Here is a 72,089-nt window from a genome sequence, read left to right on the forward strand (position 1 = left end):
GCGTGTCTTTTAACGGAATAAACTTAATGCTTCTTGACAAACAATAACTTTCAACTGGATTCCACACTATTTCATTGCAGGAAAACAAGAGTGATCTGGACATTATTTATTTGACACTTGTCGTGGAATCGATAAAAAAGATCTATGGAAAATTAAAAAATAATAGGCTCTGTGATACAATAGCATTCTTTACTACTCGTAAGATTCAATAAAGAATATACATGTAAGAAATAGAAACGAACTACAACAATTACATATTTATAAGCTTTATAAGTACTGAATCAAAAATCCAGAAAAGTTGGTTTTCTCTCCATACAATACAGTGTGGTCACCGGTGACTTCAGACACCTGTACCCAGACAGCGTCTCCGACCGCAAGCTCGAGTATGGCCGAAGCGGACCCAGTCATGGCCAGGTAAGTAGTGGACCCCCCCTGTGACAGAAGAAATTTAAAAGTAGATTTCCAGAAAAAAATGTCTTTAACAGGTGTGAATAAAACCTTTCGATACAAATTTAGATATATATACATTAGAGCCAAGTTATAGATTTAACTGCATCATACAGGTGTTTCGTCCTTCTAGGACTCGTCAGTGACGCTCAGGGCCTAAATTGCATTGGTGAAACCTAAAAATGCGACTTAGGAAAATCTAATTTTGTCTAAAAAAAAAAAGATGTCCAAAACCGGATGAGAAGACACAATAACCTCAAAATTCAATAATTTTTCGAAATTTTCCAATAATTTTGACAGAGCTAAACGAAGACATTACCTTGAATGTGGGTCAAGTACAGAATCTGTCAACCCCTTCATGTTGAGGTTTGAGGGATCTCGATTCCGTGAGACAAGAAAACGGGTATACCTTTGTCTTATACACAAACTTTTCCAATATCATGGCCCTGGGTATCCTAGTTATACACCACTATCGAAAAAGCAGCTATTTACCTATATCCATACGTATCAATGTCGTGACCTTGATAAAAGGTCAAGGTCAAACATTAATATAAAACACTTCTTCACTTCAGCATGGCACGTGTTAGATATCCAAATCTTTGTGATTTGTATCTTCTATTCCCTGTGTTTAACTCGATGTTGCTTGACCCGGATAGTCGCTGAACCCAAGGTTCGCTTTGGACAGTAAACACTTCTAACTCGACCTAACACACTACAGATCTTTACCAATGTTTTTGTCCTTTTGAACAGAAGGGGTTGCCCTTCACCCAACCATCTTATTAACCAAGGATCACTGACATCTTGTGTATTCATAAAAAAAGTTTCTAACACAATAGTTCCGTTTAACTTTAGAAATGGTCAAGGTCATTGCTTCGACCAAAACAATGTACAGCTTAAATACATCGTCGTTCTTGACTTAAAAGTTATTGAAAAAATGTTCAAACATTTAAAATAAGCTGACCTTCATGACCTTAAAAAATCTTGTCCTTCATTTCGGCATCATTAATGATGAATATTATACCATGACCTTCAGCTATTTAGTCCTCAATACGAAGTTGTTTAATTAAGGATGGTGTAAGGAGACTACCTTTGCGAACGCCACTGGGTGTCCGTTTCTGTGGAGTTCGGTGTCGACGTGATGACCTACTCCACCGCCCACATAGGCTGTCCACGTGAAGAAATATATGCCTGGGACTGAGCAGGTGAAAGCCCCCGTATATTTATTGTAGCCGTTCCCGATGTTTGTGATGACTGTGTCAAATGGAAGCATTCTTCTCGCCAGGTGGCGGAGAGTGGTGGAGCTGTAGGCATAGAACGCTACTGGCGGGAAATGTGCTGGAATGGTCAAAATGTCTTTAATACACATATATCTGAAGTCAAGCATATCATCTACTAAACATCAGTGCATGGTAGGCCATTAAATTTCATCTCGAGTAAAGTCATTAAACTTTACTTCGAATAAGAGGATTAAATTTTATGTTGAGTACGGCCATTCGACTTCATTCCGAGTAAGGCCATTAAACCTTAATCCAAGTAAGGTTAATAAACTTCATTCCGTATAAGGATACTAAACTTGATTCGGAGTAAGGTTAATAAATTTCATTCCGAGTAAGGTTGATAAACTTGATTCGGAGTAAGGTTAATAGCGAGTGAGGTTAATAAACTTCATTCCGAGTAAGGTTAATAAATTTCATTCCGAGTGAGGTTAATAAATTTCATTCCGAGTGAGGTTAATAAATTTCATTCCGTATAAGGATACTAAACTTGATTCGGAGTCAGGTTAATAAATTTCATTCCGAGTGAGGTTAATAAATTACATTCCGAGTGAGGTTAATAAACTTCATTCCGAGTAAGGTTAATAAATTTCATTCCGAGTGAGGTTAATAAACTTGATTCGGAGTAAGGTTGATAAAATTCATTCCGAGTCAGGTTAATAAATTTCATTCCGAGTGAGGTTGATAAATTTCATTCCGAGTGAAGTTAATAAACTTCATTCGGAGTAAGGTTAATAAATTTCATTCGGTGTAAGGTCATTAAACTCTATTCCGAGTGAAGTTAATAAAATGTATCCCGAGTAAGGTTAATAAGCTTCATTCCGGGTAAGGTCACTAAATTTCGCTTCGAGTAGGTCAAACAAGCAGGTTAAATGTCTGTCTATTGAAAACATGATATTGTTGTGGTACGTACATAGCATTTTTGATTAAACGAGCGGCCCATCGGGGCAGCATACCTTATGGGATATTCAGTGATATTCATAAACGTATTTACACTTGACATTCAAAGTCCTGGTTAATGAACAAAAATCGTTTGAACGGATGCGACTCATATGACCTTGAATATGTGCCTAGAACTAACATTCTTGTTTGCAAACTTTTGTCGAGCTTCATGTGTCATCCCTGGAATTCATCAGCCAAACATCATGTCTCTGGACCCTTTGCTTCATCAAAGGAACAAATTTGACTCCTTGTGACCTTGAATATGGGCCAAGGTAATTTCTTTTACCGGACTTAGTCCAGTTTTATCCCAGAAATCTATACGTCAAATATCATGGCTTTATGCAGATTGGTTAATCAGTATAAGATGAATGTTTTAACTAAATTGACCCATGTAGCCTTGAATATGGTTTTGGGTCATTTATTTTCACAAACTTTGTCGGGCTTCATTAAAGAGAACCTTCCATCTAAATAGCATGTGTCTATGCTATCTCATTACATAGAAGAAGTCGTTTTGTGATTTGAACAAATTTGACCCCTGCAAACATGAATATAGTTCAAGATCCTTTCACTCGGTTTCATTAAAGGAATCGACAAACCAAATATGACCCTTGACCTCTCGGTTATTGAAAAGAAGTTGTTTAAAGGGAAAATTGACGCTGGATGGACTACAAACAGTCGTAAGGACGTGCGAGAAGAACAGAATTTTAGTGTTTAAAAGAAATGTACATTTTACATATACATCAGCTCGAGTTTGTCCTGTCCCTTACACAAGGCGTCAGATATTTTGATGGAAAGCCTCCACACGAGACTTTCGTTCGACAAAATAAGAGTTGTGTGGGAGCCAGAGGAAAGTCTGGCTAGTATAAGATTCTTATTTTTCCAACGATATCTAAGTACTGTACCATGCTGTGACAAAACAAAAGTTAGGACTTCATATGTATATAATTGCACGAATGTTTAACTTCACGGGGCTCATTTCGCGGTTGACCCAGTCGGTACCAGGTCGCCTTCTTAAATTTCGCAGTCACTAGAGTGATTCTACCGAGGGAGATTATATTCTACTGTATATTTATTGAGTATTAAATTTCGAGTACACTATAATGACCGCGAATAAATACGTACGAAATTTAATCCCTCGCAAATATTACTATACTATACAGTATGTTACCGTCTGATCTTGAAAATCTGTCCACGAGAGAGTAACTAGTGTTTCCAGAGCTCTTTTCCGTGGGCATAGCAATATTCCGAACAATACTTTCTAGTTGGTTCTTCAACGAAGAAATCTCTTTAGACTGTCCAAAAGACAACTGCTTCAATTTGCGTATCCGTCTTTCATATAAGTCCTCGGTTTCTTGGATACGAGACAGAAGTTCTGTCTCCCGACTTCGAGCTTCCAAATAATCTTTTTCACGTACATTTTCCAAATTTTCCAGTCTCCGGGAAAGGTCAGATATAGTTTCAGATGTATCCGATTTTCCCTGGAAAACTCCGTCTGAACTGGAAATCACAAAAAGAGATAGAAAAGCAAAGAAAATCATAACTGTCCACAGACTGGTTCGACTCGTATACTTATACAACTGTACATAGATAGTGTTACTATCTCAGCATGTACTGTATTAAGTGTGCGACCCTTATCTTGTACGGAAACACAGGAGCAAGACGCATTATTCCGTGATCACACATGTCATAATTCAATGTTCTGATTACAAGCTAGTGTAAGTCTAGACAGCGGACTGGTCTATAGGTGGGGAAGGCTAGTTGGTCAAAAGGTAAGGAAAGCTCGTTGTTCCAAATTTCAGGACTGCTGGTCGGTCTAAAGGTCTGGACGGCTCGTTGTTCCAAATTTCAGGACTGCTGGTCGGTCTAAAGGTCTGGACGGCTCGTTGTTCCAAATTTCAGGACTGCTGGTCGGTCTAAAGGTCTGGACGGCTATTGGTCAAAATGTCTGAGCAGCTGATTGGATCGAAGGTTCAGGATATGGTCCTGGCAAAGTATGATTATTTTTCGGGGTTGTCCGAAAACGAGTTTTAAACTTCTTTAATTCAACTGGTGCCAGTGAGCTCAAAATTGAAAGGGGTGTGAAAAGCGACAGAGTGTTGTTACTTTTCGGCATCCTCGAAAATACATGTATCTTGAACAACTTTTTCAAGTTCCATCAATGAGATTCAGCTCGAACTTGCTTGTAATATTTCAGAGTTTGCCCCTATGACCGTCTTTCCAATTCCACTGGTGCAACTGAGCTAAAAACTGATATGAATATTGAGGTAAAGAAGCCAAAAAAGTTTATTTTTCAGCCGAAAAGTCGAAACTTCTAATTTCTGAAGTTCTATCGGTGGGATTCGGATCAAACTTGCCTAACGCCACCATGAGATGGTCCTGACCGAGCGTGCGTACTTTTCGGTCTGAAATTCAATATGACCGCTATCTCGAAAAAACATTTCTTCCACAGTTCCAGGTGCCATTGAGCTGGAATTTTGGGGAATGTTGAGAAATTGAATTGAACAGTCTGGTAAAATATTCAGAATTGTTTGAATCTTTTGATAATTATTCATAATACTTTTCCGGCTATTATTAATCATTAATAGGTCTTTACAGTCAGATGTTTGGTCAGCAATCACAAATGATTTTTTTGTGCAAATTTAAGAAGTTTCAAATAAAAGTTACACAATACTCTTGTTCATATTTGTAAATATGACTTAAGTCAATATGATTGACTTTAAGTTACCATTGTTTCATTGTTACGTCATCTTTTTTTGACGTCATATGCTTTAAGAGTAATAATGAATTAAGGTATATAGAGTGAAAATAATTTAGATATTGAATCGGTCTAATAACGTTCTACTTTTATGAATGTTTGCAAAAGTTATGCAATAAACAAAATCTTTTGTTCGTTTCCATTTCACGAGCTCTATTACACTTGTGGAACTTTTTCTTTTTACCTCCATGGAGTCTCTGTAAAAGTAAACAAAACAAACCTCGCTCCTACAGAAATAGGAACCGAATTCTCTATAACAGCCCGAAGCCTGTATATTTTGATATGTCTATCTCCTGTTGGTAGGTCACGTGTCTAAGGGGACACACTGGTCGGGTAGCCAAGGTACTGGCCGCAGGTTAGTGGTTTTTCCTCCAAACCTTTGCCTGTTCGTATGATGACCTTGGCTTTTATTTGGACATGAAGGACGAAAACTAATGTCTATCTATCGTCAGTATCATTTCACATGTCAATATTGTGTCGGTACGCTTTCAATAGCCTTTATATATTTTAATATGTCCAGTTATTGTTGGTATACTTTCACACCATCAAATGTTGGTATATCTTCTGAAAATTTAGTACAAGTGGTAAAGATAGATACAACAAGCGTTATGTACAATGTGACTCACTTTTAATGAACCAGACAAAGATACAGATATTTACAATGCTATGAATAAATGATATGACATTGTGAGACATATTTACAATCCTATGAACAAAAGCTGTAATGTATTAATGAACATTATACCTTAAAATGACAATTTTACTGATAAAATCTTATCAAAAATTCTTGTTTGAATTTCTTTATCCTTTAATAGATTTCAAATCGTACTATCAAATCAAAGCAACTTAGTAGCATTGACAGGGAAAATGATTTTGGAAACCATTTTCAAAGAAAAAAGATTTGGTGAAACAATACATGAACGACAGGAATGGCTAGATAGAGTAGTAATATTGAAGTTATGGAAGATACAGAAATTGTGTTTAGCTTTCCCATTAAATGTGCCATCACACACTAAAGAAAAAACAAGTCCATACAACCCTTTCCCTGACAACGAAGCATTCAGTCCTGGATTGTAAGTTTCCTACATCACTTAAAATGAAAATGTCCAGCAAATGGATTGAAGCATGATTTTTCAATGAATATTATGATCAGAATTCTATCTTTAGTGAACACTTATATAAAATATTTACAAATTTTGCAGATTTCAATTCTCATCACAAAAACAAGAGGAACATGCAAAAGTAATCATACTAGCACTGACTTCCATCATCAACCAAAGAACTTTATCTACACAGAGATATGATTCTTTTTCACACATAATTCCTTCTAATACAGACGTAGCTATCACATATATCACTACAAACCATCTACCCATAAGATGATTTTATGTTTTGCTGAGTGATGGTGTCAAACACTGTATCCAAAGGGATCAAAACATTTCTGGGCGACTGTCTTTGTCTTCACAAATTATTCAGTGCTTCTCAGGGTACTATACACAGGAATTAAATTCAGATCTTGAGAATTAAATTTTATTTACTCACAACATGTTTTATAGGTGCAGTGAAATATATACAATGATGTATACATACACACTAATAAGTCCATAAATTACTGAAGTTTGACGGTGAAGAACACAGAAATCCTTACTGCTGTCAATGTTATGAAGCAATGATTAAATTCACCTCTAGCAAAATTTCTTTCCTACTCAAAATTTTTATTTCTGCTCTAAACCTAGATTTGTTTCTATTTGTGTAAAAGAGTTTTGTTGTAATTATCGTTCTTGCAGTCTTCACAAATAAGTTTCCACATGAATTCTCCACCCCAGGGGGAGCCTCACATGAAGAGATCCTCTCTGTCAGAGCTTCCCAGCTCTCCTTCTTCCATGGAGGCAAAGTTGAGGAAATGGGAGGGACGATGTACTTCATGGTAAAACTCCTTAGGATTGGACAGCTGTAGTTCATACTTCATGTTGGGGTCATGACGCACACCTAAGAATGAAACACAAGCGTTAAAGAGAAGTTGATGACACAAATATAAATCAGTACATATACACTACATCAAACAGTGTGGATAAATAATAAATCTATTGAAGATTTGATGCTGTGACGGCAACTCCTTGTCAAAAGAAACAAGAAATTTTCTGATATATACGTCCCCATCCAATCCCATACATATCATATCGATGAAATTTGCTTTGATGTCTGTCAAATGTGACCTCTCATCATTAACCTCGACCAATGACTTGATGCAATACTATGTGGTAAATATGAACAAAATTTGCTGAGAGATTCTCAAGATATAACAATGATCCTGATTTGGACATTACACATAAAATGTTCAGGTGCATTAAAGTAGCAACTCCATAAATATAATCTGAGCCAATTATTATCTTACCCATGAAGTTGTAGTTCCATGAGCTTTGTGATGGAGTCATAAAGAATCCCAGGAATCTATCAGACAACAGCATCTGTACTCGTTCGTAATGCGAGGGGAGATAACCCTTGGGATTATTGCCTGTGTCAGTGTTCTGACGGCCCCATTCACATCCTGTGGGTGTCAGTTTATAGGCCGTCAGGGAGCAGGAGCCGGGCGTGAAGCTGCATGTGATGATGACAGTCTTTTCTCCGTCCCAGGCGGGGTTGTCTGCCATCACCTTGGCGTGTGTGGTGATGTCCTGTGGCGACAGCTGTGGCAGCTCGTTAGGCTGGGTGTGGATCCAACCCAAGGGTTCCATTTCCTGCAACACAACAGGTGATACTTTTTTAAAAGGTATTAAAGAAAATGTCCTTAAGATTTTTTAGGTATGTATATAAATAGAGGTATGTAAAACGTAATTTGTCTTAAGAGAGCAAGAGTGTTGAGACCAAAACTTTGCACAATCACAATGCAAACATTTGATAAAAAACATTAAAAACCCTTTTAATCAAACTTTTGGTAAAACTACTGGAATTCAACAAAACACAAAAGCTTTGTAGTCAATATCACTTTTACACCCAATGATAGTGACTTCATTGATGTATGGTCAAATAAGGCCACAGCAGCTATTAGTAATGACTTGCCTTGAGGTATTCCGACTCTGGTAGGATGTTAGGCAGATGGACGGTCTGGTGGGTTCCCCACTGCGGGGGAAGTACAATACATCGTATTTCCTTCACTTGAGGGTTGTCAGGGGGACTAACTCCATACAAGTAGCCAGCAATCTAAAATAATTCATTTTCAACTAGGTTAATTATAGTTCTGGTTTCTGTACATTTATTTTTATGGGAAGATCTTGCGTATGTGCTGAAAATAACAATTACAGCTCTTTTTAAATATAAGGCCAATGGCTATTCCAGTATAACATCTCTATCTGCTCTAGAACTCAAGGTTTTGTTTAGAGTACCACCCAACAGAATTTAACTGATAATTTGCATAGAATTAATAGGCAGGAAACTGAACACAGACAGAAGTAATAAATGCTGGAGTCTTTAGGGTGGAATGTTTTTCATGGTGAATGAACTCATATTAATTATGTCCACAAAACAAGATACGTTGTAGAAGACATCTCACAAGTACTTCAGAAGCATCCTGTGAAGTCTTTGTGAAGATTTTTATTTTTTGTAATTTTTGGAAAGTTGGAAATATTTAGAATATGACATATGATGCTGAAAAGGAGGAGACAACAACTGATGTTGTCTAACTTTTCTCATCTGGCCTCAACAGCACCACTTTTAAACAAGATAGACAAATTTGTCTTTCAATTTATCTGAATTTGTGAAGGGATTACCTGAGCTCTGAGATCAGAAATAATGATGAATTTCTTCAACACGTTCTTTGGTAGGATGTATGTGTAACCAGTTTCTTTAATGTCATCAGATGAAACGTAGATGTGGTTTGTACGTAGATGTAAGTTGGTTGCAGAAATGGCACGAACTCGCCACTCTGTTTTGGAGGCAAATGTAGACGTCTCATAGTTACTGGTTGTTGATGTGATGATTTCGTCTCCGTGCTTGTTGACAGTTCGCGTGGTCGTTGCAGTGAGCTGTGATTGTTCCTTGGTCTGTTTCTCAATTTCAGCAATTTGTTGACGCTGGGCTGATGGAGCAGAGATCTCCATACCAAGAATGATGTCACGGATTTCTGACTGTGTAAGTGAGGCAACATTTACACTGAAAAAATGAAAATAAAATCAATTATTAAAACTATTACTGGTAAACCATATATTTTCATGGGACTTACTTTTTGTGGTTTTATGAACATTTACTGTTGGAGGATACTTTATTTATTAAATAAAGCTCAATAAATACTACTTTTATCAGTTGGAGTAAGGTTTAATGGATTAACAGTGCCCACTAAATCAATGAAAATAAATCCCCATGAAAATTAATGATAGAACAAAAATAAGATGATAAAAACAAAAAGAAAACTTAACTTCCCTTACCATAGGTTATACTACACAGTAAGAGAACATTGGATTGTGTGTTAAGACTAAATAATATTCTTTTTCTAGAATTCAACATTAAATTCTCCCTCTTCATTATGAGGTATTTCATAAGATACCAAATGCAAGACACCTACTTGTTTTTCTTGCCATAGTCGGCCAGGATGAGTTCCTTAAGCTGCATTTCAATCTTCATCCATTCCTCATCTGACAGAGTCGGCCAGATGTGATGTTGTTCTGTGATCGTTGTCTTGTCAGGCTTCAGCACAATCTTTGTCCGGTCATTATTGACATGCAATGCCCGCAGGATCAAGATCAGACGAGAGAATGCCTGGAACCAAAATAACAAAGTTTGTATATTTGATGTCGATGAAACTAGGGCCCTACTTTTATAATTATCACCTGGTAGGTTCAATAACAAAAAGAACATTCATCACTGTTCAAATTGCAGGATTTTATTCTATAATAGTGAAAATTGTTCCTCTGTTTTCTATATGTTCTTTAACCATGACAGACAATAAAAACATAATGGAAATTAAAACTCCCAATAGAGTAGGAGAAAGCCAATGGCCTAGCTGTCTTCAGTCGTCTATTAGACCATGAAGGAATCAAAGATGGATACCAAACAGTATTCAATAGAACTCAATTAAGGAAGGTAAATACAAATGACATAGAGGATTGCGCATCAACATCTGGATTCTGTGGTTTTATTTTCATTTACCTGTTTTGGCTAGCTAGGCTAGCCGTCAACAGAAAGGTAAAAATATTTGTATAGCTAAGGTTAGAATTACCGCTCAGCCATGACGTAATTAATTACAATTGTCTATATAACGTGGTATTGACAATATAATGGCAACATTATAGGTATGTTGCATCAACTATGTAATGGAAATTAGTTTCACTATAACATAAATATAACCATCAATGACACTGAAATTTGATTAAAGCATCTATTTCAAACCAAGGCTCTTTGTTCAAAATGAAAGAGCATAGTTGTTGTCTTCAATTTTAATGAGTATAATACCTATTTTACATAGTGATACAGTGAAAATAAATCAGACTCAAACTGTTTGTAGTAGCTTGTCAATGTTAGTTAACATACCGTGTAGGATGATATGGTCTTCAGCCAGTCATCGTACAGGTTGAACAATACCATCTGTGGTTCTGTAGCCTTCAGGATCAGGTCACCAAACTTCTCCACCTACAACACACACCCTTCCATATTTACCTAGTACATATCTCATACATGTCAACACAAACCAGGTATCACATACAGTAAATTAATGAGCCATTAGAATACAATAAATTTTGAGAAATAGGTAAATTTCATACAATTTTATTTTTCTGGATTTGCCATATATCAAAGGAAGTTAAATGTAAGAGGTGCAATTATTTAATTAGTTCATGATTATCAAAAGTTCCATAGCATGAAAAGTCAATATGGTCCACAAACCTTGAGGCAGGCCTGGAAGGGAAGTTGGAGTTCACTGCCCTTAATAACAATGTTTGGGAAGTCAAGGAGATGCACCTCAAGGGGGTCAAGCATGCCTTTCCTTGTGACAATGATCTGTTTAGGCTGTTCTTCCACAGGAAGGGAACGAATCAAGGCAGCCACTTCCTCAGCAGTCTTCCATTTGGCCAACTGTTCAGTCAATAACACATGTATATGATTGTGTACATGGGAGATTTTCCTGGATTATTCATGCAAGCAAAGCTAGATCATTTGTCGAAGAGATCAAAACGCAATTAAATTCTTTTCTTTTCTATTATCAGTTTCTGCCAGAAAATAATCCATATGAAAATTGTTTCAGTTACTCCTTAAATCAGGAAACATTTTCCTCTTGCTCTTATCCAACTTCTTAACAAGAATCTTTACTGCTTATTTTTTGGATAAAAATGGAGCAGTAATGTTTGTGTCATTCTAAATATAGCTTAACTTCGGTTTCAAATAGGCAAGAAAAGGTCTGATTCAAGCAGAGAATTTTTCCAGGAAATGATCTTTTTCAAATGATTTTTTTTTGCTAGATTACTTTCAAACAGACTGACCCCAATTTTGAAACTTTCAAAGAAAGAAATTCAGACACTACAAAATACCAGTGTCTTGAGACAGGAAAAAGGAATTTGAAATGCCTTGAGATAGGACAAAGAAATTTCCAGTGGCCTATGGTAGAACAGAGAAATTTCCAATGGCCTCAGATTAAACAAAGAAATTTCCAGTGCCTGTGATAAATTACATAAGGAAATAATAAGCAATGCCATACCTGTCCAAGACGTTTCTGTCCTGCCCACACAGAGGTGTGAATGATCTTGAGGAAAAGTTGACCAGTACGAGGATTGAAGATGAAGATTGCACCATTGATTGGCTTGGTTGTAAGGTTTCCTTCAAATGTCTGAAATATTACACAAACATCTCATTAAAAAATTCATATAATGATGCTTAAATCTGGATGATTATTAAGAAAGTTTCCCCAAACCTTATATTAGTATGAAATACATAAAAAAGCTTTATTCAGTAGCTATACAGACAAGATGACCTTTGATGGATGGTGACTTTTGTCTTCTTTGTGCATTGCAACCTTTAGTGACCTCTGACCTACCTTGTGAATGGTGACCCTGTAGACATTGGTGTCATCCACAAACCAAATGATCTGGTTAGAGAAAAGCTCTCCATAGTTCTGTGAGGACAGGTAGGGCTCAGTGGGCTCGGATGAGTAGAGTTGCAGCCCCTTCCTGATGCGCTCCCGAAGTACATACAGCGCAGGGTTTGCCTTCATTATCTTTGCCATGGCTGACTGGATAAGGGGCTTACAGCCAGGGAACCAATTACCATATGCACTGTAAAGTAAACAGTCAATACATAAAAGATTCCAATTTTAAATTTCAAGATTATAAACACCATTTCAGTAAATACACAGCCTCTGAACATTTGTTAAAAAAGGAATAAGTACACCTATCATTTTGTATTGAATATATAACTCAATATGTTCTTAAGACATGAACCACTTTGTTCTCATGCATAAAGGTATATGTTGAGAGGTTTTCAAGATATGACATAAATTTAATCAGGACTGGCTCTGATATCATTAGCTTACTCCAAACTACATTAACCAGGGCAATACCTGTGTAGATTGTAGGCTAAGTCAATGCCAATCAGAAGACCTGTCGGCGACGGATAGATACTCATGTTGTCTGTGGTGTAGTCAAGGAACTTAGCGCGGGCGTAGCGCTCTATATCGTGGGAGTCGTAGTCACCCCAACGGAGCTGTATGTCCAGCCAATACTTCTGGGTAGTTGTGTTATCCATCACATCTCTACAACAGAAAGAGTAACATCACAATTTATAAAAGTTTTTATGTTGTCGGGAAAGATTTGTAACAAAATAATCTGTTTAATTGACAGATTGTACAAATTTAATCTCAAATAGTTCACAGGTCATAACTGGATGCCCAACATGTGGGTTGTCTCCAAGTATTGTGGTCTCCTCCGATATGGAACAAAGCTTTGATCTTGACAGAATTACTTTCTGTTTATACATATGTATTGTATTTCACACGCTGGTTCCAGAGAGGGGTTAAAGAGGCTATATACACCACTGCCACCAGACCCACACAAAATGAGGACAGTGGATGTTACCACCTACTGCCAGCTTGATTCAATTACATAACTTTGGGCTCCCGAGTCATGTAGCTAAATCACATCCAGATTTTGCAATAAGCCCCTCGCTGTGGCCAGTGAGGGCTAAAGATGGTGACCAGGTGGTCATCCAAAGCTACCTGTACGTTGTGTTTTCTGTTCTGTTGAGCGACATGTATAGAATCTGTTTAGTATTTGTTTCCAAATTTTTATAAAAGTAAGAAAGTTTTATCTGTAAGCATTTTAACCATTCAAAGAAATCACAGATAAAATCTGTATTACTCATCTAGTGCAGTGGATTATTATACTCGAGAAAAAGATTCTTTTCTGTTTTATCATACTACATGCCAATTGATAGGTTTCTAAACTCAACAGGGAAGTGATGAGAACATACTTGGAATCAGCCAGGAGTGATGGTTTGGACATGTTCCACTTGTATGCAGCAAACAGAAGAATGTCAGCACACGAACTGTTCATCTTGTAGGACTTTCGAGGATGTATGGTTTCTTTTTGTACCGTCTCTATCTCCAGGGCGTCCAGTTCCTGGTCAAACACCTGTGGACAGAGAGTACACTCAAACATTTACACACAGGTCTAGATGCCAAAAAATGGCAAGATGATAAAGATAGGATAACACTATTATTCCAATAAATCAAGGTTGACATTTCATTGACAAGGGAGAATATTGTAAACAACTTAGGGGTAATCTTATGTTAGCACAAATAGCCTGAAAGCATTGTGCTAAAACATGATTTCTTTATATAACTCTTTTAATAAGAGACAAAAAGAGATCAACACGAATGAAATACACTACAGATCTGTTTTTATTTCTCTATTTTATTTTCTGGTCTGTATTAATATTTGATGGCCATTTCCCATTTATACCTAAGAAGTTACATTTTAATTGTGAATGAATCATTTGGTCTGTGACAGCTACAAAGAGGAAATAAATGTGACACATTCATTCTGGGATAACAAATGAGACAATATACCTGACAAAGATCCATAACTACGCTCTCATGGATCTTCTGCCATAAATGAGCACGGAAGATCTGGATCAGTGAGATCTTCAGGGTTGGGATCTTTCCGTGCATGAAGATACCTGTCAAGTCAAGCTGTACCTGGAAACCTACGTATACCTGTGGGAGGCAAAAGGGAGGTTCAGAACAAGAATCACAAATATCTATTACTATTACAGGGAAGCTAAAGATAGTTTGATATTGTTTTTCTTGCTTGCATCCAAACAAATATTGTTGTATAACTGACTTTGACTGAATTGACTAAATAAATTTGATTCAAGAGAGCTAATAAAAACTTTTCTGTTTTGATTATATCAATGGCTAGCGCCTTGTGAAAGCATAAATACTGTATGATAAACAGGTTTAAACTGTGATTACAGACTTTATACTTACATTGGCCCTGTTGATAGTAGGGGACCACCACAGTGTGAAGCGACGGTTCGGGATCTGGTTAAGACCAGATCGCTGGGCATTTGTCAATTTCTTATACTTCATGGACTCTTCAAACCCACTGGCCTTTTCCCTGTCATGTGTAAATGCACCAAATCAAAAAACTTCTCCACGACTTTCTTCAGAGATAAATATATAACTGCACTCAACTAAATGAAATAAATTCTTCGAAAATGAATCATACTTTTTATCAGCTGCATTTTGACACCAGAATGGACTTTTTCAAAATAGGTATTACCTATGATTTATTTTTGAATGATCAAGGTCAAAAGCATTTCAAACTGTGTTTCTTCTGCTTCTTTTGAAGTGTTTTAATAGTTTGTCCCAATCATGTTCACTATAAAATACATTTAATATTACAAAATTCATTCAACTGCTAAATTCAGCTTACCAGAAGAGACCTTCCCAGGTTGGGAAGTAAGTTCCTTTGAACAGGGTGTGTTCCAGAATTCCCTCGACCCCACCTAGAGCCTGGATCATGTCTGTACGGTAATTATTCAGGTTCCACAACTTACCGTCGTGTCGCTGGTGTGTCCACCAGAATGGATTCTGTTTCAATACCTGTCAGAGTGAAAAACGTATGCATGTTAAATATGTGACACTATTTAGTACTGCACACATCCTTTTTGATGCATTTTTAATGTTAGTACAACAGATTAATTGTCAGTATGACCGTCTCAGCATGATATCAGTTGCTTTCATTTAATCCAGCATAAACATACAAATAAAATCTTTACACACTACTTGCCATACCAAATCAGAAAACTGTGTTTCTTTTTTTGTCATCTTTTTTTTTTTTTAAGATTTACTCTTCTCATTATGCAGTAAACATATACCTAGATGCATTGCCAAATATTTAACCAGTGCGGTAATTGTTAAACAAAAGGCAATGGCTTTATAGTACAATCGTTTTCAATGTCTCTTAGCTTATAAAATCAAAGTTTTCGAATGTTTAAAATTTTGTTAGTCTTGTCAATTTATGTGGTACCTGGAAAGCTTTGAACTCTGTCCGGACACGCCAGCCCTTGTCGTAAGCGAGAGTATGACGGTCCTTCTGGAATAGGGTGTTAATCCTAGGAATTCCACGATCCCAGCTGTCTTCCAAATCCTCCAGTGTCAAACGCCTATCAGATACAGATTTTATGTCAGTTTATCATACAGCTGTTTCACCACAGGATGGCTGATGGTAAGGACTCAATGTTTATAAAATTTCTCAATTAGAGCTCTGATTTGTTTATAACTATATCTTGACATCAGTTACACCTATCTAGTTCATACAAGGTTTAAGAAACTATATCTTCATATCAATTACGATAATCTGGTTCACACAAGGTCTTGTTTCTGCATTAATTGGACTTAAAATCTTACATACATGTATTTAAGCTTTACGCCAAAATTTTTCATCCACAATTTTTGCCCTTTTATACTGACCTGTTTTGTGCGTTGGCTTCCTGTCGTTTCAGGGTGTACTCAGCCCACACTCGCTGTGAGTCGATGAACTCGCTTTCCCATGGCATCACATATCTACAAAGTTATCCTTATCATTATTGTCTTTATATTGTGGATATCAAAAGAAAAGCTAATTACTTCCAAAACTATATCGCATTAATTGTATAAATACCTTCATATCAATTAACAAGAGACACTGGCTACTAAGATTCATTGATTTCTCTTGTTAATATTTAGTAAGACACATGAATAATCTAAGCAGCTGTGCTGGGCGATTCACTCTGAGAGAACAAATTCTCTTCTTACAGAATGAAAATTGATTACATTAACCTCAACCTAAAAGATTCACAAAACATTCCAGAGTATGTTATTTAGTGACCTGATCACCATCTGTAACAATGAGCTGATTTAGGCATGACGTCATTCTTGAAATTAAAACAACCATTTTAAATCACCACAGACATATGTGGAGATGTGTTTTTCTTGATCATTTTCAAAAATTGACAACAACAATTTTCTTTTTGTAATCTACAATTAATACATCTAGAGACAGCAGTAAAATAGTGATTATTAATTTTCATTTTTGTTTTTGTTTACCTGTATAAATTTGGAATGAGCTGATCCTCATCGTGGCTCATACCAGATCGGAAATGAGTGATTCCAACATCCGTCTGCTTTGACCATCGGAGATCTGATTGTGGGATAAGTACATGCCCCATTGACAACATTCCAAGTCCACCTAACTCCTTAGGTGTGTAAAACACAACTGGAGGGAAACGACTGGGCATTTTAGAATTGAGACCAATCTTAATACGTGTCTGGATTTTGTTTTCACACTTGACAAGAAGGTCTAACAGTTCTTGTGTGTTGACGACCGCCTCACGGAAATATGTCATTAAACCAATAAGAGCCGTGTTCCATTTGTTAACAATTTTTGTGAATGTCGTAGACCCAGATGCCATCAGGATCTGACGTACACGGTTGTGGAACCGTGACATTGACTCATCATCCACTCGCAGAAAACACTGAGCTGTTCTTTCCTTTGTCACCTGAAAATACATTAAAGAAATTAGGACATGTCTCCAAAATATTATCAAATCATGAAAATATTTATTTCATCTTTAATTTACTCTTTTGATAAATTGTATTCATCACAAATTAGAATTAATCTTTTCTTGCTTTGTACATGTCAAACAACTCGAGCTTTGCAAGTCTATGCCATTTCTAACACAACTAGAACTTTGTATGAACTAATTTCAGAATTTTCAATATATCAGCTTTTGTTGTGTCATTTACAAAGATATTGTAGCCAATACTTTCGATGCATAACAATGTAATATTATAAAACTATTTTAAGTTTTTTCTCTAAAACATTTAAATCAATCAAGTTTCAAAGCATCTGGCATATATTAACAATATCATACGGACCTCGTTCTGGAGATTCCAGACGCCATCTCTGTGTGTGAATTCCTCATGTGTGGTGCGACACTTGGGCAAGATACGACATTCAAACCCAGACATATTGAACAGGAGATTGGGATTGTCTTTGCTGTAGACGGACACAAAACTGTTGTCCCACAGAATGGTGGTCACTGACCGCGGCAAACGATTCTTGATATCCCAGAAGACAGCACGTCCCCTGTGTAACAGAATAACATTACAATGGCACCTTTTCTCTAAATGATCTATGTGGGATGAAGTTGTGGGCCTTATATTTAAGAGCTGAAAAAGGACATCCCTTTTTAACTTCTTCAATACATGGCTCACAACTTATCAATCAGTCCTCCTATCAAGCAATGATAACATTTACCATTTAATCAAAATCCTACCAGGCACAACCTTGTAGTAAGTTATAATCTGTATCAACCGCAGGAATTTCTCCGTCTTGCTTTACCTACTAATCTATGTACAAAAAATAAGTTTATGTGTCATCAACCTAATCTTTTTTTCATACAAATGGATCAAATATACAACGTATCAAACAATAGGTAATTTTGCTTCAGCTGTGCTTATTTCCAAGCTGGAAGCTTGCATGTAATATTTAACTAAAGCACTTTGCACATCCTTACAAAGTGCTGCCTTGCAATTGGCAAAACCATGCAGGTCAGAATCAAGTTTGTTTAATCAAAGGTTGCCATTTATAAAACTGCACAGACTTACAAGTTCACATCGTGTTTCATTAGCCTCATTCTAGAATCTCGAGGCCAACATTTTTTGTTGTTGTAGCCCACTATGTTTTCATTGTTGGGGTCAGGATGCTCTGTAAGGTATCGTTGGATAAGATCTCTGGCTTCTTCTGCAGAAAATCTACAACAAGAAAAGTTTCAAATTTAGGCAGATTAATTCCGGGGAACTTTCAGTTTCCATTTTCATTTTTTTCTTTCTGAGTTGATGTTTCTGCTAATAATGCTTTTTAAGAACTTGTGTATTCAGTTTGCACCATCTGAAATACAGTTTACCATTTGGTCTTACAAAATGTTTGTTCAAACACAAATTTGTCAGAAGCATTAGATTCAATCCACCATGGCGAGAAACTCACCTGAAGAATATATGTATGCGGTCAATGTATCGCGAGTACAAACGTATGGGATGGGCCGCTTCTGTAGTCACATCCTAAAACACAAACAAGACGTAATTTGTTACACAATGTATGAATTACAAAAGCAAACAAAATCCTGGAAGAAAGAAAAGTAAATCATGAAGAGAGATATATGAAACTTGTACTTATCTATTTCTTTGGTAACATGAAACATTGGATCTCTCTTGAATCTGCCATTTCATTTAAGTTTAATACATAGGCAATATACTGTTTTGTGGATGACTATAGTTCAATAAATCTAGGTTTAGATTTCCTTGTTTGTGGACATTTGCCCATGAAATGAATGAAAATCCCCCCTCCCTCCTCCCCTGAAAATGATTTTTGAGTATATAAACATGTAAATGGTAAACACTGTCATATTTATAATAATATGCAGAATCAACTGAATAAAACATCTTCAAGATGAGCAAGGTTCTTACCTGGAAAGTAAGGAAGTCATTAGGTAGCTGAGGTGGACCTGCCATCTCACTAGCACGATGCAGACCCAATACCAAAAGATCTAGCACCAGGCCGTAATACTGCACGATGAAGGAAGCAAACTGGAGTCCACGGATGATTCCATAGGCATTGGTGTGGTTCATGTCCTGAAAAATAACCAAATAAGATAATTATAACCAAACCCTACAGATGGGTACTAGAGCATGACATCCAGTGTAAGCGATCAGCATAAGAAAGTGAAACAAACAATTTAAAAGTGTATAAATTTACAAACTGCTCATTTGTGTTTTAAACAATGAAAAAGTAATTACTTCAGTCTTCGTTTCTGAATCACAGCACCATGTCAATGGTTTAAAACGACCTTTCTGATAAATTTCAAAGGCAACATGTCTGAACTTTACATCCAATGTGAAAAATTTCACTGCCAGGTAACAATGCAGGACCAAGAAAATTCAGACATAGGCATTACCTTATAGTTAATAACGACGTTATTTTTCGCTGTCATGTAATCGGCGATGTTGTGATCGACAATGAGACGCAGCAATCTGTTGAGAAGTGTTAAATCTATTTTCTCATACATTTTCTCATAGTGGGACTCCATCATAACATTACACTCCCCTTCACTTGTGTCCCAAACATCCTGTAAATTGTTGATACCTGGAGAGGAGAGATTAAACACCTCAGTATACATGTAAATACATTTTCTGTCACCTTGCAAATTTCAACTTCAGAGACAATTATGTCCGATCCAGAATGATTAACTTCCATATCTACAAGTGAATTCTACAAACAATAAATTTAGACACTTACGCCTGGTCTTATTTATAATTTAAAAAAAAAAGAGGATTTTTATTGCCAATTTGCTCCCATTCTTTGATGGAAAGTAATTTAACCTGTACATTCCTACCAAATGTCAGCAATTTTTGTCTACTGAGCATCAACATTAACCAAAAGAAATTTGAAGTAAGTCAAAATATTTAAATTCTCACAAGCTGTTTCCATACCACAATCAGAAAAGGAAGGAAAATCAATGAAAAATTCCTGTAACTGACAAATGGACCTAAACCTGACTTTAACCAAAGTGTCATAGATTGAAGGGGGAATCGAACATCTGGTTATTTCATTGCAGGGGGCGAACTAAAATCAAAATGGCTATTCTGTTAACAATTTATTCTTGATAGAAAAATTTCATTTCCTATCCATGAATCAACAGGTATGATGATATATTTTCCCCTTGCCATCAAAACAAATATCTTGGTGAAAGAGAAAGACTCCATAACCTGACTTCTTGTTGGTCACAAATGAATCTGTCATACTGCTATTAACAGCATAATTCAGCATGACATACTAGTGGATAAAAAAAAAAGAAGAAAAAAGTAACAATAAAGATCTCACATGACAGAAATACAAAGTGCAGGAAACATTGCTTGTCTGTCTCCAACCCGAAATATCACTGTCAAAGCACCGAAAAAAAAATGTTGAATTACTGTATTTCAAAGACTTTTATGTAGAACAGAAATCCTACTTGTCAGTCAATATCTCAGGGTTGAAATCCTGATATAATTTCATCTATGCACAATATTTACCTTGACACCACTTGTAGGTGAGGAGAGGAGGTGGTTCAGAGTCTGCAGGTTTGATCCAGGGTGGAAACAGGCGACGTTTGTCAGCCTCATACCACAGGTACTGGTCTAGGTAGGCATCTGTGATCTTCTCCAGAGGTTCAACATCATACACTGGGATCAGATGGCTGTACAAGTCCATAAACTCAATACCCACCTCCTTAAAGGCTCGCTGTGTGAGCAAGTGACGTTTGATACGAGACAAAGCTTCGTGGGGATTATCATATGCCTGTTCTATGAGTCCAAGTTCTTCTCTCTGTGACTGGTTTAGACGACTTTTCACACTGCAATATAGAGAAAAAAAAAACAAAATGAAAACTGAATGAGAAACAGACATTACAGCCTTGTTCAAGACACTTGGGTTGTTTTCCCCTAAGCAGTTGAAACAGTAAGACTGGCTTAACCTGTAAGAACAAGGCCAAACCCTACAGATTGGGACAGAGGCTAGACTGAAATATTCAGCAAGTGGCATATGCGGCCAGTTGTGCTTGTCAGAAACTATCTGACTGAATACCGCTAAAATGAACCTCGTTTTATCATTGATCCATTGTCTGATATTTTACAAGAAATTGCATGACTGAACATTTGTATTGCTACCTATAAAGTCAGCCTATCTCTTAATGGTGCCATTGTTCATCATTTCAATCAGGTAAGACATAAGTGGCTATGTTGAATTTTCTAAAACGTTGAAACCTCTTACCTGTATGCTTCCTTTAACCTCTCTAAGGCCAGAATGAGAAGCTTAGTGTCGTGTTTGTAAGAGAGAGGTGGGAATGGGATGGGTGAGAATCTTCGACTCTCAAGCCAGTGGACGGTAGTGGTGTAGATGGCTACAGCTTCCTCAGCTGTGATGTAAGGACCATCCTTCAGATAGTTGTGTTGTCTCTCCTGCTCTGCCTTCAGGTACAGACGTGTCAGGCGACCAAGATTCTTCTTGCAAACAGTCTTGTCCACCTAGGAAGGAAATAAAGATTGGTCATTAAATTACAATTACTGGTTACAGTAAACTTTCACAAAATAATGCTTAAAATTCTAAGCTTTCGCAATTCTTCTTTATTGAAATAAGTATTGAATACATTATTTCCATGTTAAATGGATAAAACACGTTAAATGTGACCTATATTTCCACAGGTCATAATGCTATATACTCACAGTGGCTCCCCTCCTGATTCGTTCCCTGTTGTAATGGGCTGTGTTTGTCCACCAATCTGCTTTGGCCTTCACATATCGCAAAATCATGTTCTCAATGGGGATTGGCAAACCAGGGACCTGTCACAGAAAATCATTTTTGATAATTCAAGTGGATATGTTTGTGCAGAAATTATTTTTGAAGAAAATTTATATATACAGTTAAAACTCGTTATCGTGAAATTCAAGGTACTGTGGAAAATATTTCGACTTATCCGCATTCTGACTCAAACAAAGTGTACAAATAAGATTGACCATATCAGTTTCCTGAACGTTGATTAGGGTTGAACACATAGGGCTATGATAGCACGCAAGCAGCATAGTTTACTAAGTTTTTTTGAAATGGCAGTAAATAAACAAATAAATTTGATTCTACTTTCTCCTCTTCTTGTTTATTCATCCAAAAAACAAAACATGTAATAAAAACTCCAATCAAATGCTTTTGTACTCGTGTCGTTCTGACCCGCAAATGTGTACAATACCCTTACTTACCAAGCACATATACATCATATTTTTGGGAATCACAATAAAACAAAATTAAAACTTGCTACAAGAAAGGATGTATATAGCTACAGATTATATCATTATGACTTTACAGGGAATAAATAAGCATATGAAAAACACGGCACTATAAAGTTTTTTACCTGTTAAAGAAAACATTGTACAAGCATTACACTTAACAAATCACACATAGATATAGACTTTATAAATGAAAAATACTTTCAGTAATTCATTGTCCAAACACTTAATTCAACAAAGTTTCCTATCACAGTCTTTTAGTAAACAAGCTTAAAATTAATTTCCATCGGAATAGTGGGGATCAGATTTCGTCAAAAAGTTGTGCTGGTTTGGCGGTTTTGTTTTTATTGTTCCTGAAGATGCATGCAACCAAGCTAAATGATTTTAGGTTTTATGTAAACCCACTACTTTTTTAACATCCATGTAAGGCACTGCTACAGCATGGTGACATCAATCCAAAAGCCTAACTTTAATTGGATGATTAAACTGGTAATCAAATGCCAGAGACCAAGTTTTGTGTGTATGATGGACCACTGATATGCTGTAATTAGCCATGTGTTACTAAAATTACTAAGATATAGAAAGAAAAAAATCGGAACTAGACAATTATTTTGACTCAAACAGAATTTCGAGACGACAAGGTTCACTGTAATATCAACAGAGATGTAGTTCTTTTTCATAAGTCAGTACTTGTTCATCTACATATTTGAACAAATGAATTTGATTCAGTTATATTTTTCACATCCTTGAGCTATTCTAGATTCAGCAAGAGGAATGCACAAATATCCCTGAGCTAATCCTAATGTAGCATCGGTACCAACCTTCCATGGAATGTTTGCCTTCCAGCACCTCCAGGCCTCGCTTAAATGCTGAAGAATGGTCCTGGCCTTGTTCTGTTTGATTCCCTCTGGCATCATGTCTAGGATATCATGCATCACCTATACATCATAATAACCATCATTAAATATTAAATTGTGTCTGCAGTGGCATTAAAAAGACAAAATGCCTTTAAGTAATCAAATTTTTAGATAGATTTGTGTTTGTTTTTACCAATTTATGATACATTGGATATTATTTTCATTTGTCAAAACTAACAATCATTCCAGCGACAACAACCTGCAACTTTCCTGCAGAGAAAAATAGTTGGCATTTAGGTGGTCCTTGTTAAAGATGTTACAGATAATATTCCCAAACAAACAGTAAAATTCCTGTATCATCACATTTCAAAAAAAAAAAAATTTGTATTCATTTACAAGAACAATTTTTCAAAGCAATGGTTTGACTAATGGTTTTGTCCCTCCTATTAAACATCAATGCTCCATCTCTCAGTGGGAATCAACAATTAATTCAACCAATACTTACAGCAGCTCTGAGTTCAAGATCAAAGTGACTCTCTACTCGTTGCTTAGTGACAGTCTTGGCTACTCCCTTAGAGTGTCGCCCCTCAAACTGACGGGACAGCAGGTTGCCAAGCCAGCGTTCCAGCAATGGTGTAATGCCACGCATAAAGAACAGCCACACTCTCCATCCTGGGGCCCAGATACCACAGCCTGGACCCTTGCCAACTGGTCCCTGGGGAAGCACACAAAATTAAAATTATCAAAAAGATTTTTCGATAAATTGTGTCTTTGACCTACTAAACCGAATAAACTAGATATTCACTGAAGCCAATGGTGAAATGTTCCATCTATCTCTCACACTAAGTCTTTTGACTTTCATTCTAACATCTAAAGGCGACACATACTGTGTTAAATCTGTAGGAAATGAAATGCTTTTACACTATGGCATTATATAGTGGAAATTCTCTAAACTATTTTGATAAATTGTCTTTTTGACTTACTAATCTGAGTATCCATAGAAATTCAAAGAAGCCAAAACACTGGTGCAAAGTACCATCTATCCTAAGTGAAGACTTTTTCACTTAATTTTTCTGTACACTAAATTATTTATAACATGTGCAATGTTTGAAGGTGACACTTACAGCATTAAATTTGTAATAAATGACGTGTGTACACTAAATCATTTAAAAATAAGCCTGTTCTAACAATGATGGTGACACTTACTGTGTTAAATCTGTAGTAAATGACATGTTTGATGTCCTTACACATTCGGATCTGTCTCATCAACTTGTACTTGTACCGGTACATCCCAGTCAGCTGGCCCACATGGGCGAACACATACTGCTGGCCATCTGCTAACTGTTGTGACAAATATACTATTTATATAATATCAAATTTATATATTGCATCCAACATTTTATCAGCTGGCCTACATGACCAAATAACGTTCATGACACACTGATGAACATTTACACTGAAGTCTGAAGAGCAAACCAATAGAATGAAAATATGTTCTAGGTCCTTCTAGCAAAAGTTTATTTCATAATTTGGTTTAAATTCTCAGCTTTCTCCAAAATGAATGGGTAAACAATAATTAATGCACTGTAATTCAATGGTCATATCAAAGCAGTAACTAGAACAAACCAATTCTTGGTTTTACTAAAAAAAAAAGTGTATTCTTCCAAGGCTATAGTTACCTGAAAGGCATCCACGTTCCCAAGACGATACTGCACATGACTGTCCACAATCAGCTTGGTCAGACGAAGAATCTCACGACAGAGATGGAATGCATTTCCAAACCTGGACTTCTTTCTTTCCTAAATATGTAAGCAATTTTCATTTATAATTTTGTTTGTTTTTTGTTTGTTATTCCTTCAATAAGTAAATGAAAGAACAAATACAAACATGTCAGAAAACTTGCAAGCCAAAACAGTGGGCTGTTGGTTTTAAATAATGTAAACCCAACACAAATTACCAAAGCATTTAAAATGGAATGTGATATGACTTAGTTGTGAAATGTGACTAAAAAGAAACATCAAAGTTCTTTCACCTATGAAAAATTATGGGAATTTATAATGAGGCTCTATGGATATATCATTTAAAAATATCTGAATTGTTTAGACTCTATTCTATTCTAAATCAACCAAGCATTATCAGTTTTCCTATATTCATAATCTTATGTCAAAATAAAATTATTTTCATATGTGTCAAATTCAAATGCATCACTCCATTAAAAACTTTTTTTTTAATGTTTCTTGATACCATGCCATAGTTAAGTGCCATGTTTCATGATGAAATCTGATGGTGGAGACATTTTTAGAACACAGGCACAAGTAAACTTTTATCTCATATTAAAACTAGAAAATGTCTGTAAGACATGAATGCCCCCCCCCCCCCCCCATGTCATGAGGTCTTTCCATACTTGATATTTGTATGAAGTTTCATGAAAATTGCCTTCCGAATGATGTTGTTAGGTGGTATATACTGATTTGGGACGGGACGGGACGCGACGGACGGACATGGGCAACGCTATATGCCCCCAGCCGTAAATGGCGGGGGCATAAAAAATCATTTATGACAATACTTTTTTGAATGAATTCAGTTTCACTTAATCACTACAGAATTAAAGGCAGGCTATGCCTTTCACGGTATATGTTACCTTAGTGGTGAGGGTCTTGACAGGCTTCAGGTTGAAGTTGTAGTCGAGGTGAAGATAGTTGAGATTCTTTCGATGGATGAGAAGATTTAACATGTTGTAACCCTGGCGACACACCTGTAATCCCACCTCTACCCAGTCCAGCTGGGTTGTCTGGAAAAACTTAGTTGCCTTGAATGACCGGAACAGGTACCTGATTATGCCAAATGAATAAACATTACACCTACTTTCTATTAAATAATTTCAAAATATTTATATTTTCAATTGTTTTAATTCAGATTAAAAAATTCTTTCAATCTGAAATCTTTGTAAACATATCCAGTCAGTTCACTTCTTCAAAAGCCTGTTTTAGGTATTTGAAGAAATTTAGCTATTTTGACCATGTCAAACTTTAATGGAAATTGCAAAATCTACAATTCAGTGTCTCAATATTTTTGTCAATTGTATCAAGCTTATTTCAATACAAGACACAAATGATCACTAAGCAGGTTTTCCCCCTTGTACGGTACAACAGATTTATCATAAGCAACATTTTCACGTATTTTGAACAATAACAAGATCTAAAATTTCACAATTTAAAGTTGTAATCTTTCCAACCATTAAGTTTCTGCTTAATCTGTCATCGCCTGGTAACAATATTCTATTAGAAATCCTCTGTTGTCTAGTTGTTTTTTACTACCTATGAGTCAACTTACCTCTTCTTCTGTGCCTTTGGTGGCTTGTGTTTGAGTGCATTCAGGACAAAGTACTTAAGCAGTTTCTGATAGGATACACGCACTTTGACAGGCATCCCCGATGGACAATGTTCTCTGTACCTGAAGAAAAATGCAAAGATTATAGCAGATAAGAGATTTTTTCAATAGCAAACAACAATGTTGAAAAGTTTGTAATAGCAACCCTTAACATTTGTATGGATATTAAGTTGAAAATGAAACCATCGACAAATCAAACTGTTGAAAAATGAGAACAATTTAAAATTCCACAATTAAACATCAAAATTGGAGCGACTCAGAATCCATCTTCTTAAAACAATAACTGATGGAAGAAAAGACTGATAACAGTTTGAATAGCATATGCATTTCTCAATTTGCCAATGTTATACAATTTGAGAGAATTCTATGGCAAAAGTGTGTGTTTCTCTCTCAAAACTTTTATTTACTTTAAAGTAGAAATAGTCATTTAGAAACCTTTTGGCATTTTCAAAGAAATGCCAGTAATATGCAATGACAAAGAAGACATACCATGCCTTGACCAATGGAATGTCCATAGCACGACGTGTGCGGCCTGATCTCAGGTTGAAAGGTCGAGGAGCCCACAACAGGGCAATCCCATTAGCTGTATTGTCCGAGTACAGTGGGGTCTCCTGCATGAATGGCTGGACATAGTCTGGCAGCTCAAACTCCTCATCATCATCCGGAAGAATCTCTGTCTGTGAAAATAAGTTACACAATTAGTTTGCATTTACACTGTTCCCATCAGCTGATCTTTCATTTTATTATTTTGCACTGATAAAAGTTTCTAACAAATCACATTTCAAATGGTTTAAAATTAGCTTTGTGACATTCAATTTGTATATATGTCCTAAAATATGATTTCTGAAAGATGTAAAATTTCTTTTAAATCACATGTGTTCTTACAGTTACATTAATTAAAGCATGACCTGTTTCAAACCATGTAAAACCACAGAAAGGATATACAGCTTGATCACAATGAAGGGAACTGGCAAAGACAAGACTTACCTTTACAGTGTGTCTGTGAGAAATGGGATTGATGAGGGGATCAAAGTAGAAAGCTGGCAGATCAGGATCCTCAGTCTTGATGTAGACAACATTGGGGGTGTGGTACCTAGAACACGAACCAGATATCAGCATTATCGTCAAAAAGCAAACCAGATATCAACATGATCATCCCACAACACAAACCAGATATTTGTATATCATGAATAATATGTAACAATACTGACTGAAATTATTTGGGCTAATTAACAATATTTTCAAATCACTCCTTTGTTGACTTTCAAAAATATTAATACTGTATTTGCTCATTTGATATCATCCTACCCTGGGATGTGTGACAGTTTCAGCTCCTGTGGCTGGATCTCCCTATCACAGAATGCGCATTTTTGTCACATAATCTACCACAAATTCACACACAGACAAGCAACACAACCTGCTGTATAAGTGAATCTGTGTATGTTCCTTAAAGATGAACTCCTTCACATCCATCATATCAATCTTCTACAACTGCACAGCCATTCTGGCGATTTCTCAACAAAAGGATAAATCTAAACCAAATTGTGGCAAGAATAAACTATATAATTTATTCCATTCTAAATTTAAAGAGAAAGTTTCACAGCAACAAGTGAATGAACACTGTCACCTGTTCATGTTGATCTAAATTTTAAGAAAAATGAAAACAAATGATTATATTATGAACTTTTTCAGATAAAATGAAATTTGAAAAATGAATTTCATATTTTGATTTACATAACCTGAAATATCATTTTAACAATCATTACTGTATTTTATATATTACTCTGTAAGAATGTGCTGCTCAATCCCTATTTAAATTTTCCATTCCTTAATGAATATTTTTGAAGGTAACAAGAATTATTGTGCAAGACTGAGATCTCATTCAACTAACAACTCCATTGACAAATCTGGCTAAATCTACCAGAGGCCATCTGTATATAGACATCTGGTTATAAAGGTCAATATTTTCAGCTCTGTAAATTAAAAGTTTTTTTAATCTCAAACATATAAATTTATCTCATTCTGTACTTCTAGGGACCAAGGGGTATCTACATAGAAAATTTATGAGAGATCCATCTGGCACTTTTCCAAGAAAAAGCAACAACAAACTTCATTGAAAAATCCAAAATGGCTATCTGTCTGCAGTTTTGTTTTTCTGATCAGTCCCAAAATCAAATGGGCACAACTAGGGACCAACGGTAACCTACATAAAAAAATTTGAGGAAGATCCATTTAGTATTACTCAAGAAACAGCGATAGCAATATTTGTTAATGGACAGACCACAGACATTGGGTGATTTTAATTGTCTACGATTTGATGATGGTGGCCTACAAATCTCATTCCAAATGAAGCCGAGGTTGCGAGGTTACACAACATCAGCCGTCAACCGAGATAATTCAATCTAGCATTTTATGTTAACAAGTTAAAAGAACTCCATACATTATGCTGAATAACTACATCCACTAGTTTAATTTCCAATTATCTCCCTAAACAACTTACTTCCCTTGCTGGTAATACATAAGAGGGCGATTTTGTGTAAATGTACTAAACTCATCAAATGGAGCAGAACAATCTGATGTAACACACAAGAATGTCTTGTCTCATGTAGAAGAAACAAATGTGGTGTCAACATACCAGGACAGATGGACTTTGTAAGGCATGCTGTTATACAGGTATGGGAAGGCAATACGATACTCCGTTCTGATTGGCTGTCGAATAATGATCTTGTTGATGTCGTTGAACTCATTCCAATCTTCATCCCTGCAAGTATATTATAAATCACACTAAAATTTTGAACTGGTTGGTCACGATCAAATGACACTAAATCGAAATTATCAATCCTCAATGGGGAGATGTCGAAAGATTAATCTGAATGTACTATAGTGATGTTGGATTTCTTTCACTTTTTTGTGTTTGTTTTATGAAATATAACAGCAGAAGCAAGCAAGAATGGTGACAGACTACCTCTAAATGCTTTTGTGTTTTATGATCTAGGAGCTTTCAAATTGATTTACCAATGAAATCTATTAACTTATCAATCTAGTCTGGCGTTGACAAATTTAAGAATAACTTGGACAGATTCCACATAATGTCATCTTCTTCTTCAGTTCTGTATATTACATCAAAATATGAAATATTTCAATCAAAATATTTTCACGAAATGAACATTTCAGACATCACATACTGTAGTTCCTTGTCCTTCACGAGGGGTTCAAACTTAGGCCCTCCAGGTATGGCCATGTTGAGTGCCTTGGCAGTGAAGAAAGACTTGAGATCGAACAGGTAAAAATAATTGTCATCCACAAGATCTGTGAGGAGCTGATTTGCCAGACGATACAGTACAGACATCACAGGTAATGTCAGTCCCCAGCGACGGTAAGTAGTGCCATTCACACTTCTACAACAAAATTAAATAGACAATTGTATCACAAATCAAATGAAACTTTGGCAAAGGTAAATACAGACAAATCAGTGCCTTATTACACACAGCCTCAGTGGATTCTTTACTCTCACCATGTCTTGACAGTGGCTTGTAGGTATAACTCGGTATGTGAAGAATTGTGTTCAGTATGTAATTATTGAAATTCTTTACTCCCCAAGGCCGACTCTGATCTAATAAAGTCTATTGCTTGGAAACATAAGAATCTTCCCCTTTGGATTGAGATCTTCATACCTCAATCTATAGGAGGTTAAATATTTTATCATTTACTCGTAGGAAAGCTATAAGAGCTGAGGATACCAAATATCTATGCATACTTTGACTCTGTAAGAGGCTTGTGGTCATAGAACCATTCCATTACAGGCTTGTCCTCATCTGGGTCCAATTCCATCTGAATGGATTCCAAAGGCTCTACATCAAGGATGTTGTCAGCATAGTCCAGAGGAGGCTCCTCATCATCAAATGGTGGGAAACGCATTCGTTTGAAGTGACGTCGGTCTCTTTTCTCTCGACGCATCATGATCCACATTGATCTAAAAGTTGATGATAGGCAATAAGTATAATGTATAAAATGGTTCAAAAATGTTTCATCTACTCTTTATAAAGATTTTTTTTTTATCTTTTGGTTTTTTTCACAACCTCAACAAGCATATGTAACAATTTTACAGGGTCTGCTATCTCCTTGGGACTAATTCTACAGGGTCTGCAACCTCCTTGGGACTAATTCTACAAGGTCTGCAACCTCCTTGGGACTACTTATACAGGGTCTGCTATCTCCTTGGAACTAATTCTACAAGGTCTGCAACATCATTGGGACTAATTCTACAGGGTCTGCTATCACCTTGGGACTAATTCTACAGGGTCTGCTATCTCTTTGGGATTAATTCTACAGACCTACAACCTCCTTGAGACTAATGCAACAGGGTCTGCTATCTCCTTGGGACTATTCCAAACTATTCTCATCATAAGGTAGGAGACATTTGTATCTATCAAAACATTTTGAGTGACCTTCCTAACAACAAGAGGTCACAGGCCTTAACAGTCCCCAGAGGTCTTCAGGTCTTTGGACAGTTTAAGAACATGTCTATCAGTCCCAATATTGAGACAGACAGAACAGAACTGATATATGCATACTTACTAGTTTTTATTGCTTCTAAGTATGAAAGCTTAATTTTCATGTAGAATATTTGACCCCTGTGACCTTGAATGAAGGTCAAGGCCATTTATTTGAACAGCCCTTCATCCCAGCATGCTACCAGGCCCAATACCATAATTGGTATGCTCTGATACAGTTTTAACACTATCACAATAACCAATTGAATTTTTGTTTTTTTTCTATCTGCTAGAGTGATAAAGACGTCTCCATATCTTACCCCCACTGTGCAATATACACTGGCTCAATGACCCAAGGTATCTCGTTCACGAAGGTGATGGCACCAGTTATGTGATACAACACATGGACATCACGAATCTGTTCCCAAGGCATTGGCATATTCTCCATCAGTTTTAGGACAGCATGAGGCATGTACTTCAAGGCTCTGTATAAAATGATTCAACACATCCAGTTAAAATGCCATTAAATTTCTATCCAATGAAGACAGATGAACTGCAATCCAAATTTTTTTATATTGCTAGAAAATAATTCAGGATGATTATTTTATTCAAAATCTTATATCACAAAAAACTACATCACAAAATCAATTGTTAAACGTCTTATTAATATTCATTCTAATAACATGATTTAATTCCTTCGTTTTTATTATAAAAAGACAACCCCAAAACAAAACCTATCTGTCAAATCTATACAGTGCCTTCAGTGTGTGGCACTCATTTCTTTGAAGTAAAATAATTTCATATTATATAAAACTTGACAATACATATTTCTAAAATCGATACTAAATATCCTAATGAAACATTACTGAGATCCCCCCCTAAATAAAAAAAAAAGGAAAAAAAAAAAACCCACATCCTTTTATATCATTCCTACTGTACTTACCCTAGATACACTCTCTTATCATGTCGGAATTTCCTGTTGGTCATGTCACCATGGTCTCGGATAATTTTCCGGACCTGTTCTGGTGGCATGTCCTCCTTCTGAGCATCCACAAATCCAAATTTTCTCTTCTCGCTATAGCGTTTAGACTGAAGCTGTTGCCATTTACGTTCTGTAAAAAAAAAGAAAAAAATTAAAGCTCTCAAGTGTACTATTCTGGTGACATCATCATCAAGCTGATACATCTTCAGTTTTTCATAATTCTTCAAAACAATGAGATTGTAAAGCTTTGATATTTTAATAGATGTCAGAGCAATTTTTAATAACTATTGAATGTTACAGACACTGAAGTTAAAGTTTCATTGGAAAAAGGATCCTTGCATAATATTGACATTATTGAACACTGAGGAAAATTATTTAGCATTCTCTTATAAAATACATTCACTAGTAAAAAATATAATTAGTAAACATTAAAAATTTGAACCAAGACAACTCACTGAAATGAATTCTGTTTAGTGGTGCAATACAAACTTACGTTTCTCCTGTAGACGGTCCTCTGACATATAATCTGGCACTTTCGGCTGTTGTGGGGGAGGAGCCACAGGAGGGGGCATCTGTTGGGGCTGCGTCTGTAATACAGGCTGGGGGATCATGGGTATTTGTTGTATGATAAAGGGTTGACCCCCTGGCCCTATCATGTATGGGAACGCCATTTTGGTTCCCTGTCTCTTGACCAAGACTGACTGAAGGAGTAAAAGAACATTTATGAAGACAGTATTGCTTACTTATTTGTCTGTGATTTGTTTGTAGTATTTTTCACATCCCTCGAATAAACTTTATGCTGAACTTATTCATCTCAAGACAATTACTTAAGTTTCTTATATTGATTGTAGGTTTGGAATTTCAAACATCCTCAAATTTTTAGAGGAAACACTGAAACTCCATTGTGTTATCTGAATGGATCTACATTAATCCTTTCAATCGAGACAATGTACAGGTAAGTAATTTCTAAAAATCTTATATCAAGGCCTGCTACATTAACTATTGTATTCACAATACCTGACAAAGTCATGGAGGCCAATAATTACATCTGTGAGCAAAACTTTCAAATATGTCCAATTTGTTTGCATAAACCACGCATCATACTAGCCTGGCAGATTTAGAATGCAAATACTTGTATTTTACTGACATAAGGATTGCATTGCTGTCCATGGAGGGATTGACAAGTGCATTGGTGTATCAATTTGCATCTAAGTTAGACATTTTAGTATGCAAATGTAACTTAGATGTTCATTACATCATTATGATAAATTTATCCCAGTGAATCAAAACATGCTATTTCGATTAATATGAAGTACATCCATGTGTCTAAGCTGAAAGGATTTCTATCTTTCAAAGCTTCTGGCGGAACGCGGGGGGTGTTGGAGGGTGTTGGAGAGTGTTGAGGAAACTTGAAAAACAAAACTTGTTCCAACATTGTCGTTACCAACCCAAGAGTTAGAATTAGTAACTTCCGAAACTTTTATAAGAGTTGAAAATGCAATTAATCAAAAATGAAGTTGATACTATTTATTGTCTTAAAGCCAATACAAAATAAGTTGAAAGATTTTAATTGAAGAAGTTTCATTTTCACAATGCCGGTCGCGTCGTTTGCATTGATCCACTGTTTGTTGGGAAATATTACAACAAATTCACAAGAGCAAAAATTGCTCAAGTTCCAGAAAATGATAGATCAGAATTCATCTCTGACATTTATACAGATGTTAACAATATTTAAAACTATATACCTATGCTTCGTTTGTTGTCTTGTCCCGAACCTCTATGCGCCTTCCACAAGGGAAAATGGCGTTTAACGTTGTGAAAACGTGTGTCACGTGGTTTCCTTACGATGAATCTAGAGATTTTCCGAGGTCAAAACTCAAAAGACTTTCCGAAAAGGAGTCAAAGTGGAGACAACTCCGTATGAGGAAGTGTCACGAGATAGCGAAACTCGCGCAAACTCGAGTTAAAGAAAGTAGAACGTCTGACTGACAGAGAAAACCGTGTTAGGAAATATATTAAGAAAGAAGAACTGTGTTTTACTATGCTGGGAGTTTAGTAAATGTTGATTAACTATCCAGATCGACTGTCATTCTTTCATCTCCGATAACACAGAAGACAGTAGATGGTTAACTGCAGTGCAGCCAAGGAAATCGAAAGTATATCGTCAGAACTTCTACAACGTGTTGTCAACCAACAGGTATGGTCAACCGTTTTGATGTGTGTTAAACGCTTTGCTAATAATTGTCACTGCTCTCAATATAGAGTTGATATTTCATCGTATCAAATTATTAAATATTTCTTCAACGGCACATTGTTCAAAGTATAACTTATTTTATATATATATCTGTAAGTTGCAAGTGACAGTGTTCATCAGCTATGACCTACATTAACCTTTATCAGGCAATCTCCTGGCAGCAGACCGGGGTGGAGGTTAACTGTGTTGCATGAATGTTGAATTGTGAATGCATGACAAGGGGATACCCAAACCTCGGTTGTGTTGATAGCTGTGTCTTCAGGGGTGGAGAATTAAAAAGACTTTAAAGGAATGTCAGCGATTAGGGAGCTCAGTATGTAGAACATTCGCCAAGAGTTTGGAGGGTTTCAGCTTCAAATCCCAGTCTGGCTGTGCATTTTTCTGCTCCTTTTTCATATTACTGAAGCAATTAGTTCTCTGTCTCTGTCAAGATTCAGTTTCTGTTTTTGTTACAAGTGATAGTTTAGTGACAACAAGAAAAACAAAATTATAGAAATAAAAGAATCCACAAAAATATCCCAAACCATTTAAATTGGTTCGCCCAATGTGGAAAGCTGGTGCTCTTAGCAAAACTTGCAAGTATGGTATGACCAATTCCCCTTACCCACTTTATTATTTGAGAGATTGCCAGGGTTGGAGCCTTGGGATCAACCATTGTACATTCCTGTTCCCACGTGGGAGGGCTTTCATGCATTATACACCATGCATACATTCAGTTCGTAATGTTCTTTTTCAGATATGCTCTCACTTGTAATCAATCACTTTCACATTTCATACATTAGTTCTTTGATTAATCAGTTATTTCATTCACTCATTTACACAAAACATTAATACATTTGAATCAATTATTCAACATCTCATCTGAAGCAATTTTTTAACCACATTTGTATAGGTTGTAAGTTGGGTGTTTGAGCACATCCCCAATAGACCAACCTTGTTTTTTGTTTTATCCTGTGTGCTTACAATACATTTAAAGAATAATATTATCACATCAATTGGTCCTTGACCATGAGAACAGACATTTTCTAGAAGCAAAAATACCCTTAATTCATGTTACATGTTGTTGTGACATCACACACTCAAAGCAATAGCTGGCAGAAACCCGATGTTACACCAAAAATTCTATTAGACACAGTTATTTACTTTGATATGATCAGCATAATGATTGATAATGACTTGTAGTACTTGTATACAGCTCAGTTAGAGAGAAATTGTATTTGCCTTGATTTTTTGAGAGTAAGACTAATTAAGGCATTGTAGTAAGTAAATACATTTGTTTCATTTTTTGTAAGCCAAAGCAATGGCAAACAATTTACCTTATGATATGACTAAATTTTCCAAAGATGAAAATACCAAAGATTTGTGTGTAATACCCTTTAATTTTGGAGATGACTATCTTTAACTTTCCATCTCATACATCTTATCCAGAGTTTTGCAGAGAGCATAAGTGATTGTGAACCCCTGTAGGGACCAGTGGATTACTGAGTCAGCAAAAATGTCAAAATTGTTTTTAAAAATATCAGATGATGTTTGTTGTTGTTTGTCACTTTTAAGTGTGATTGTCAAAGTTGTATCTCCAAACAAAGCAAGTTAAAAGGTTTAATTTTAAACGCAGACGATTGTCGCCAAACCAGACATATGATACGTCAAAGGTATTTAAAGTTGCTGCTTACTGTTAACTACAGGAGTGGATGGAGATTCCAAGCTGTCAGTACTTAAACAAAAGACTCTTACAAGTAGATTGTATCATAAATGATTGTAACACCTGGAAGTTTGGAGGGAGGTTTGAGGGGGAAAACATACCCCTTTATGCTGTGAAACCAAGGGGCCCACATGGATGGAACTTGGATGTGAATTCATAATATTTTGATTTTCAAATCCAAATGAAAAAGTGCTTAAAGAAATGGTGGTGTTTTTCAATGAAGGGCAGTGCTGTTTACAGACAGGCTATTGTTTATCTGATACATATCATGCTTCAGGGCTAAATACCCATAGCCAAGACAACAATGCATGGACATTCTCAGGATCTCTCATTATTTTGAGGGAAAAATATAATACAAAATGGGCAGAAATAAAAACATTTTTGTTGGGGTTTTCTATGAGCCTCAAGTGTACCAATATTTACTTTATTTTCAAATTTGTTGATCTTGGTATATAGATTTCCTTAACTTTTTTTTCCAAAATTCTTAGTTTTTGGCTTATAACATCAATGAAAAAATTAACTTGAGAAAGAATTTTTAAACTGTATCTATATCATTAGTCCATTAAAGTCTTGTGAGCTTAAGTTCCTTGGCTGTATAGATTTATATATTGTGATAGAAATTTGCATAGGTCATTGCTATTAAGGCCCTGTATTAAAGGGAAAAGAGGCTAAGTGGCTTCTCATATTTCATCTTGGGGGAAAGAAAACCCACAGGTATAATAGCAACTAGCAACAGAAAGTGATAGATATATATTGTATATACATGTACCAGTATTGTACCTATATTTGGTAATATGTCATATGAACAGGAAACAGATGCTTGTAGCTTTTTGTCACATGATTTGGTATGATAGTGGTATTCCCTGTGATCTGTAATGAGGTGTGCTATCTTAAAAGGGAAGGACTGGTTCATTATAGAACACAGTGGTGAAAGGTTTGGATTGTGTTTTGCTTGATATATGTATACCAGTATACATTGTATATTGCCTTTTTTTCCCTCTAAAGAATGACGTGTTCAGATTTGTGTAAAGTAGAATGTATTGAATTGTTTTGTCTAAAATCCCTCATTTTGCGTGGTGTGTACTGATTTGAAACAAAAAGCACAAAAAGCATGCCCTGTTGGGTCACCTGGAACCTCAGTCCTGTTTTTGAAATATCAAGTGTTAAATGAATATTGAAAGAAAAATTGTTCATGACTGTTTTGAAAGGTTAAGATCTGTTATGATTACACAACAACAGAATCATTGCTTCAATGAATACAAACAAGGAAATCAGATTTGTGCTGAGTGTTCTGTTCTGAAACCCAGGACTCTCTGTCATGATACTGCAAATATATATATTCTAGCAGTCATCTTATTTTAGCATTTTTTACGATGAAAGTATTTCGCTAAACTATGACGGTGTTAATTGCAGGTTCTGTGTGTTGTAGATATTGTGGGTGCTTCAACTTAACATTGCACTGATGTGTCAATAAGTGTGCTAAAATGTTATTACACCATATTAAGAATTGGTTACAGTAGTTTACAACTGAAACATAATTCCAGCCGTGAACTGAACCAGAGGATCTTGCTTTGTTTGTGAAATGGTATATTTATTTATATACTCTCATCACTCTTAATGTACACAGGCTGTTCAGGGTATTTTAGAGACATAGTTGTAACACACTTACATGCACCAGGGCAACTAGCTCTATAAGACTTCAGAGAGCACAGTCGTTTGAGGTTTAATGGATAAAAATAATTATAGAATAAATAAGTTCTAATCATAACGTACAAGACTAAGTGGCCACCATTTTGAAAAACTTGGTATCAGGAAGATCTCCTGAATGATGAATCATATTAAGAAAGGATGCCGTACTCTTCCTGCCCCACTATGATCTAGAAAATATTGTAATCCTCCTGAAGGGAAAAAGACAAGACATCAACTTGACTTAATGATCAACAGATGATCTTTACTTTGTCACTTAAAAGATGGCTGCCATGAATGTCATTTTGAAAATCTGTTTTTCCTGGACAGAAAAGTTTGATCAAAACAGGAGTAAGGACTTTCAGCTTAAAACTTTGCAGCCGGGTCTCTAGAAATAAAAAAATTGTCATGTAATTGGCAATTTAAAAATCTGTACACAGCAGAACATGATTAGTTTTTCTTCATTTTTGGGAAAATGATAAACATAAGCTACAGGAAATGACCTTTTTCAATAAGATGTAACTTGTTATTTCAGATTTTCTTCCTGGACTTTACTGGGTTTGGTCATCAATAAATGATTGCTATAATGTCTTCACCACATCTGACAGAATCAGTTCAGGACAATCACAGCTGAGGAATGAAAATATAAGAATATGTAATACTCTACATCATTTGACGTATGGATTGAATGAATCTCGTGTATTTTGTGTTACTTAAGAAATAAAAAGATAAGGAAATAAAAGAAGTAAATCAAGATGTCATCTCCCGATTTTTTGGCGGTTTGTTGTGTAAAAAACGTTACTGATGTGGATTTAAAGAAAATGGAAGATGTCATGCTGATTGGACAAATCATGCTTATTGTTACCATGGTGATGTGTATTGTTTGCATGTTTGGAGTGTGCTATCTGGTTTTACCACGAGGAAATCCAGGATCATCAATATTTCGGAGTTCCTCCAACAGGATCTTGGCTGGACCAAATCTTAATAGCATAATCAGATGTATCGTAGCAACAAATCTTTTGGCTACATTGGGTAAGGATGGTTGTTTTCTGACTTTATAAGACAATATATTGTACTATTTTCATTTTGTTTCTTACTTTTTTTTGTTTTTTGTTTTTGTTTTTTGATAAAAATGGAGAATTGAGCTGAAAAGAGATGTTTTGAACTTAAAATACATATCTCCAAAATTTTAGTTACATTCTAAATTTTCATTAAGCAAAGTTTCCTAAAGAGATTATCTAAGATCATGTACATCAGAATTGTTGAAATTGTTATCTATTTTGTATTCATTCAGTTTTATTTTGATCCAAAATCTCATATTTTCATAAAATATCTACCATATATACAATAGATGGTAGACTGTACTCACTGGAAGAAGAACTGGTTTTATCTCCCTTTAAAGAGAACTTAAATGCAACATGAGGTACACTTGACTGTTTCAGGATTACTGGTGCGGTGCATAGTTTGGCTGGCTAAAGAATATCCCTCACCACATTCTGTCAGCCTCGATGGTAGACACATATTTTGTATTGTAACAACAGTAAGTTATTAAATTAATTAATTTTTTTCTTGATAAAATAATTGTTTTTGGTTTCACATGGAATCTTAATACATTTTGGCCTCATCCTTTTTTCTATGTAAAACATAAGTGCTTCATTGTTTCACAAAATACTGAAGTAAAATGACTTTCAAATGTTACTTGACTTAATTAAGGGGAATGATTTAAGCCTTCTCACTGTAAGTAATGTACTGATAACATGTGATAAATGGGATTTAATATGCATGTCCATGTTACGTTGAATTTATTTTAACTTGTTCTGATGTCATATCAAGTCATTGAATTTGTTTTATTAATTCAATATATTATGACCTCTGATGTCAAATTGGCTCTTCGTGACAGAAATCTTCATTAGAAACTTTATAAGTAGTAAATAACACATGCAATAGTAGGTGTGCCAGAAATGGCTTCTTGAATCTAATGGAAGAAAAACAGTTGACTTGGTTGGATTAGGGTTATCATGTAATATACTTATTCAGAATATAATTTGAGACAAAACCATTGAGTTGAGTGCAAGTAGAATAGGAAAAATCATTATTTTAGAGCCATTCTCTGTAAACAGATTAAAAAGATGAAGGACATTATTTACCTATTTTTATTTATCAAAAATATATTTTTCAGGTATGGATACAGTATTTTTTCCTGTGTAATTTTTTCTGGCACTTTCTTTATGGAGTGGAAGCTCTCTTGGTGTCAAAGAATAAAGAACTGTAAGTAAATTGAAAGTTTACTCTCTATTGTTCTTTCAGTCATCACATTCTGCTGTTATCATCAGACATATTAAACAGCATATATCTCGTATATGGAGGATGTTTAATGTTTTTCTCTTGAATATCGTATATACATTTATTTTATGAGAATTACAAAATGTATCAAACATCAAAGTAAAAAATTATTTTCATTTGACATGGTGGTTTGCTGGTTCTATTGTGGAGGAATTTTTAAAATTCTTATATCAAATCTATGCAATTTCACCATACATTCATTATATACTCCTATGAAGAAAAAGAAATGAGCACCTTCAGATATGTTGTTTGAAGATTTCTTTTCATTGAAGAAAGTGAAATTTTTATTTTAAAGTGCATATATAATCAGCAACAATTTTTGAAAATGAAAAAAAAAAGAAAAGAAAAAGAGGTTTACCATGAAATACACTACGTATTGTTCAGTGAGATAGTGCTGTTGAAGATACGACCAGCAGACCCTGGTTTAGCATGGTCATGTCTGCTGATGGGCCAATATACCCAACAAAATAACAAGATTATTGTTTGTGAGTTGTTGAAAGCATGAATTCACATGTAAACAGGTATCACAGCCTGTAATACTATGATTGTTAACTATTCAAAAAGTCACTGTAATGTTTTATGATATTTTCTGTATTTCAGTAATATGGCATTGAAGTACTTTGTTGGTTGGTTCCTTCCTGGTGTCTTTTGTATAGGGGGAGCCACCGCCACATACTTCTTTGGAATTAAGAGGTAAGATTTCTTTGTTTTTACAATTTTCTGGAAAATTTGAACTGTATACCTGATTTGACAGTTGGAGAGATGATACTATTTATCTGAAAGACACTGTTAGAATATATTTTTGTATTTGTTTATTTATTTTTATCATTTTTGTTTCTTTGTTTCTTTCTTTTTTTTTGTTATTTTGTCAATATATCTTACTATGGCATGTTGTTTTCTAATAAAACTGACCCCACATATGCGAGGAATTACTAGACCTGTTATATTCCAATAAATATTGTTGTAAGATGCATCTGATGTCAGTAGGGTCCTTGACAAAATTGAATATAGTGTTAGATATTGTCTCTGTGAGCTAGTACATAGATAAATATTCAATAAATCACTACATCATTGATCTTACAAATCAGATATTTTCTTGATTTTCAGTTGTATGCCTAAAGACAAAGTGACAAAAGATCTGAACTATGTTATATTCCTGAGTCCAGTTCTCATTGTGCTCTTACTAAATCCTATCTTCTTCTACAAATCTGCCCAGGCAGGTAAGTCCAGTACAGTTATGCCCTCTGGATACCATGTTTAAAACTAAAGTGAAAACAAGAATGACTGCAATAGAAGCACAAAGAAAGATAAGTTATTCTGAATAAACATCAAAATCTGTACCGTTTGCATGGATTTGGTGAATTTAAATACATTTTACAAGTCATGCATGAATATTGAAGATTCTGACAGCCTCCAGTCTGTCAGAACTTAGTAGTTCTGACTGTAAAAAATCAATATACTAATAAAGAGAGACAGGCATGACATATGCTTACACATAATGCTAATTTACAGAGGTCATTATCTATTACAATGTCTCCACTAAGAATCGAACCAGGGACCCCTGGCTTACTAGTCTGACGCTCAACCAATTGAGCTAAAGAGAAATTCTCTCTAGCCGAGTGATATATTGCCACTAGTATTTTACCAGGGTTACATACTCCCCCTCCAGGAAATAACTCATCCTCCAGTTTCCAGGGGTTACAGCGATGCTGGTGGGGCATGGCTAAGTACTATTCCCGGGTCTCTACGTGGGTGCCAATGTAACAGAGGTCATTATTTATTTCAGTGCCTCAACCAATCGAGCTAAAGAGAAATTCTCTCTAGCCGAGTGGTATATTGCGGCTAGTATTTTACCAGGGTTACATATTAATGGTTGATGAAGGAGTATCTTTTTTTGTCTCAACGGAATTGAATTTTTTAAATCACATAAATTCACAAATAGCATTTATTTGAATTTCTCTGAGGCTCAATCAAGGAAGTGTAAGTCTAGTATTGAGCCAGTGGTCTGTGAATAGAGACATTGTATAATAATGGCCACCATCAGACAAGTATCATTTTTTCGTGAAAAGAAATAAATGAAGGAAGTAAATTTGTTGCAGAATGAATTCAAATTTACCTTGAACTTTTGGTCATGTGACATGTTACAGCTAAGAGAGCACTTATCTGGCACTACGGCCAGTACACGATGACGGAAAGGAAACTTGTGGATGCAATCCACCTCAAGTTCATACTGATCTTGGCCACCTTTTCTGCATGGTATGTTAACACTTTTCTGATCTCTAGCTAATTTAACTTGATCAATGTTAAGGCTGTATGCTACCTTTCTGATTTAGTTATCTCCAGTAGAAGAGTTCCTGTACCTGAATAATATATGCATTATCATTATTTGGTTTTAGTGAAATACATGTGCCTTTTGCTTTATACACAACTGAAATATTCTACTGTAACAGTAAACTACTTTTTTTAACTTTAATAAATAATTTCAAGAAAAGTTGTTTTATCAAAATATAGAAATCACTTACATGTAATTAAAGTTCCGTAAAACTGCTGTTTTTTTGTTCTCAGGATCAATATGGTTATATAAGTTTTTATTAAGTGTAAATATCATCTTTATACATGTAGCTGATACTTTACAAAGCTGATGTTCATTTGTATACATATATGTATTTTGATTTATTCACAGTATTCAGTATATGTACATATTTTTCAATTTTAGAAAAAAAAAATTAAGATATCAAACTGATATTGAATATTCAAATTTTGAAATTCTTGTATAAGCAAAATCTATTTAAAATAAGAAACAAATAAAAAACAAAAAACAAAATGAAATAAATAAGTAGGTAAAGAGAAAGATATTCAATTTTAATTGATGTTTACAGTATTTTTTGATGTATTGATTCTGAAGAGTTTTGTTTTTGTTATAACAGTTGGCTGCCAAATCTAATTAATGCTACCATCATGATATCAAATCCTTTCCTGTCTACAACAGCAGTGTATGCCACAGTTGTCTTCATGGTTTGTATACTACAAAATCTATCTTTACTTTAAGTGGAAATGTGTAAGGCCTTTTTCATATCTTTTCATACTAAGCTGCAAAGATACATAGTTTTAAATGAATTTCACATTATTTGTGTGTGGGGGTTGTGGGGGCACATGGGTGTGTGTGTTTTTTTATTCCTTTCCTGGTCTTGTAAGATTAATAAATTTCATGCTTTTTAGGTCATCTGAGACAAATTCTTAGGGTTACTTGTTACAATCCCCTTTTGTCCAGCGTCATGCATTGTGCATCGTAACCTTTAAACATTTAAAAAAAAAAAGAACTTCCACGGATTAAGGCACAAAAAAATTGTAAATTATATGGTCCCCAACCCCCAGGGGCCTGAGGGGTAGGGTCAAATTGATTTAAATTTAAAAAACCTTCTTCTCAATCCAGTAGAATCAAGTACTCTTAACAGATGGAAAGACCTCCAGATGCTTTACCAATTGTAAATTTCATGACCCGAGGGTCTCACATTTCTCCCTGGGAAGGGGGTAAAGTTTACTATAGTTTTTATAGGAAAATCATATTTTTGAACATTATTTGTTTAAAATGGGACAAATTGACTGAAATTTCAAAGATGTTTTCTATAAGAAAAATTCAAATCTTGAATGTAATTTTTTTTAATTCAAATTTTGTTAGAAACCTTAGCATGGGACAGCAGTTAATGTATACACAATTTACATCTGCATTATGTTGACAATATAGTGAAAGTTATCTTACTTTTTTTAACAAGGTTATTTCTATGACATGTTACAAGAATCTTTGTGGTTCAGGTGACCGGTAAAGCCTTTGGGGCTCTTGTTTTTTCACATTCTAGCAAGTTTCTTGCTTGTTTCAATACCATAACACTGTCATTTGATGTAGGGACTAGATCCTACACCCAGTGACATTAGGATATAAAGTTGTTTTGTGTATTCATTTCAGGGCCTATTAAACCCACTGCAGGCTTTGTTCTCCTCTCTTGTGTTTTGGGGTATTCCTAAAGAATCTGTAAACTGGAGCAGAATTTTCCACCTGAGTGAATATGCCTACCTTGATTCGAGCAACATCAATGCTTCTCAGAGCCATCAGTCAGCATCATCTCGTAGTGGCAGTGAGACAGAGCCCCTGATCAGCTTCCGACGCAAAGAGCAATTCTGATTGATGTATCGTTTTAATTGTGTTTAGATAAAAAAGAAATTGAATTTCATATTTTATTAGTTTACAGCACAACAAGCAAACTTGATTGTTGTTTTCTCAAGTCAGAAGATTCACTTTACCACTTTTATAGCTTGGTCCTAGAAAGTCCTCACCTGACCTCCTGGAAGTAGGGCACAGTAAGTACTTTATAACTATGGCATTGTTACTAAGTTTTATTAAATTGAAGTCTCTCATTTAATACTGATGAATAGAGTGATCAAAATGATCAACTAGTAACAGTTGATTTTATTTTAATAGCACATTCTGTATATCTGAAGTATACTGTATTGCAGTTTAGCATAGTGCAGCATATTTGTATACTGCTAGAAAAGTTGTTTAGTGCTATAGGAGTCATACAGTGTTAGAGGAGTCATATAGTGCAAGATGGGTCATATAGTGTTAGAGGAGTCATATAGTGCTGGAGAAGTCATATAGTGCTAGAGGAGTCATATAGTGCTAGAGAAGTCATATAGTGCTAGAGGAGTCATACAGTGCTAGAGAAGTCATACAGTGCTAGAGGAGTCATATAGTGCTAGAGGAGTCATATAGTGTTAGAGGAGTTATATAGTGTTAGAGGAGTCATACAGTGCTAGAGAAGTCATATAGTGCTAGAGGAGTCATACAGTGCTAGAGGAGTTATATAGTGCTAAAGGAGTCATACAGTGCTGGAAGAGTCCTACAGTACTAGTAAGAGAAGTCATGAAGTGCTAGAGAAGTCATGAAGTGCTAGAGGAGTCATAAAGTGCTAGAGAAGTCATATAGTGCTTGTGGAGACATACAGTACTAGTAAGAGAAGTCATATAGTGCTAGAGGGGTCATATAGTACTAGCGGAGACATACAGTACTAGCAAGAGAAGTCATATAGTGCTACAAGAGTCATATAGTGCTAAAGGAGTCATTCAGTGCTAGAGGAGTCATACAGTATTAGTAAGAGAAGTCATAAAGTGCTAGAGGAGTCATACAGTACTAGAGAAGTCATGCAGTGCTAGAGAAGTCATACAGTGCTAGAGAAGTCATATAGTGCTTGTGGAGACATACAGTACTAGTAAGAGAAGTCATATAGTGCTAGATGAGTCATATAGTGCTAAAGGAGTCATACAGTGCTAGAGGAGTCATACAGTACTAGTAAGAGAAGTCATAAAGTGCTAGAGGAGTCATACAGTGCTAGATAAGTCATGCAGTGCTAGAGAAGTGTTACAGTGCTAAAGGAGTCGTATAGTGCTAGAGGAGTCATATAGTGTGAGAGGAGTCATACAGTGCTAGAGAAGTCATGTAGTGCTTGTGGAGACATACAGTACTAGTAAGAGAAGTCATATAGTGCTAGAGGAGTCATATAGTGCTAAAGGAGTCATACAGTGCTAGAGGAGTCATACAGTACTAGTAAGAGAAGTCATAAAGTGCTAGAGGAGTCATACAGTGCTAGAGAATTCATGCAGTGCTAGAGAAGTCATACAGTGCTAGAGGAGTCATAAAGTGCTAGAGGAGTCATACAGTGCTAGAGGAGTCATGCAGTGCTAGAGGAGTCATATAGTGCTAGAGGAGTCATGCAGTGCTAGAGGAGTCATGCAGTGCTAGAGGAGTCATATAGTGCTAGAGGAGTCATACAGTGCTAGAGGAGTTGTACATTGCTAGAGGAGTCATACAGTGCTAGAGGAGTCATATAGTGTGAGAGGAGTTGTACATTGCTAGAGGAGTCATATAGTGCTAGAGGAGTCATACAGTGCTAGAGGAGTTGTACATTGCTAGTTAAAACTACAATGAAATCATCACTTTCCTGCATGATGTATCATATCTGGTAGTTTTGTTTTATTGTACAAGATTTTCTTATTAATGTATCAGCACTGTACAGTCTTTTATGGTTCATTGTTGGTATATGTCAACTAATGCACTGTGGCATGACATATACAAATTGATCTGGTAATGCTGATATTTCTTTGAATATCTATCTTCATCATATCCTCTTATATACCTTGTAGAATCTTGTAGAAAAATGATATAACCATTGCATATCTCATGTTTTAACTTGTAGAATAATTTTAATCTACTTAATATTACCATAGAATTATCTATTCAACAATTAAAATGTTTTGGAATTGATGAAAGACCCAAAGTGTTTATTAATTAACATGTTAATATTATGTTGTTTTTTTAATTATTTGTTTTCTGTTTAGTTGAATTTTGTTGGAAACATATTTTTCTTCATGTCTGTATGATTAACTAATGCCTGTTTTCGAGCCTTGTCAGAATATTTTTTCTGTCAATCTTTGTTTACAGGTGTGTTTTTTTTCTTGTCAAATAAATGAATAATAATTTTATTATGACATTTCAGTTTTTAGTAAAAAAAAAAAAAAAAAAAAATAGATGCAAATTATTTCATCTCCTCGAATCCTCTCCATGAATTCCTGAAGTAAGATTTTACAAATATTTTTATTTAAACACATTTATTTATTAGATCTGTTGATATTTTCTTGTTTGTTTTGGAAGAGAAAAAAGAAAGTTGTTTATTAAAGAAACTTGTTAGATTTGTAGTTTCATATGTTTTTAGATTTAAGATAAGCAATATATGTCTCAAAGAGGTATACAATTATTGAATATAAACAAATGATATTTTATCCCTCTCTTGTCATGTTTATTTTTGTTTGTAGTAATGCTACATTTCAGGTTGTGTAGTTTGGATTATCGTTTGAATGTTTCATTCTGAAATATAAATGTTATTGTTTTAGCGATATATTTACATAAATCTTGTTACTTTGTTTTATCTGATCATGACTGTGCTGTATTTTTATGCCCATTGAAGCTTTTTTGATGTACATTTAGGTTTGTTTTTAATCACTTGAGTCTTTTTATAAGCAATTAAAAAATTTAGCAGGACACATTTTGGTGTGACTTTGTTCGTCCATCAGCTATGTCATAAACTTTGTACAAAGATCTTCGACGACAGTTTTCAACTGAAGCATTTTAAACTTGGTTGAGTTATCAACAATTACATCAACAGTTTGGTGTGACTGTATTTGAAAGAGTTACTGCCCTCTTATGATCTTGTGTGAAGATCATCTCTCTCAGCTTTCAGTAATTTCTTACAAACTTGGTAGGCTGAAATCGTCAGTGGTGTTTTCCAACACAGCAGTTTAGTTCAGCTTTTTTTGAAGGAGCTGTTGGCGTTCTTTCTTTTTTTTGTAGCATTTTCATTTTGTATGGAGATCCCCTTCCTCAGCTTTTCTGAAACTTTTTAGACTTTCTAACTAGTTCATGAAATGGTGTTTTCATTACTGGTGTTGTTAATTTTACAGTTTTGGAAAGAGTTATTGCCCATTGTTTTCTTCACCATTTTTGTCATGTTCAGATATCTCCTACCTATGTTTATGACAAATTTCCTTCAAAATTGATATGCTTGAAAACCACAACTTCAGATTATGTTCTCATCAATAACATTCTGATAAATCAATATTTCAGAAAGATATTGCCCTTCTTATGATCATTTTAATAAGGTACAGAGATTTTTTCATTTGTCCAACAGTTTCGTCTTGGTATATTTGATATATCATTAAAACATATAGCACTGTATATACCATTTCCATATTTGTATTCTTTTTGATACAAAAGATCCTGAATATTTCTTTGGCATGGGTTCGATGTATATTGTTCTGCCCCACATAACTCTTGTTGACTATGCTTCCCTTCTTTAAGATTTAAAACATGGGGATGATTGTAGATTCAATAGTCCGAAAAAATGGAGGGTATGCCTGATCAATTTGCACTATTCAGACATTGCTCATTTGCACATTTTATGAAGGATGATTCTTTGTATTGCTACATGTCTAATTTGAAATTAGATAACTCAGTGTAAACTGTACCCCTAAAGGAAATCATGAATTTTTTTTTTCTTTCTTAAACTCATTCTGGTTAGTACTGACTTGTTATTGATGGGAGGTAACTCTCGATTGTTATATTTTGTTATTACTCTCACAGGCAGAAAGCTAGAACATTTGTCCTGCTAATTCAAAAGTACTTTTCAACTTGTGCCATATTTACACATTTGATTACTAAACAAGGCTGTTTTTCTTACTTTTTATGCTTCTGAACCCATTTCAACAAGAAAATATTTTCATGCAGTGCTGAACTTTCTTGACCCAAATAAAAATTTAGGAAAAAAATGGAATTGAAATTTGATAAAATGCCTTAAAATTTTTCATGTACTTTCTGTTTGTGAAAGTATATCTAACATCACAAATGATCAGAACCTTATTGTTGATATATAACCATGACTGAAATAAAAACAGATGATTTGCAAAAATTGTCACATTTTCAGACATTTCATGACAGAATAGTTATTGCTATTGTATTCATCTTTTAGAGCACTTACAAGTTTTGCTTTAGTATTGTTTTATTTGATTTCATTATTTATGTTCAATCTTTTATCAAGACAGAATTGTTTTACAGTTTAACAGTTTACCATGTGTTTTAAAAAGATGTCTTGTTGCCACAGTGACTTGACACAAATTCCTACCCCATGGTCTGTATATATAGATATATTACAGTTTAATAGATATACATATCTATGGACCGTTGGTTGGACATTTGTGTCAAGTCCCTGTGCTTGTTGCTAGTGTTGAAACAAAGGGAATTTGTCTCACAGAAAATGAACTTTTTCCCACATGACAAAAAAAAAAAACCCAAAAAAACCGGGTATACAATATTTTTTATGGGTTTTGTTCACAGTAATACCACTCTTCAGATTCAGCTGGAGAAATTTAAATGATTTGCATGAACAGCAACGTTTTCTTTGATCAATAAGATATAACATATTAAACATTATATGCTAAATGGACATATTCTATATTCGTTCATATGTCTGATGGTTCCATTGATGTTTATTGTGTTTTAATTTGAGAATGTGACATTACATTATATACTTACACAACAGATCTGTATAGTATAAAATTTATATATTTATAATTATATGCCGAGAATTGATATTTTTGTGTCGTCAGAAATCTTGTGTTGCTTATTTTTATTAATTGTTAACTGTGGTGTTAAATAAATTCTAATGTATAAAGGATTTAAAATTGATGTTATTTTCTTTCCATGAACACTGAATAGATTGGCCCCTGTTTCAAGAATATTAAAATCATTAATCAAATTGAGCCTTATAACACCAGTTTCTCAGATGTGTCCGACCCCAAGTTTCAAACTAGGGGGAGATAAGTCAATTTAAGAATTTAGAATAGCAGTTCTTTGTAAAATCTTAGGTGCTGGTAATGAGTCAAAACTTGGAAATAAAAAGAAACTGTTACTTCTACAGAAAGTCTTGATAGGAGGGAAAAAACTTCTTAGTTTTCTTAATGTCCATTACCAGCGTAAAGAACTGGGAAAAGAATTCAAATCTGGTCAAATGATTTCAGTAATTTTCTAATGTATGTTATGTAAAGTAGAAAATCACAGCGATGTTGTATGTTGTATTTTCTTGATCTTTGTAAAATACATTTTCAGAACAAATGTTACTATCCAGATAAAAAACACAACTGAAATTGTTGAGATTTTTTGCTGTTTCTGGAGCCTCCATACCATTTCCCACCATATTCCATATTTCTATACACAATGTCATCCTTTAACATGTAGAGATTTTGTTTTGTTGTGTGAATCACAAAGTAATTTATTGCTTATTGATCCTTCAACCATTTTCCATTAATCACTTGAAATGAGGTCTCCCACAAACTCTCCCTTCCTCAGTGCTCTATACCTTTTATTTGGACATTTTACATGGCTTCTTATAATGAAGACCAACCTCTATGTAGGTATCAAGTTGATTTATAATTTTAGGATGGAAGTGTAGTGTACCTCGATTTATTTCAGTGATGCAGAGATCTGACATGTACACATAAGACCTAAAATTAGGTGTCATATATCCTCTCTGCTTACAAACCTAAACCTTTCTGGTGTTTTTATAGAGCTATCTCTTAAAAAAAAAAGTCTCTCGATGGTTTCCACCTCCCCACCCCTCCTCTCCCCGATCCCAAATAATGTCAGACTTTTAACTTTTCACACTTCATTATTTCAATTCAAAATACAATATATCTACCCAAATATCCTATTATCTTGTTCTAAATTAATAATCCTTTTATAATTAGGTCTATTGATACACTTAAGCAATCTTCCTTTTCTTTTGAAAATGTCAAGAATGCATTTAACATTTTTGAGTTCCTGGATTAAATGACCATACAGTTTTTTTTAAAGAAATATTTAGTTTTGTGAGACAATAATGAAAATTACACACTCATGTTCACATTAATTACCATGGAAATTCCAGATTTACAATGAATCCGTCTAAATTAAGCATGTGCAATTTGGAGGTCGGGATGGTGATTTGTACTTACTTACTCTGTAGATAACTATATTTGGAATTATGATATAGTGCGCTGTTGGTAAGTAGAAATCCCATACAACTGATAATACAATACTTATTAATGAATTTAGGCTTAATTACCTTACATTACTTTTTGATTCTCTCTATTTTTCACTCGATTCACAGCAAAGTAATGATGTCACCTTATTTTTACCATTATATACTTGAAAGAGGATCATACTACCTGGTGGGGTAATATATAAAGATAAATAAACAATGCTTGTACTGAAACTGCATTAACTATTTGGGTATCTGATTTACATAATTTAATGGAAGAAAAATAATTGAGGGTATATATTTTTTGGATTAATTTCCTTTTACCTAGTGTTAACAGAATATGTTGTTACAAATCAGTTGATGATGTGGTTTTGGTTACAAGTCATCCCACGTTATCATTTTTCATTTTATATAATTTTTAAATGAAAATTGCGTGGCAAAATTTGAAAGAAACTGTTTGATACATTCGGGATTTCCTATTGACGTTATTGCATATGTATATTGATATTGGGAAAGGCACTTAAAGTGTTAGTGTATCATTCTAAAATATTTAAATAAGAAAGGGATTTTAAATATATAAAAACACAATAGCAGTACACTATCACTTTAAGTTTAGCATTAGTAACTTCTAATTTTAGTTAGAGGTGGCGACCTCCATTAGATGAAGGATTGACATTTATAATCTGCATTATTTGTCATATGTTGTGTCAAAGATAGACAAGTCTATTTATTAAACTTTGTGGTTATACCCTGTAATTTTTGTAAGCTTTATGAATGAGAAATCAGAAATTTCTATCAACTGTTGTATGATTTTGAATGCTATATTTTCTTTATAACACAATATCTATAGATTATAATGAAGGTCTCTTAATTAAGAATGTTTAAATAACATTTGGCGAAGCTAACAATGCTGTGAGAATGTTTACAATAATGGTATGAGATATTATCTTTGGTACATACAGTTAGTATATATATTGGTGAATACTTTCCATCCGTACACATTGTCACCTTATAAGGACACAGTAATTATTCATTACAGTAAGTATTATGTCAGAATATGTATGTTTATGAATATATTTATAATTTTCACTTCCGCTTTGCACCTGTGAAAAATTTATATATTTTGTCATACTCATCACATATATTTACAGTTATTTAAGAGGAAACCGTAAAATAAAAACAATTTACCATGTTTCCTATGGATTACTTTTTACAGAAAAGTCAAAGGTCATGGTTTTTGTTACAGCATAAACATGGATCATGGAGACAATTTATATGCATTACTTGAATATATAACATTATTCTTAATCTGTCTTCTAAGTGTATGTACTTTACAGACATTGGTGTCAAAATGGAGCTAATAAAACAATAGGTATAATCACGACTTAGATATACATATATATGTAGATCAACGTCAGTGTTATTGTTTGTACATATATGTGTACTATGTTTAAACATAGTACTTACTTTGGTAAAATTACTGGTGTTAAAACAATGATAACACAGACGCTTGGTATGAATTCCTGTGGATGATCATTGGATACAAGGAATCAAAGTCCATAAGTCGGGTGTTACCACCAGGGGTTTTATTTAGGTTTTTATACTTTCAGTTCTCTCTGTTGATGTGTATGCCTTTGATGTTTGATGTATTTACAGAAAGATTTGTGATTTAGTTCTGATTTTGTCTTAGGGCTTTTTTTTTAGGTTAGCAAAAAGAACCTATTATGGGAAGTCAGACATACATATATCCCTATTAAAAGAAAAAAATATGTGGTGACCTAATCACAAAATAAGATTTGTTATAGGAAACCACACGTATAGATACATAACGGAAGACAAAACAGCTTTGTATTTTAGCTCTGACCTTTTCTAGGACCTTTTTTCAGGTTATCAAAAGAAGAGATATGGGAAACGAGACATATATATCCATAACGAAGGACAAAAAAGATGTGGCGTGGTTAACCAACTTTGAATTTTACACTTTGCACGTTGGTAACATTTGCTTATATATAAGGGATTAATGTTTGTACCTGGAAACAACTACAGCAGAAAGAAGGCCATCATCAAAGTGCCGAGAGAAACTGTCGAGAAACATGGAAACACATTCACTTCTGAGACTCTGCCACCAGAAATCAGCTCATCACTGCAAGCCGAACAATTTTTTAACGATTTTATTCAAATTCCAATTTAATTAAATGACTGTATTGGAAAGTCTAGGTTTCGTGTCTGTTTTACTAGACCGTTGGCTGCCACGATGGAGTCTGTTTCGGGATGGAATAAAGTTTTTGGAATGTTTGCAAGAAGTCCGAGACAAATACAGAAAGGGGATTTAGTATTTATGGAGAAAAAGTTAGAAGGTGAGTTTCGAACATTTATTGATTACCAAGGACGTAGTCATGGTGCTGAACCATTGCTCGTTGCTTTTTGTCACTTTACCTACGTAAAAAGTAAAAACAAACTCGACATGTGCAATCTGAAGGGTGTTAGGGGAGGTAATTCCATCACTCTGTCTATTCCAGTTATTCATTCAATAGGCAGTAGATTTGGATCACGTGATGAAGGTTTGGAAGGTATAAGACGATTCTTCATTGTAGTGTCGGTAGCCGTGAATAAACTTAAGATGCCCCAGATTGCATCTACCCTGGAAACCATCACAAAACACCATGGGCATGGCTTCGTTCCCTCATCTTTACTATCCTAACTGATGACGTAATACACAACAAGGGGAATAACTCCCTAGACAAACAGCATAACGCCTACATTCATTAACCACAATTGTAGTTCGTTTTGCAGTTCATTTGCTGGTTATTCTCAAGAAGAGACATAAAAAAAAAAGTTTCATAATTTGTGAACTTTTAAAATATCACGTTATATGTATCATTTCTCTGTTACTGAAAAATATCAATAACCAATGTTTTTCCTACCTCTTTTTTTCCACTTTAATGAAAAATTATATCAAGTGTAATAATTGTAAAAAGAAAACGTTTCCGTATTCTGACTTCTGAATGAACAAACTGTCTTTTCTGTCATTGTCTAATAATTCTTTCCAACTCTATTTTTTTAGTCAGGAATATCAATGTTTCTTAAAAATTCCATTTGTTTCCAACTCTCGCCTTATATTTGTGTTGTCATACATATAAAACTTTCAATAATTTATAGTTGTATAAGAATTATGCCTTAAGTCAGATTCTGACGATATGTCGGTATCTTTTGTGAAGTTTCTACTATGGAAAAGTTAGTTGGGAGAGGGCTTCAATAAGTTGTAATAACTTGTGCCCAATTCCCTTGTTCAAATTTATTTTGGCAATAAAATATGTTTAAACTAAAAAGTTAGTTAAAAAAACACATCTATTTTCTGTATTTGGTGACCTCCCTTATGCTCCAGACATAAGGTCACAATATCTTCATGCCGGCAGTAGAACAAGTATTGTGAAGCAATTCGGCTTTTGCCCATCTGACCCCAAAGAGGCAAGACATGTTTTTCTTTACAAATATATGAGTCCCCTTCACCAATTGGTACTTTAGCCCATATCTATATCTGGCTATTTCTACAGAAGGAAAAGGATTTAAATGAGATCCCAGAGGGATCTTGGTGCCCACCATTGTTTGATCTTTATTTGTTCTTTGAAAGTTGGATAATTTCCCTTCTTTTCTCTACTCTTCTCTGTTTTTGCTCTAAATGAGAAATTTGAACATTCCTTTTGCAGAAATAGAGATAATCTTTAACTGCATAATCCAAGACGGCCGACTGTTTGCCATTTAGTTTTTCTGATTGTCCCAAAATTAAATGGGTATAGCCATTGACCCAGGGAAACCAACATAGGAAATTTGAGAGAGCTTCATGTGGCACTTCTCAAGAAATAGCGATAACAAACTATTAAAATCAAATGAAAGATGGTCAACCGTCTTCCATTTTGTTTTCCGATCAGTCCCAAACTCAAATGGACATAACTAAGGACAAAGGGAAGACTACATAGGAAATTGGAGAGACTGCCATTGAGTACTTCTCAAGAAATGAGGCTAATCTTTACTTGGCGTAATCTAAGATAGCCACTTTTCGACCATTTTGTTTTTTCTGATCAGACTCAAATTAAAATCGGTCACCATTTGAAAATGTTGGGTTATAGAAAAAAAATAGATTTTCTTTTTGAAGCCCTGTCGCGCCCTCAGGATTCTAACCTATTATTTGCACAAAATAGGTTTCTGTCAGACAAAAATGCCTTTGAACTCAGCGGATGGGAATGAGCTTGCAATATTATGCTGTTTTGAACAATTTCAAACTACAAGTACATGTTTATGCTCATAAAACCGATTCAAATATCTAAGTCATTTTTTTATTCGAAAGGTATAATATAAATGCTCCAAACTGTGACATTCATAATTAATGTAAAAGTTGTGAACGACATCCAATTTAACATTCGATAGTCTTACACAAAATCAACATAGACGTTATATGAAGATAGAAATGTTTGTTCCAATATTGACACCTAGTGTAGATAGTATAATCAATAATTACATTTTTAAACGACATTAGGTTAAAGAGTAGAATATTATGTCGAGAGGATATATACATTCTTCGATACATCACACGGAGAAGATTTTTTTACTAAATTATATAAAACATATTCATATCAACCTTGAAATAACGATTGGAAATTTATAACAGTAAGTCAAACCCTATTGTGATGATTATAACAATAAAGCAAATTATTACGATAAAGGGCACAAGAACTTTATTTTTATAAGTGTAATGAAATTATTAATATTAAATTGCTTATGGATTTGTTTGATTACTTTAAGGTTAAATCAATCACTTCTTGGACAATAAGGTCCATAACAACTTTATTACAATAAGTGTATCTTATTGTAATAATAGTAGAAACAAGGGCATCCCAATAAATCTTTCTTCTTATATCAAATCCTTTTATGAAATTACACATGTGTGAGTTATACAGTCTAACATATTCCATATAACATAATTCTTTGTAGAAAGACAGTTTTTGTCTTAGCTAACAATGGTTTCTATCGCAAAATCAATGCTAATTATTATATAATGGCATTGTACCTATCAAATTAAAATACATTTTCTGAAGACAATCGAAAAATATACTTCTACAATGAAATGCGTATACAACAAGGCAACAAAAAAGACTTTTCTTTCACAAAAAGTTCACATCAATTTTAATTCAAAAGCGATTTTTTGTTAGTGTCCTGAAGTCTTGGATATACTTAAAGCGTTTAATTGAAACTTGCACATACTTAAAATGTCTACTTCCATGTGTTTTATGCGTATACAATTATTTAAAATGTATCAAGAGAACATCTTTCTCAGGTAGAAAAAAGACATCAACAAGATTTTGCGCAGTAATGGAAAAGTTTAAAAGAAGGCACTACTATTTAGTCTGAAATGGCTTTTAATGTCATCCCAGGCAAAATAGCATCACTAAAACATTGAAAAACCAACATGTGAACATAATACATAATCTAATCTCAAATTCAATAAAACTAGGGCAAACTATGAACAAAAGAATGAATGGAGACTCCTGTAAAAGTACAAGGAGAATAAGACCTGGCCCCACTTGTATAAAAGTTCTCAACTTGAGATTTCCTCAAGTCGAGATTTTCCTCAGCTGATATCTCCTCAAAAACGGCTTGTGTAAAATTTTCTCAAGGAACAGGAGGAAGGCATCGGCTAGGATGTCCTGAAATTCCTTGAGGAGTTTTCATACAAGATATTAGCTGGTTTTCGGAAAGAGCAAGCGACTTCTGCTTCATCGACGACATCGGCCATGTTAGTCTTGGTCAGTGAAGGTAATTAATGTCATGTTGACTCAATAATGGAAATTATTCAAAATCCTTCGTGTGGAGGAATGGCAGGATTCTTACCCAATTTGGGCTAAAGTATACTTCAGTAAAGGAGACGTTTGTATGAACAATTTTGCTGATCTCACTTGGGCAAGGAGTAGGACCGCACAGAGAAATTGATACAAACCTGTAGAATTATTATTTATTTAGTTAAGAAGAAACCATTTCAGTCAAACGAACGATACAAGCCCTATGGGCCTCTTATTTACATTTATATAGGGAACGTTGAAATAGAGCAAAAAGAAACAGTTTTATATGTTTAGACACAAAAATTGTAAGATATGTATTGATATATAAATGACTGGAAACAGCGCAAATTATTCAAAATCCTTCCTGTGTAGGAACGGCAGGATTCCTTTCCAATTGTCATTTTAATGCAATGACAAAAGACACCATCGATGAATCTTTCACCGTATCATTTATAACAGCTGTATGACTGAATCAAGATACAAAATAAAAATTTGAAAAAAATGAACATAAGCTTACATGAGCTGCGTTTGGCCACCATGATATATTGTAATAATCAAGAAGAGTGCATGTAATATATAAGCATTTATCTCTGTATACTAGAACAACAAATATACTTGAAATTATAAATATCAATTTAAACTTAAGACACCACTTTAAGACATCAATGTTAACACTGAACGGGACAGTTCTTTCCTAATAAGCTCTCTAGGTGTAAATAAACTTGGTGATATATAAATGAAAAAAAATTATTACACAAATCACACACACACACACACACACACACACACCCTCACTTCCACGCACACACACACACACACACTCACACCAAACCACACACCCACCCATCCACACCCATCCAAACACACACACACACCCACTTCCACCCACCCACACCCACACACCAAAACACGCACCCACCCATCCACACACACACACACACACACACACACACACACACCCACACACACACACACACACACACACACACACACACCCACACACACACACACACACACACACACACACACACACACACACACACACACACACACACACACATATAGACATATAAAATGGAAACAAATGCAATTTAAACTATCTTGATGTCATCAAAGGAATGATACAAACATATTACAAAACTAAATTAATACATTTCACTCCTACACATACCAATAGTTCCACTATTGAAATATATTTGAGATTAACGAAGAAATTGTTCATTATCTCCTATTTAACTCTTTTTTTTAAATGGTAAAACAACAAACGAAGAAGTCGTTTAAGACAAGTTATGATGATAATGTAGTATAAAACCATGAAAATATATCACATATTGTTTGAAATAATGTTAAAACAATATATTTTCGTTGGACTCTATCTTCGTGTTTAAAGAAAAATAGAAAAAAAATCCTTTTTCGTTTTCGTGTGCACTTTATATATAATGGACAACTATATAAATGTAGCTCAATATACCTATACTAATTAGAGCAATTCATTGCCTAGGCATTCGTGTTTTTAGGACACGCAAGAAATCAAAGTAAATAAAACCACGAAAATTAATGATTTTACAGTAATAAACAGACAAGGTGCTTTGGTACCATTGTAAAACGTCAATCAGGTATGGTGATAGAATTTCACATGAATCACAGGTAGGGTTGTACCAAACAGAGGACTTTATTTGAGAACCATTTAAGCTGACAACCTTCCGTAGGCAACATGCTCTATATTGCAAAAGTCTCAGGTTTAGATGCTTCAGTCAAGTCTTCGATTTTGAAATGAAGTGTTTACACACTCAATCTGTTTCAAAAGTAGTTGACATCACAGTGTTAATAAATAATGGTACATATTCAAAAATGAAATAATAATATACAGTGAAATCTCGGAAAAAGGTTTCGCAGAGCGTTGGGAGACTATATATTAAAAGCATGGTTAATTTTGCTCAAGGGATAAAATCAGAGATTGTACAACAAACATGTGAATATGCTGTTTAGAATAATTTAAATTTCGACACTGTAGTACCAAATAATGAAAGAAACATCATACAAGTGTAGCGATAAGGGACTAATGTTTGAAACATAAAAGGGGACTGAGGAAAATCCAAAGTGATCAATAAAATATTAAAAATCAAAATGGGGCGTACACTATACCCGTAACTCAATAAATTCTGTAATCTTTATGTCAAGTACATCAAACAGTTCTTCGAAGTAATAATATTAACATACAAATACATCAAATAAAAGTTTAACACCATGTGCTTGGTGCAGGTAATCGTAAAATCAATAGTTCACATAAGATAAATAAGTACATGCGATTATTTGCCTAGCTGGAAAGAAAAATTCTAAATCCACTATACGTTAGAATGGCTTTTATCAAAATTCCTGCTTTGAGACGTCTACATCTTCCAAAACTATGGACTTGGCAATGGGGTGGTCCAACATGGTTTTAAATCGATAAAAAATGATAAACAAGACAATTTTTACACTTCTCTTTGTTTCCCCAATGTTTGTAACAAAGAACGAAGCTCACTACACTCAAGTGTGAAGTTGGAAACGTACAGAGCAAGAATTGAATATTTCAGGCACTCACCACATAAGCCAAACTCATATTGACAAAGTGAATATATAAGAAATAACTCCATATAAATATCACCTCCCACACGGCAAACCCAACTTGTGTTAATTTCACAAATTTAAAAAAAAAAAAAGACTGCGTTTTTCAGAGGATTCACTTAATTACAAACATTATAACATTTCATTATTCGTTATTTTGTTCGATGAAAGTGAATGAAAACAGTACTCAGACCAGGATAAAAACTCCTTGACTACTTTCGTGATTCAATGAAAAATTCTTTTGTAAGATTGTGTTGTCATTTAAAGGAATATTCCAAGTAAACATCAATGTATGAATAACATAATAACACAGTAAAACCATACACTTCCATCAATAAAAAATCAGTAAAAAATACAGCATTGTTTGTGACCTATATAATTCATGATTATCAATCGATTAGAAAATATTGAATATTTCTGACTATTCACATCCATGCATCCTAACAATTACTCAACACTGCATTTCCTTTTGGAACAATTATTTGGATACAATTTACAAGGTGAGTACAGCGTCCTGTAAAAAGTATTGAAGCTGTGTGATAAAATCCACTTAACTTCACAGTAGGTTTCAACCAGCTATATCAGAAACATATATTTCCTTTTAAGGAAAGCGACATCAGTTCTTCTTTGACTGATTGCAAAACCAAGTATTGTGGCAACAAATGTGGAACCTGGAAATGCATCTTGTTTGTTCATACTATTACATCTGTTTAAAGTATTTTTGCTGCTTAGTATAACAGTATCATACCATTTTCCCCCTCAAAGTGAACCAGCGATGGATTCTTCCAAATCTGCACGCCACATGTAAACCAGTAGTCTTGTCATCATCTCTTGCATTTCTTATATAGCCAAGACACCGCTTTTCCTCAAGACAAGTTCAAAGATGCTGCCAGATGAATAGACTGTGTTCCTTGTAATTTCATATAAGCAAGTGCAGGAAACATTATAAGTAGATACCTAACAGCATCCTTCCTACCAGAGGAGCATTAAGCATAAAGCACAGTATCATTGTCACAATTTCTTGTTCTCTTTAAATAATCTAACTTCTCCTTGGATGATGTATCTTTGAAAACGTTGAAAACGCACTGAAAACATTAAAAAGATCCATCTAAGTCTGCTGCGGAATTTAATGGCTGATTTCCTCTTGATACATTCTCACTACTGAGTGATGGATAATTCGTAAGTAGATATTGGACAACACACTTCCTACCAGATGAACAGGCAACATGTAACATAATATCAATGTCATCGTTTCTTGCTCTTTTTAAATAATCTTCTCGTTGGAGGACTTATCTTCGAGTAGAACGTTGAAAACACACTCAAAACATTCAAAAGATCAAGTCGGGTTTGCGGTTGAAAATAGTGGCTGACCTCCTTTAATTCCTATCTCATGAATGAGTGATGGATAATTCGTGAGTAGATAATCAACAACATCCTTCCTACCCGATAAACATCCAAGATGCAGCACAGTATCATTGTCATCATTTCTTGTTCCTTTTAAATAATCTAACTTCTCCTTGGCAGATTTATGTTTGAGTATAAAGTCTAAAACGCACTGAAAGCATTCAGGAGATCCATTTGGGCCTGCTGAGGAAAATAATGGCTGATATCCTTTACATCCTTTCTCACGAATGAGTGATGGATAATTCGTGAGAAGATAATCAACAACATCCTTATTACCCGATAAACATCCAACATGCAGCACAGTATTATTGTCATCATTTCTCGTTCTTTTTAGATAATCTAACTTCTCCTTGGATGACTTATCTTTGAACAGAACGTTGAAAGCGAACTCAAAGCATTCTAGAGATCCAGTTGGGCCTGCTGAGGAAAATAATGGCTGATATCCTTCACATCCTTTCTCACGAATGAGTGATGGATAATTCGTGAGTAGATAATCAACAACATCCTTCCTACCCGATAAACATCCAACATGCAGCACAGTATTATTGTCATCATTTCTTGTTCCTTTTAAATAATCTAACTTCTCCTTGGTGGATTTATGTTTGAGTAGAAAGTCTAAAACGCACTGAAAACATTCAAGAGATCCATTTGGGCCTGCTGAGGAAAATAATGGCTGATATCCTTCACATCCTTTCTCACGAATGAGTGATGGATAATTCGTGAGTAGATAATCAACAACATCCTTCCTACCCGAAAAACATCCAACATGCAGCACAGTATTATTGTTATCATTTCTCGTTCTTTTTAGATAATCTAACTTCTCCTTGGATGACTTATCTTTGAACAGAACGTTGAAAACGAACTTAAAGCATTCGAGAGATCCATTTGGGCCTGCTGAGGAAAATAATGGCTGATATCCTTTACGTCCTTTCTCACGAATGAGTGATGGATAATTCGTGAGTAGATATTGAACAACATCCTTCCTATTAAATAAGCATCCAACATGGAGCACAGTATCATTGTCATCATTTCTTGTTCCTTTTAAATAATATAACTTCTCTTTGGGGGAATGATATTTGAGTAGAAAGTCTAAAACGTACTGAAAACATTCAAGAGATCCATTTGGGCCTGCTGTGGAAAATAGTGGCTTATTTCCTATAAATCCCTTTCTCATGAATGAGTGATGGATAATTCGTGAGTAGGTATAATTAACAACATCCTTCCTACCCGATAAACATCCAACATGCAGCACAGTATTATTGTCATCATTTCTTGTTCCTTTTAAATAATCTAACTTCTCCTTGGCGGATTTATGTTTGAGTAGAAAGTCTAAAACGCACTGAAAACATTCAAGAGATCCATTTGGGCATGCTGAGGAAAATAATGGCTGATATCCTTTATATCCTTTCTCACGAATGAGTGATGGATAATTCGTGAGTAGATAATCAACAACATCCTTCCTACCCGATAAACATCCAACATGCAGCACAGTATTATTGTCATCATTTCTCGTTCTTTTTAGATAATCTAACTTCTCCTTGGATGACTTATCTTTGAACAGAACGTTGAAAGCGAACTCAAAGCATTCAAGAGATCCAGTTGGGAATGCTGTGGAAAATAGTGGCTGATTTCCTCTAAATCCTTTCTCACGAATGAGTGATGGATAATTCGTGAGTAGATATTGAACAACATCCTTCCTATTAAAAAAGCATCCAACATGGAGCACAGTATCATTGTCATCATTTCTTGTTCCTTTTAAATAATCTAACTTCTCCTTGGCGGATTTATGTTTGAGTAGAAAGTCTAAAACGCACTGAAAACATTCGAGAGATCCATTTGGGCCTGCTGAGGAAAATAATGGCTGATATCCTTTACATCCTTTCTCACGAATGAGTGATGGATAATTCGTGAGTAGATAATCAACAACATCCTTCCTACCCCAAAAACATCCAACATGCAGCACAGTATTATTGTTATCATTTCTTGTTCCTTTTAAATAATCTAACTTCTCCTTGGATGACTTATCTTTGAACAGAACGTTGAAAACGAACTTAAAGCATTCGAGAGATCCATTTGGGCATGCTGTGGAAAATAGTGGCTGATTTCCTCTAAATCCTTTCTCACGAATGAGTGATGGATAATTCGTGAGTAGATAATCAACAACATCCTTCCTACCCGATAAACATCCAAGATGCAGCACAGTATCATTGTCATCATTTCTTGTTCCTTTTAAATAATCTAACTTCTCCTTGGATGACTTATCTTTGAACAGAACGTTGAAAACGAACTTAAAGCATTCGAGAGATCCATTTGGGCATGCTGTGGAAAATAGTGGCTGATTTCCTCTAAATCCTTTCTCACGAATGAGTGATGGATAATTCGTGAGTAGATAATCAACAACATCCTTCCTACCCGATAAACATCCAAGATGCAGCACAGTATCATTGTTATCATTTCTTGTTCTTTTTAGATAATCTAACTTCTCCTTGGATGACTTATCTTTGAACAGAACGTTGAAAACGAACTTAAAGCATTCGAGAGATCCATTTGGGCCTGCTGAGGAAAATAATGGCTGATATCCTTTACGTCCTTTCTCACGAATGAGTGATGGATAATTCGTGAGTAGATATTGAACAACATCCTTCCTATTAAATAAGCATCCAACATGGAGCACAGTATCATTGTCATCATTTCTTGTTCCTTTTAAATAATCTAACTTCTCCTTGGCGGATTTATGTTTGAGTAGAAAGTCTAAAACGCACTGAAAACATTCGAGAGATCCATTTGGGCCTGCTGAGGAAAATAATGGCTGATATCCTTTACATCCTTTCTCACGAATGAGTGATGGATAATTCGTGATTAGATAATCAACAACATCCTTCCTACCCGAAAAACATCCAACATGCAGCACAGTATTATTGTTATCATTTCTCGTTCTTTTTAGATAATCTAACTTCTCCTTGGATGACTTATCTTTGAACAGAACGTTGAAAACGAACTTAAAGCATTCGAGAGATCCATTTGGGCCTGCTGAGGAAAATAATGGCTGATATCCTTTACATCCTTTCTCACGAATGAGTGATGGATAATTCGTGAGTAGATAATCAACAACATCCTTCCTACCCGATAAACATCCAACATGCAGCACAGTATCATTGTTATCATTTCTTGTTCTTTTTAGATAATCTAACTTCTCCTTGGATGACTTATCTTTGAACAGAACGTTGAAAACGAACTTAAAGCATTCAAGAGATCCATTATATTCTGCTGTGGAAAATAGTGGCTGATTTCCTCTAAATCCCTTCTCATGAATGAGTGATGGATAATTCGTGAGTAGATATTGAACAACATCCTTCCTATTAGATAAGCATGCAGTATGCAGCACAGTGTCATTGTCATCATTTCTTGTCTCTGACAAATACTGCAACATGTTCTGAAGAACGTTTTTGTTTCGTAGGTCTGTTGTCTTCGTTAGACATTCTAATCTGTCCTCAACGTTGATAGTCTGAAATATACTCTCAAGGATATATTGAAAACACTCCAATGATCCATCTTTGCATGCAGCTTCATGTATAGGTAATCTTCCTTTACAACCTCTCAGATCAATGAGTAAGGGGTATCTTGTAAGAAGATATTTGGCTATATCTTTTCTTCCTGAAGAGCATGCCACATGCAGAATAGTGTTATTGTGATGATCCCTTGTTTTTCTGAAAAATTCCAACTGGTCCTCAATATTTTTACTTTCGAATAGGAGATCCAGAATATATTGAAAACATTGCAACGATCCGTCTTTACACGCAGCATCATGAATTGGTAATCTCCCGTTACATCCTCTCAACTCGGTGACTGATGGAAACATTTCTATCAGATACTTAACAATATCCAGTCTACCGGAAAAGCATGCAGTATGTAGCACAGAGTTGTTGCTACTATCCCTTGTCTTTGATAAATAAACCAATTGAGCTGTATGTAGAGCAATGTTGCTTTCGTCATCTTTACTGATTTCCAGGGAATCAATAGTGTTACCACTTTGTATGCTAATATTTAAAACATGCTGAAAGCATTCGTGTGTTCCATCAGACATGGCAGAAGAATGCAACAGTTGCGTCCCGTTGAAGCCTTTTGTTTCCGATAGAGAGGAAAATCGTTGTAGTAGAGTCGCCACAATGTCTGTTCTTCCTAGCCTGCATGCTTGATGTAAAATCGTGTCTTCATTTTCATCCCTGGCGGTAATTATATAATTCAAATTCTCTTTTTCTGTCTGATTTTCGTTCAAACAATCAAATACGTTCATGAACGTTTGTAATGACGTTTGGCTTTGAACTGTATAGTGAATGGGTTCCATTCCTTCTTTCGACTTGACGTGAAGTAATTCAGGGTACTGACGAACAATATGGCGTATTATGGCTATTGAGGCAGATTCGCATGCAATATGTAAAACGTTACTGCCATGATTATCAGTCAGCTGTTTGAAGATATCGCACCCCTTTACAACGGAAAGATCTTTTATGGTTAGACCTTCTAAATATCTAAAACAATCGAGTCCATTGCAAGCGGCTGCACAATGAATTGGGAGTCTTCCAAGAAATGCCTTGTGATTTCTTAAATCTGGATATGTTTGAAATATATACTTCACCGCCGTGACATTGTCGCACTTATATGAAAGGAATAGCAGACGTTGCAGATCTTGTGCAAGTATTCCGTCAGTGACGGAACTAACAAGAGTACCTATGTTGTCACAAGCCTCTATCAAGAGCATCAAACAGTTCGTGTCCGCTTTATTACTGGCGATAGCCAGGTGAATCGGTTCCTGATTCATAGCGTTACGGCATCGGGTGAGGTGTGGGTAATGACTACAAATATAGCCACAAACCTCAGTGTTATTGTGTTCAACTGCAACATGTAAAACCGTATTCATTCGAGTATCTCTGTAATTTTGGATAAATAGACACTTTTCCTGATCATCCCGCCCTCCAAGTAAAAACATTTCCAAATGTTTGTAGAGAGTAACATCCACTTCAGCTGCAGCAAGAAGTAAAAGACTGAAGTATACTTCTGTCCGACAATCTACTTTTGAACTGTATTTAAGCGCCAGATATTCTTCAATCTTCTTCAAGTCTCCAAAACACAAGGCGTTTTGTCGACTAAGCCGTGTCAAGTCAAAAGGCTCTGTCATGAAAGAAAAATGAAAGAACAAAAAACAATCATTCCGAAATATTTTGAAAATTACGGGGAATTTTGACGTTTGTCATAACGATCTAACTGGAAGAAATATCATTTCCATGTGTGGTTAAGCTGGATGTGTTTGGTGTTTGGTAGTGTGTCTGATGTTCGTACTTTAGAATGAAACTTACTTTAACTGCCCACAATTTACTTGGAGGGTGTCGTTGTTCAAGCAGAGGACGTATACCATTTTCGAACACATTGTCTTATTCTCCTTGTACATTTTCAAGGAATGTCTCAAAACAAGAAAAGTTTACCTCATTTACAACAGTATTGATGTGTGAATCTCGTTGCAGATGCTATTTTAAGACTGGGTTTCAATTATCTATCACATGTTTGTATTTGATGTTGGTCATAAATGTATGTCACGATAGCCTACTTTTGATACTCAACACATTGTCTTACCAAAGTGAATCTACGAGGACTGATTGATAAGTAGTGGGCCTAAAAATTTTAATTTTTTTTTTAAAATTATTAAAAATGTTATTCAGGAATGTCCTTTTTAATCTCTGCTATTCCATGACTATTTAAGGTTGTGTACCTGAAGGCTGGTGTCATTTGGTCAGTTTATGTCGATGAGGTTACATCATGGTACACAAGACAGGTGACTTTTGCAAAATGGACAAATCGCTGAAAGAGCGAGTGATTCAATATTTCCATAGAAAGATCGTGCACCTATGGATATCCATATTAATATGGTAGCAAGAGTAGGAATGATGACCTTCATATGCTACAGTGAAAAGGGTGATTGGCGGAATTTAAGCATGGCAGGCAGAGCCTTGGGGATGACACCCCTCATGAAAGACATGTCACTGTTGCAACCCTGAAACTAGTCAATAAAATTAATGATATTGTTATGGTTGACAGGTCCATTATATATATAAAGCCTGTACAGTTGGGATTTAACAGGAAAGAGTACATTCCATTCTTATGGAACCCTCAGCCTATTTGGTACCAAGACTTCTGACAGTTGATCAGAAGCACACCAGGCGGACTATTGTCGCGTGCTTATCTGAACTTTTTAGAGACAAATCCTGCTAACTTTCTGCAGAGGAAACGTGGGTCCATTATTTACACACACTCCCACCCCCAAATAAAAAAAGGACAAAAAAGAAGGCAAAGTCTGTTCTATCAGATGGAAACTTCATGGCCTTGGTTTTCTGGAATGATGATGGTGTTTTAATGGTATATTTCTTTATCTGCTAAAAAGACAATCAATGATACACATTATGCATCACTTCTTAGGCAGTAAACTCATAAGGTGTGTTATTTCACCAGGATATTGCCTCTGTTCACAAGTATATTGCCATGACTGCCATTAAGGACTGTGGCTTTGAATAAGACTTTCTTCTATTTCCACAACTGAAAATGCCAATTTCCGGTACCAGTTTCGGTCATGTTATACATGCGATGGAGGACATTCTGAATTGTCAAGAAAAGAACTGCTTTAAAAGTGGCATTAGATAGTGGAGGGGATTATGTTGAAAAAATAAGGCAATATGTCCGGCAAAAGTCAAACCCTTAACTAAGAGGCTCACAACTTCACAATCAATCAGCGCTATGTATGAATTTCACATGGTTATTAGTGAGGGGATAGGATACAGAAAAGAAAAAGTTTTTTCGATGTAGGTCAAGGTTCAAACTGTAACACGCTGTCTCACCAAAGTGAATCCAAAGAATTATATTCCCGTGATTAGAAGTGTAAAAGATCGAGCTCAGACGTATTAAGCTTTGATGGATGGAAGATCAAGATGTTTGTTACAGTACCGCCTTTGATACGCCAAGGTGAACTCATATCCCAAGTACTAAGTTCCTGAGATTAGTTGGATAAGATAGTAAAGGCCCATGGGCATTATCGATCACCTGTGTTAAAATGAGTTCGCTATTCGTGCATCACGTCATAGAAATAATCTTGTTAAAGAGGTAAAATAACTACACCAAACATGTTATGCAAATGTAAAATGTGTATAACAGTAACTGCAATCTAAATTGAAATGGATTTCGTGGCTTAATGCAAACCATGAAGTCACGGAAATCACAATTTAAAACACCACAAGACCATTCATGTAAATTATTTGATTCTCTCATATTTCGGTGTTGAAAAAAAAGGTTTATTTTTGTAATTTTAGTGAATTTGACCTCTTTGACCCATCCATAAACCTCTTCTGGTCAGCCAGAGTTAATATGAGTAAAACGTTATCTCAGATATGGAAATATTTCCATCAGAAATCAAACAAATTATGCTCAATCATGTTTTTTTTCTCTCTATAAAGTATTTTAAACATACCTCCCCTTCCGTCCATGCAGACCATGTATGGGTATTGAAAAGAAGAATTTATAATTCATGTCACCTTGACACATTTTGGCAATGCCAAAAAGTCATTGGGGGTCACCAAAATGTCATCCTACATTAATGATTCTAATCAAGAATAAAATATTTCAAATGGAAATTCAATTACACGATATGCCACATGAAATTCTTTTATATAGATAACAGTTAACCGGGGGAAATGCGAGACCATCTGGTCATGAATTTAACTTAGTAAAGCACTCTAAGACCCTTCAATTCAATTTCAAGATTCTAACATATCTTTGTGTTGAGAAGAAGTTTTTTAACGTGTCACAATTTCTCCTTTTGGCCTCACCTCTCAGGCCCATAGGCGGAGGTAGGGACGGGACCATAGAATTTAATTGTTTTGTTCACCTTTGACCATGCAAGTTGAAAAGGTTACGGCGCATGATACCAAACAAATGGCGATTGCAATAGACGAGACTTTGTCTAGGGTGTCCTAAAAGCTCATATTTACCTTCATCGAGTAGTAGTTCCTCTTGTAAGCAGTCTAGCACTGCATTTTCGAAGTCTGCACGACCATTGGGCTTCCTCTTCAGTATCTCCATTAGGACGAATAACTGGGTCGAACCACTACTCAGAGGGTGTGAAATACAACACATATCTTTCCGAGTTATAATTCCTTTATGATGTAACATTGCATACATTGTCTTAAGGTTTGGCTCATTAGTAAGTCTGCTCTTCTGCTCGTCGAAGAAGGGATCGTTTTTCATTATCGCTGGAATGTAAAAATAAGTAATTCTAATGGTTGTTAGTTGAAAAAAACTTTTCATTATTTTCTTTTATAAAAGTTCTTAACCTCAAAATAAATTGTCAGAGAAATCAAATTCTTTTCATAAGCTGCAAAAAACTAAATAACTAAAATAATTAGAAAATTATTACTATAATATCATTAATGCTCATGTTATTGAGAGCAGCAACAGCTGATCTGAGTACATATTGAATGATTAAGAGGATTGCTGACGATATAGCGACATTGTAAAAAAATTACTTGCCGAAATATAATTGATTTCATGTCTAGTTCATGTGTCTGCTACTTCATCACTGCCATATTCGAATTTAATGAGTCAAGATTGCAAAGCTTCTAAAGATAAAGTCTGTAATCTAGGCTTATATGTTGATTACTCACTACCCTTATTATGCTCTATCACTTTATTTAATTCATAAAATAAAATCCAAACTCATGTTTTTACCTTCAAATAAATTAGCTTTTAACGTAAACGTATCATTCTCGAAATGCCATTCAAATATTGTCTGCCTCCTAGCTCGCGATAACAAAGTGGAGACGTAGAGAGGTTCACGTCAATGTAGAATAGTGAATAGGCAACAGATGTTTGATGATCAGAAATATTACAACTCCATAGAACTACTAGTAAAAGATGTGTTGTGTTTGCTTTCCGAATTATTAACAAGGGACGTGCATCAATGACAAGGTTAGGTAATGACTAATTAAAGGCATAATTCTGGTAGAAATGCCATAGTTTTGTGCACACATATATCATAAATATAATTTGGAACATTTTCTTTAGGATGGTAAGGTCAATAGAATAGTAGTTTTTATAACGCAACCTTGGAAGATAAGAGTGTAACATTTCGATGACTACGCTCACCTTCATCAGACAAATGATGTCTAATGAAGGTGAACGTGTTATGATGGAAATGCCACACTCTAATCGTGTACTATTCTATTATACATACATATATATTCCCCTTTTGGCGCTCTTTTGATATTTTTTCGTGTAAAACTGACAAATACACAAATCATGTACTAAAAATGGTTTCCTCGCACAGCGTTTTATATATGTTTATTTTTTATATAATGTTTCTCCCCTACTGCTGCATCGATTATGTACTTTTGTATATAAAAATGTATGGTCGGTTTTATGATTTTGGAAACAAATTTGGTATGACCCCGGTTCACTTGTAAAACATATTTACATGTAAGTCAAAAGAAGGTATTGGTTTACGTTAGGCAAAAAATTATGAATGAATCACAGATGAATTCCAGTATTATATAATACATAACGAAGGCCTCTGCTGATGCTTATAATAATAATACTATTTACAACAATTTATCATGAATGAAAGGTGTCCTTTGATAGTGAATACACTTATTACGGCAAAACAATTATTAATGAGACATAAAATAAAATCCAATGCATAGAGCTGGGTCAAGTATACATTAAATTTTAACAAATTATTTTTTTATACCTGTTTGATGATATTCATCTGGTGGCAGATTCTCGTGTATCATATTTAGATAAGCTTTCATGTTGGTACAGTAATGATGATGCTCTATACTTCGACATGTACTACCAAAATGTTGTTTAGCATCCATCCGCCTTGCTGCTCGTACTGCAAACTATATAAATCAATACAGGACTGACATAAGTATACATTTTTATCAAGTACTCTACAGTACTATTTTAATGAAATTGAAATACCAAATGTAGTTTAGTTTTAGTTAAATTAAAGTCAGAGAAAATTGATATCAGCCAAACATTAACATTTTCAAACTGACAGCGAGTGAATTCTGTTAAAATGGAGACATCTGACACTTGTCTGCAGTAAATGATTTCTTTACTACCATATGGTATAGTACTCACACTGAACAATCATTACATAGTGTCATTCTAACAAATAGTTTTTACCATTATGTTACAGCTAGCAATCTTAACATTCCAAACTCAAGATATCGTTGACCTTGTATTAGTAATGTATTTGGAAATTTAAATGACAATGAGTCAGTTCTGATCGCGATGATTTTTACCTGGAGTTTGATTCAGTATTTGCATTTTACAATTACTGATTCATTCATCTGATTGACATCAATTATTATTAGCTGAGACAATGATTTGCCCAAATACAAACGCTTATAATAGATACCACGTGATGTGCACAGTTTTTCTTGAGATTTGGAAGGTCAAAAGTGAGAATGCACACATGACGTTGCTATTAAATATTTCAGGTGCACTAAATGATGAATGCTGATCCAACAATATCTCACCAGTTGAAATTCTTGTTCATCTTCGTCAATATCAGGTATTCCAGATACAGTGGCCTGGTCTATCAAAATGATTGAGTATATAACATTGAGTATAGTACGTAATGGAAGAGCTACTTTAATTATTGGAACTCAGCCTTCACTCGTCAAGGGTAAACTTTATTAACACAATACAGAGCCCGCATAATCAACGGGCAGCTTTTAAACTGATATGAAAACAAATCGTGTTAGAAGACTTGTCTTTATTTGAAATTACTTTTCAATTGTAATTGAGACATTGAAAACCAACAAAAAGATTAAATCAAAAATCTATCCATCCTCATTTTAAATTTGATTTTGCCAAATTTGATTTGTCCGGCTATTACAACGCGTCAAGCAACTCTGATGGAGTTTGAAGTAGCGGTAGGATTCATCTTTATCCATAGATGGAATTAAAGGGCAAGTTATACCTTCTCATACACATATAAAAATTCCTTTCGACTGATATCTATTCTTCAAGCTCTCTCTATAAAAGACTACGCATATTTCATCACTGACGAGTCCAACAAGGTAAGAAACAGCTTTAAGAAACATTATTTGGCCTAA

General features: G+C 35.0%; 3 protein-coding genes across 3 annotated transcripts; 1 reads left to right on the forward strand and 2 right to left on the reverse strand.

Moving 5' to 3' along the window:
• Positions 1-267: 267 nt before the first annotated feature.
• Positions 268-5,125, reverse strand: LOC132544958 (complement C1q-like protein 2). The gene is made up of 4 exons (XM_060208622.1): positions 5,058-5,125; positions 3,832-4,160; positions 1,535-1,782; positions 268-432 (listed from the first exon to the last, which is right to left on the reverse strand). The coding sequence occupies exons 1-4, from the start codon at positions 5,123-5,125 to the stop codon at positions 268-270; spliced, it is 810 nt and encodes a 269-aa protein (XP_060064605.1).
• Positions 5,126-6,030: 905 nt separating this feature from the next.
• LOC132544974 (pre-mRNA-processing-splicing factor 8) lies at positions 6,031-34,284 on the reverse strand. The gene is made up of 40 exons (XM_060208636.1): positions 34,224-34,284; positions 32,972-33,179; positions 32,440-32,608; positions 31,817-31,981; positions 30,761-30,976; positions 30,189-30,401; positions 29,639-29,764; positions 27,991-28,096; positions 27,493-27,680; positions 26,947-27,066; positions 26,255-26,444; positions 25,293-25,412; positions 24,820-24,954; positions 24,119-24,328; positions 23,578-23,694; positions 22,202-22,318; positions 21,750-22,003; positions 21,014-21,333; positions 19,897-20,084; positions 19,409-19,573; positions 18,930-19,003; positions 18,551-18,697; positions 17,819-18,029; positions 16,988-17,439; positions 16,373-16,465; positions 15,930-16,065; positions 15,333-15,502; positions 14,885-15,014; positions 14,465-14,611; positions 13,867-14,027; positions 12,959-13,150; positions 12,437-12,674; positions 12,101-12,229; positions 11,293-11,481; positions 10,942-11,040; positions 9,977-10,170; positions 9,186-9,567; positions 8,479-8,619; positions 7,814-8,156; positions 6,031-7,407 (listed from the first exon to the last, which is right to left on the reverse strand). Exons 2-40 carry the CDS (start codon positions 33,147-33,149, stop codon positions 7,253-7,255), a joined length of 7,080 nt encoding a protein of 2,359 aa, XP_060064619.1. The 5' UTR covers positions 33,150-33,179; positions 34,224-34,284; the 3' UTR covers positions 6,031-7,252.
• Positions 34,285-34,531: 247 nt separating this feature from the next.
• On the forward strand, positions 34,532-44,981 carry LOC132544944 (G-protein coupled receptor 143-like). The gene is made up of 9 exons (XM_060208608.1): positions 34,532-34,675; positions 38,656-39,152; positions 39,563-39,660; positions 40,300-40,388; positions 41,064-41,156; positions 41,571-41,683; positions 42,611-42,719; positions 43,391-43,478; positions 44,428-44,981. Exons 2-9 carry the CDS (start codon positions 38,876-38,878, stop codon positions 44,641-44,643), a joined length of 1,083 nt encoding a protein of 360 aa, XP_060064591.1. The 5' UTR covers positions 34,532-34,675; positions 38,656-38,875; the 3' UTR covers positions 44,644-44,981.
• The last annotated feature ends 27,108 nt before the right edge of the window (positions 44,982-72,089 follow it).

The sequence above is a fragment of the Ylistrum balloti genome, unplaced genomic scaffold (assembly GCF_031769215.1).
Source record: "Ylistrum balloti isolate Yb309-2 unplaced genomic scaffold, AGI_CSIRO_Ybal_v1 Utg369816, whole genome shotgun sequence".
Classification (NCBI taxonomy): Eukaryota; Metazoa; Mollusca; class Bivalvia; order Pectinida; family Pectinidae; genus Ylistrum; species Ylistrum balloti.

Coding starts and splice junctions, on each gene's coding strand:
- LOC132544958 (XM_060208622.1), bottom strand. CDS start 5,125: ATGGCACCTGGAACTGTGGAAGAAATGTTTTTTCGAGATAGCGGTCAT. Junction 1,783..3,831: donor CAGATTTTCAAGATCAGACG/GTAACATACTGT, acceptor TGACCATTCCAG/CACATTTCCCGCCAGTAGCG. Junction 433..1,534: donor ACCCAGTGGCGTTCGCAAAG/GTAGTCTCCTTA, acceptor CTTCTGTCACAG/GGGGGGTCCACTACTTACCT.
- LOC132544944 (XM_060208608.1), top strand. CDS start 38,876: ATGTCATCTCCCGATTTTTTGGCGGTTTGTTGTGTAAAAAACGTTACT. Junction 41,684..42,610: donor CTACAAATCTGCCCAGGCAG/GTAAGTCCAGTA, acceptor GACATGTTACAG/CTAAGAGAGCACTTATCTGG. Junction 43,479..44,427: donor ATGCCACAGTTGTCTTCATG/GTTTGTATACTA, acceptor TATTCATTTCAG/GGCCTATTAAACCCACTGCA.
- LOC132544974 (XM_060208636.1), bottom strand. CDS start 33,149: ATGGCGTTCCCATACATGATAGGGCCAGGGGGTCAACCCTTTATCATA. Junction 14,612..14,884: donor CTACTATCAACAGGGCCAAT/GTAAGTATAAAG, acceptor TGCCTCCCACAG/GTATACGTAGGTTTCCAGGT. Junction 7,408..7,813: donor ATGGAACTACAACTTCATGG/GTAAGATAATAA, acceptor TTTCATTCTTAG/GTGTGCGTCATGACCCCAAC.